This window comes from Schistocerca cancellata, chromosome 8 (assembly GCF_023864275.1).
Source record: "Schistocerca cancellata isolate TAMUIC-IGC-003103 chromosome 8, iqSchCanc2.1, whole genome shotgun sequence".
Lineage (NCBI taxonomy): Eukaryota > Metazoa > Arthropoda > Insecta > Orthoptera > Acrididae > Schistocerca > Schistocerca cancellata.
The window spans coordinates 562,371,005-562,443,093 of NC_064633.1; positions in this window are offsets into that span (position 1 = coordinate 562,371,005).

The following is a 72,089-nucleotide window of genomic DNA, read 5'->3' on the forward strand; positions in this document are numbered from 1 at the left end:
TTAAAACTTGTACACTGAAAATATTTTGCAATTTTCGTAAATGCTTAAAAGAATAACTTTGAAGTGACATTTTGACTCTGTGATCATCTTCTCAGCAGTGTTTTTTATCGTTGATATTCTTTGAATGCTAGTGTGCGATTTGCAGGGGGGGGGGGGGATTCCCCCCCCTCTGCATCAGATCATCCCCTCCTCTGGTTTTAGTTTATGCATCCCAACCTGGGATGTTTATTTCCACGCACTGGAGTAAAACTTTACATACGAGGTGCATTCAAGTTCTAAGGCCTCCGATTTTTTTCCTCCGGACTGGAATGAGATAGAAACATGCGCATTGTTTTAAAATGAGGCTGCGTTCATTGTCAATACGTCCCAGAGATGGCAGCACCGTAAGGCAGATGGAATTTTACCGCCAGTGTCTTAAATACTTAAAATGGCGACATTTTCCTTACTTGAACAACGTGCAATCATACGTTTTCTGAATTTGCGTGGTGTGAAACCATTTGAAATTCATCGACAGTTGAAGGAGACATGTGGTGATGGAGTTATGGGTGTGTCGAAAGTGCGTTCGTGGGTGCGACAGTTCAATGAAGGCAGAACATCGTGTGACAACAAACCGAAACAACCTTGGGCTCGCACAAGCCGGTCTGACGACATGATCGAGAAAGTGGAGAGAATTTTTTTGGGGGATCGCCGAATGACTGTTGAACAGATCGCCTCCAGAGTTGGCATTTCTGTGGGTTCTGTGCACACAATCCTGCATGACGACCTGCAAATGCGAAAAGTGCCATGCAGGTGGGTGCCACGAATGCTGATGGACGACCACATGGCTGCCCGTGTGGCATGTTGCCAAGCAATGTTTACACGCAACGACAGCATGAATGGGAATTCGTCGGTTATGACAATGGATGAGACGTGGATGCCATTTTTCAATCCGGAAACAAAGCGCCAGTCCGCTCAATGGAAGCACACGGATTCACCGCCACCAAAAAAATTTCGGGTAACGGCCAGTGCTGAAAAAATGATGGTGTACATGTTCTGGGACAGCGAGGGCGTAACCCTTACCCATTGCGTTCCAAAGGGCACTACGGTAACAGGTGCATCCTACAAAAATGTTTTGATGAACAAATTCCTTCCTGCACTGCAACAAAAACGTGCGAGAAGGGCTGCGCGTGTGCTGTTTCACCAAGACAACGCACCCGCACATCGAGCTAACGTTATGCAACAGTTTCTTAGTGATAACAACTTTGAAGTGATTCCTCATGCTCCCTACTCACCTGACCTGGCTCCTAGTGACTTTTGGCTTTTTCCAACAATGAAAGACACTCTCCGTGGCAGCACGTTCACCAGCCGTGCTGCTATTGCCTCAGCAATTTTCCAGTGGTCAAAACAGACTCATAAAGAAGCCTTCGCCGCTGCCATGGAATCATGGCGTCAGCGTTGTGAAAAATGTGTACGTCTCCAGGGCGATTACGTCGAGAAGTAACGCCACTTTCATCGATTTCGGGTGAGTAGTTAATTAGAAAAAAAATCGGAGGCCTTAGAACTTGAATGCACCTTGTATAATTTAAATTTGTGGAGCCGAACACTGGAAGTTTTTAATACAGTCTTACTTTTAATACTATGTTTGCTTATTAATTTTGAAAAAGTGTTATGATGTAGGTAAGCATTTTAAAATATTTAGAATAAAACGACAAGACGTCGCCCCAGCGTGAACGAGCCTTTAGAGCCAGGTCTGTATTGTATGGTGGATGTGACGTGTTGCGTACGAAACTGAAACCTGCGATCAGATCCAAACGTCGTGGAAAACTGTGAAGAGGTAACATCCTACAGCCAGATAACGCTCGCCCACATTCTGCCAAACGGACAGACGACGCAATAAAGGAGTTGAGATTCGAGGTGCTGGAATATCCACCATACAGTCCAGAACTAGCTCCAAGCGATTTTCACATGTGTGGACCCTTAACGGAATCACTACAGGGAAGAAGATTTGGAAGTGATGAAGTGATGAAGACGTTATTGCTGCGGTGCGGTGCGGTGCAACCGATAAACGTATTTTCTGATGAAATAAAAAAAACTCGTAAAACGTCCGGAAAACTGCATTGAAGTCCAGGGAGGTTACGTAGAAAAGTAACGCATGATTCAGTTTTCTATCATCAGAATAAGTACAGCTTTTCACAAATGTCCCTTTACTTTTTGAATTCCCCTCGTATACCTGTATGTAGATGATTCTGTAAATAAGCTTTACCTATAACGTACTTTTAAAGATATAACAAGGGATGGCTTTTCTGATAGTGCTTACGCGTGAATAGTGAGTTTCGGCTTTAACATGTATTTATAAATAACTGTTTAACCATGGGTAACGCCACGGTCCAAGCTAGTAACATGTATAATTATACTAACCCCCTAAGACATCCCCCCCCCCCCCCTGGTAAAAGCACAAATCGAACACTTTTGAATGCTGCTGAGGCGAATAAATGTAAAAAATCGTCTTTTTACCGTGTATTTGGAGTTTAGCACCTCTCCACTCTTAGCTACATGCTACCTGCCGTTTCACTATTGAAACCGTCCGTCGAAAGAGTTTCAAGACTGATTGTATTCGTTGCATATAAGCGACGTCAGCGCTGTTAATACAGTGGTAGCTTGATCTAACAGCTGTAAACAACAGACGTTGCATTGAACTAGTCAGTTCTGAGCAGGTACTGTCAAGTAGTGGAGGTGCAGTTGTAGTGTGCAGACATTGGTTCAAATGATTCAAATGGCTCTGAGCAGTATGGGACTTAACTTCGCAGGTCATCAGTCCCCTAGAACTTAGAACTACTTAAACCTAACTAACCTAAGGACATCACACACATCCATGCCCGAGGCAAGATTCGAGCCTGCGACCGTAGCGGTCGCGCGGTTCCAGACTGTAGCGCCTAGAACCGCTTGGCCACTCCGGCCGGCTGTAAACATTGTTGCGACACGAATCGCAGTGGAGAAAACTCTCCAAATCAAGTGTTCAAGATATTATCCAGAACGTTTTGAATAAGAGAAAAGTGTGTGCAAAAATATGTTCCACGCATCTTAACTCCAGGATAAGAAAATGCACTTGAATACCTGCCACAACTTGATTGAAATGCAAAATGAGAACAATTATTTTCCAGAAAGAAATAAACATGGGTGACAAGACTTGGTGTTATTAATACGAACGTACCGCAAAGCTCCAAAGTGCTGAAATTTATATGAAACGTCAACACTTTGAAAACGGTACCGAAATTAAAGCCAATGTTACGCGTGAGCTGAACAACATCCCAAAGAACAACTTTTCTGACAGTTTGACATGGCTGTATTGACGTTGTATAAGTCGTACACAAGTATGGGGGACCACGTAGAAAGTCTGAAGCATTAAAACTACCATCTTAACTTCTCTCTATTATCTATTTTTATACTGAAGGGTTATATTTTTTATTTCAATGTGTAAAGAGATACACATACACGGCGATATTTAAAGGTTACCGATTACATTAATTGAAATTACTACGTGTTACCTACATCTTATTCTACATCATCTTCTTCAGAGGTGTCCCGCAGGGAGCGAATACGCCGATATCAAAGTTGCTGACATTTTTTTTGTAATGCTTTCCCTCTTGAATTCTCCTCCTGTTTATCAAGTCACCGTGCTTGTAACTTGATTTTCACGGTAGGGAACAGAAGTAAGTCAAACGAAGCAGATGGGAAACAGCTGTGACTCCGTTTTCAGTCAAAAATTCCTGAATGTAACTGGCCGTTTACACACGTTCGGTGTCGTGGTAAAATACCGAGTCGTTCGTAAGCTAATCCAGAGGACTTTTCTTTTGATGTCCTCCCTAAAAAGTCTTACTTCAGCGCAAGAGATTTGTAGATTGGCCATTCGACCACGAGAGAAAAGCATTTCGTTAATATTTCATACATTAACATAACATGTTATGTGTATTATGGCTGTTTAGCTTCATGGTCATGACCAAAACTCAACTTTCATCAGCAATGAAAATCATTGAAAGTTTGTATCATCTAGAGGCACTCGTTTTAGTTCCCTTGAGACTTCTGTGCGATGTTGCTTTTCATCGTTTTGAAGCGGTCGTGGCAGAAACCTCCTTACAATCTTCTTCAGGTACAATACGTTAACAAGTATTGTAACTTATTTCCAAGGGGATTCAGAGGCCTTGTATGGTACGTTTACGATCTTTCAGAACAGGATCCTCACCTTATGAACATTTTCCAGTAGGACACCAGTCGACCGCCGAGTGGAATGGTTGTTATCATCATTGTACACACGTCTTTGAAATGCTTGTACCAGTGTCTGTAGTGTAGTCTCCCAAAGCTTGTTTTCAAATTTGGTGCGTTTCTCCATCGGATTGCCCATGTTTCAAACAAAACTTTGTATACCTACTCGCTGCTCTTTCAGGTCACCCATCGCAAAACCGCAACTCACGGAAACACTGCGAATATGCTACCAAAAAGTGCCCAAGCCTCTCACCTCACAATCACTTGCAGCACTGATTTCAGACAAATGCATGCGGGAGCACGTATCTGTATTGATGTACCCTCCTAAGCACTTTCGCCCAAAATTCAAATTCCTTGAATTTTTTGGATATTATTTCGAATAGCGAGTCCTGTTATTTCGTGGGCATTTTCAGTTAAGAATATGGAAATCGGAGTACTGAAAACGAACAGCGATCGCAATAGGCACTGTCCTTGCGTGAACAGTAATGCAGACACTACAAAAAGTTTATAAATTCCGAACATTTTTATACCGAATTTTGATAACTTGGACAACTAAATTCCATATGGCAGTGACAGATTATTACTCGTCAAGCACTCAACACTCTTCAACGGACAAGATCATATCAACATATAAGTACGGGAAATGAGAAGGTTGATTCATACATATAGGTCTACAGCCAAAGTTTCACTTCCATAAACAACAATTTTGATATTCCTTGTACAGCCGTGTAGCGCTCTCTGGCTAAATATTCATCATTCCATCAGAAAATAAATAAATTTGATAAAAGCTTATTTGTGGTATCAGCTGTACAGTTCTATGTTTATGCTCTCCAGTTTCGATTATTACAGTCATCTTCATAGGAGAAAAGAATGTATATCAATGTATCAAGCATATATTTTTGTCATATATGACCTAACCATATGAAGAACACATACAATTGTCATAATAGTCTGCTTAACGCAGTCCACATAAACGTTCTGTGACTTGGCCCTTGTAGTGCACACCTGGTGGTAACTCCATACTCGATAATAATGTGTACTGGAATAGCAACACAGCACCGAGCGACAGTGGGAATCCCGCCAGAATCCAAGGAATAGGCACGGTGCTTTTAGTTCCTCTGCAATACTTTTCGAGTTTAGGGAGAATACCAAGTGAATGGCGGGAATGGGAATGTGGACTGAGGAGACAGTCGTGGTGGTGTAGTCCGTGCAGATGTGCAAAGTTACTGTGTGAGGGTGGTGTAGTGGTTATCGCATCTGCCTAGTGAGCAGGGGACTCGAGTTCGAATACCTGCTTTGGTACAAATTTTCACTCGTCACTTCAGTCTACATATACAGGGTGGTCCATTGATAGTGACCGGGCCAAATATATCACGAAATAAGCTTCAAACGAAAAAACCACAAAGAACGAAACTCGTCTACCTTGAAGGGGGAAACCAGATGGCGCTATGGTTGGCCCGCTAGATGGCGCTGCCATAGGTCAAACGGATATCAACTGCGTTTTTTTTAAATAGGAACCCACATTTTTATTACATATTCGTGTAGTACGTAATGAAATATGAATGTTTTAGTTGGACCACTTTTATCGCTTTGTGATAGATGGCTCTGTAATAGTCACAAACGTATACGTACGTGGTATCACGTAACATTCCGCCAGTGCGGATGGTATTTGCATCGTGGTACATTACCCGTGTTAAAATGGACAGCATACGTTCTCAGAAATGATAAGTTCACAAAGGTACATGTATCACATTGGAACAACCGAAATAAAATGTTCAAACGTACCTACATTCTGTACTTTAATTTAGAAAACCTACCTGTTACCAACTGTTCGTCTAAAATTGTGAGCCATATGTTTGTGACTATTACAGCGCCATCTATCACAAAGCAAACAAAGTGGCCCAACTAAAACATACATATGTCTTTACGTACTACACTAGTATGTAATAAAAATGAGGGTTCCTACTTTCAAAAAAAAAAAAAAAACCGCAGTTGATAGTCGTTTGAGCTATGGCAGCACCATCTAGCGTGCCAACCATAGCGCCATCTGGTTTCCACCTTCAAGCTAGACGAGTTTCGTTCTTTGTAGTTTTTTTCGTTTTCACGCTTATTTCGTGAGATGTTTGGCCCGGTCACGATCGATGGACTACCCTGTATAGGCGGTTGCGACCGTAGCGCCGTATTCTGCCTGTTTTAATATCTCTGTATTTGGATACACATGCCTATACCAGATTCTTTGGCGCATCAGTGTATAATGCCATGTTTGCTGTGTTTATCCTTGCCATTTCTCTGCTTTGTATCAACATCAGTAACACTATAGCGCTGTTGTAAGTTGCTCGTCAACTAAGCAGTTCAACTACGGCCCGTATTGGATGCCTGGAGTCCCGCGCGCTGTTGCCATTAGCAGCCAATATTGTGGTTGCGTGATAGACAATATGCGAGGCGTAGAAGGCCGTAAACATCATTGGCCCTTCGCGACATCGCACTCAAGGGATTCCTTGTGAGATGTCAGCCCGGTCGATAAAATAGGATGTAAAGCGCGACAGAGGTTTGTGCAAGCGGTGCAGGTGGTTGGCTATCGGCTTGTGCCGCACATCGTGTTGTTCCACAATCAGACGCGGAGACGACCGCTGTGCATGTGTTGCGGCGCCTGCGTCGGCCTCGCTGCCTCAATAATTCACCGCCGGCGCGCGCCAATCTGGCTGGATAATTCAGCAGCGGGCCGACCGACAACTGCCGGACACCGCAACTCACCGCAAGGTGTCGCGACGCGGCGTTGTCTCTTCCCTGCCCGCCGTAATCCAGTTACTGCCTGCTGTGTGGACGTCTCGCCTCCCCGAGTCGTGCTTCCGGCCTTTGCATTCGTCCCGAGAGGAAAGAAGGCCAACCTGCGGTGCCACGAAATACGTCTCCATTCCGGAGGAAGTGTACTGGTGGACACGGTGAAGCCAATTTATTGCAGTCTCCGTGTTTCAAATGACGGCGGAACTTGGCGGAGATGCGTCACTCAGCGCAGTTCTCAGGATTGTGACTTTCGCAGGAGGAGGAGGAGGAGGAGGAGGAGGAGGTCAGTGTTTAACGTCCCGTCGACAACGATGTCATTAGAGACGGAGCAAAATCTCGGATTAGGGGTGGGAGAAAAATCCGCATTGCCCTTTCAGAGGAACCATTGCAGCATTTGCCTGGAGCTATTCAGGGAAATCACGGAAAACCTAAAACAGAATGATCAGACGCTGGTTTGAACTGTCGTCCTCCGTAATGCGTGTCCAGTGTGCTAACCGCTGCGCCACCTCGCGCAGTGTAACTTTCGGCTGTGGGCGGCTAAGCAGGGACGTCCCATGCAACGTGGAGACAGCAAAATGGTTCAAATGGCTCTGAGCACTATGGGACTCAACTGCTGAGGTCATTAGTCCCCTAGAACTTAGAACTAGTTAAACCTAACTACCCTAAGGACATCACACACATCCATGCCCGAGGCAGGATTCGAACCTGCGACCGTAGCGGTCTTGCGGTTCCAGACTGCAGCGCCAGAACCACGCGGCCACTTCGGCCGGCGTGGAGACAGCAAAGGCAACGTAAACAGTTTGCTATCTAGTACAGTCACCTTGTAAATGCTATCAGGCTAACAGATTGCGGTGTCTGAATGAATTTTCTCTCTTCAGCAGTGTGTCCGCTGATCTGAAACTTTCTGACAGCTTAGACCTGTGTGCTGGACCGGGTTCGAACCTGGGACCTTTGTCTTCCGCGGCACGTGTTCCACCGGCTCAGCTACACAAGCATATCTACCCCGACAGTTTTACTTCAGTCAGTACCTCGACCTCGTAAAAACAGATCACTACTAAGAAACGTGTGAGACGAAAGAATTACTTTAAGAGAGTGAAGTAAAAAAATATTCAAGAAAAATCAACTATCTTAATCAGTTAAGAACGAAGTAAAGAGTAAACATAGGGAAGGCAATGTGACATGGCTATCTGAAAAACGAGAAGAAATCAAAGAACAGACTGGAAATTATGAAAATTAAAACACTCAGCAGTTTAACTGAAAGCAAGAACGTCAACGTCAACAGTGAAACAGGAAATGCACTGTTAAACGCTGAGGAGTGAGCGGATAGGTGCAAACAAGGGTCTACGAAGGGGAGAAACTGTCTGATTATTTGACACAAGAAATGGGAGCCAATGTAGAATACATTCGGCATCCAGCAGGACAGAGTGCGGTAAGATTCGACATTAAACATATCTGGGGTAACAATCAACAATTATACTAAGAAGTTATTGAAGAAGTTAAAATTTAATTCTACAATACTCCAGTTGAAAGTCATGTATAAACAAATTTTTTTATATCAGATCAATTATGTAGAAAAGATTCATTTTTAAGAAAATGATAATGCGTCATCTTGCCTCACCTAGCGGGGCGAGGCGGGGTTACTAGTGGGGCGTGAAGTGGTCAGTATTGCATACAACACAAAAAGGGAGAACTTCATCGTCTTCATGTTCTTGTCCTTCACAGGAACAATTCGCCCATATTTTGCATATTCAGCACTGAATCCATCCTTGAGTAGTGTGTGAGTACAAGTACACACATTAAAGGAACTCAGTGTCAGAAGAATATGATGAATTTACCTGCTTAGTTTTCAATACTCAGTAAATGTCTGAAGATGGCCTTGTAAGCCAAAAACCAGTTAAAAATAAAAGTGATATTGTAGAATAAAAGCAAACTGGAGCTTTTCATTTTTTATAATGTTGTTCCACCAAGAACCGACGGAAGATTCTGTTACCTGCTTACGTTTATAATTTGGTTTTCAGTCTCATGTCGTTTCCTTCGCAGTTTCTTCTTATTAAACTTCTTTGTCAATGACTGTTTACTGTATAGACCATCTTTCACAATTTGAACAAATCCCTTTGTCAACTTTTTCTTAGCTTTTCCAATTTTCTTCATTTTTATTTTTCTTCTTAAATTTATTTCTTCTTGCAAATCGTTTTTGTAGGGGAACACGGTCGACACTGATGTTTTACCATGCTTTCGAATATTCTTTTTCAAAAGGAGACCACTGCAAGAGGAATCGGTAGAATGTCTTCTGATGTTGGACCTTTGAAAAAGGGTACAAGTTTTCCAGCGGTTGGAGTGGTATTGATTGAAGATTCTCGACTTGAACAACAGTGTGAAGTACTATATATGCAGCATGAGCCTGTAGGATGTTCGAGGCAACAGCTGGAGGGGTCATACTGGATTCAGTTGCAGTTTGAAACGATTTAGAGAAGTTGTGGGTTGAGGTGAACAGGAGGCAGGAGCAGGACGACTTGAGTTGAAATAAGCAGAAAGCTCTTTTGTGTTTGTAGACCTGGGGTTGATTGTTCATTATCTATGTCTAGTAACGACATGTCTGTTGGCTCAGATGAAGCGTAAACACGACAACTGAAAAGTGCCTGGTTGATAACCCAAACGCCAGTCTTTCAAAAAGCATACATCGCCGTGGACATGATAACTCCTCTAATAAAAGCCTTTCCATATAGCAGAGTTATCTGGGATAGAGAGACAATCTGGCCTGCATTTGATCTTAACTACATAAAACGGAAGCAACTACGACCAAGTATATTACATACTGTTGTTAACCTGAGAAAAGGGACCGGTAAATGTCAGTGCAGCAGTATTTTACCGTTTCACCATGATTCTGGCGGCAGCTGAATACGGTTCGTCCGAGGAGTGATGCACTGCGACAGCTGTAATGTTCTGGTGTGTCCACGAAAATTTGCAACATACGTGGTCTGACGTTCTGATCACCAGAACGCGGGAAACTTCCCCACCAGAGCCCTGAGATCCTGGCAGATTCCAAAGTGAGGTGCTCCCGTTCAGTGACTTGGCCAAACCAATTTGAGTCACAGGCATGACAGTGCATGCTGGAATTGTCAAACGTCAGACGGCCAACTCAGGATGGACAAGATCACCTTCTTGACACATGATATGTCTGAGGTGACATGCAGTTCCACTATTGGTATAGGAAACTGCCACTGGCACCTAGTCTATCACAGCATGCAAGACACAAGTCATACTCAAGAAAGACTCAAGTTCTCCACCATGGGCGGACCAGAAGATGAAGAGAGGAAAGAATCACAACCACTTTCCACAAAGCGTCGGTACAGGAGCCGAATTTGCAAAAAGTAAACCGCCCCCACACTGCACAAACCAATCGAACTATCCTATACTCACGGAATCGGCCCTTTTGACTTTTCTCTTGGCCCTATAGCCAATCCAGACATGGGACCAGGGTTCCCGTTCTTGGGGAGCTAGCCTCCACTTTGCGTGTCCTGAGAGCAAACAATCATCGTCTCCAAATCTCTTACGTCTTAAAAAAGGAGGTTTTAGACTAGGGAGACATCGTTCTCAAGGTAAGCACGGCTACATTTTGGGAAGAAAAACATCTACCTAGACGGGACTATTGGCCGTAAGAGAGATTTAATCTTTCTAAGCTAACCATTTGCAATTTCTGTAAACAGGCTGTTAAGCTTCCCAGACAGTAGTGCAAGTGATATATGTTTTTGCCACGCATATAAGAACCTGGCGACTTCCTGGTTGCAGCCTTACCTCCATTCAACAAGTGCGCCTGCCATTCTGTCCGTATCGTCCTAGTTTCTAACATAAGAATGCTCTGAGTTTTATGTCCTTCCCACCAATTGCACAAACGCTCAGTTTAAAGGCGTGAAACACCCCCGTTTAAATTCTTTATTAGATTTTGTGTAATTTACTGATACCACCAAACAGTTAATTATTATGATTATATGACCGTGTGCTTAATGGATGAAGGCTATAGGTATTCCTGCTGTGGTTTCGGGGGTATTTCAACCGAGTGCGACTGTTCTGAGACCGAATAGTTAATGATTGACAGTTTGTATATTAAGGACCACAAAGGTTGCGATGTACAAACTGATATGTATTTTCTACTAACACACAAATTATGAGGCAGGTTCTACCTTCGTCTTACAGGTTTAATTACGGTTATGTCTTTTATTAGTTGCTGATTTTAGGTACTTCGTCACACGCAATGATAATGGTTAACGTTCACAACAATCCTCACTGCAATCCGTGGTTGTTGCTGGCCGACGCGGTCGACGTGAAACACGTACTTCGGCACTTGTCACTTTTTGTTTCATATCACTCGCGAATCGGTATCGATGAGGGTCCACCCCACGATGATTAGGGGGACGGGCTCATTCGTCATACTTCGGCAAATTTTACCGTTTACAACTCACTCGACCACCATTCTTGCCTGTCTCTCCAGAACCACCGCTCGCTCTTCATCTACATCTACATCTACATCCATACTCCGCAAGCCACCCGACGGTGCGTGGCGGAGGGTATCCTGAGTACCTCTATCGGTTCTCCCTTCTATTCCAGTCTCGTATTGTTCGTGGAAAGAAGGATTGTCGGTATGCTTCTGTGTGGGCTCTAATCTCTCTGATTTTATCCTCATGGTCTCTTCGCGAGATATATGTAGGAGGGAGCAATATACTGCTTTACTCTTCGGTGAAGGTATGTTCTCGAAACTTTAACAAAAGCCCGTACCAAGCTACTGAGCGTCTCTCCTGCAGAGCCTTCCACTGGAGTTTATCTTTCATCTCCGATTTCGCGATTACTGAATGATTCTGTAACGAAGCGCGCTGCTCTTCGTTGGATTTTCTCTATCTCTTCTATCAACCCTATCTGGTGAGCAGTATTCAAGCAGTGGGCGAACAAGCGTACTGTAACCTACATCCTTTGTTTTCGGATTGCATTTCCTTACGATTCTTCCAATGAATCTGTCTGGCATCTGCTTTACCGACGATCAACTTTATATGATCATTCCATTTTAAATCACTCCTAATGCGTACTCCCATATAATTTAGGGAATTAACTGCTTCCAGTTGCTGACCTGCTATTTTGTAGCTACATGATAAGGGATCTATCTTTCTATGTATTCGCAGCACAATACACTTGTCTACATTAAGATTGAATTGCCATTCCCTGCACCATGCGTCAATTCGCTGCAGATCCTCCTGCATTTCAGTACAATTTTCCATTGTTACAACTTCTCGATACACCACAGCATCATCTGCAAAAAGCCTCAGTGAACTTCCGATGTCATCCACAAGGTCATTTATGTATATTGTGAATAGCAACGGTCCTATGACACTCCCCTGCTGCACACCTGAAATCACTCTTACTTCGGAAGGCCTCCCTCCATTGAGAATGACATGCTGTGTTCTGTTATCTAGGAACTCTTCAATCCAATCACACAATTGGTCTGATAGTCCATATGCTCTTACTTTGTTCATTAAATGACTGTGGGGAACTGTATCGAACGCCTTACGGAAGTCAAGAAACACGGCATCTACCTGTGAACCCGTGTCTATGGCCCTCTGAGTCTCGTGGACGAATAGCGCGAGCTGGGTTTCACACGACCGTCTTTTTCGAAACCCATGCTGATTCCTACAGAGTAGATTTCTAGTCTCCAGAAAAGTCATTATACTCGAAGATAACACGTGTTCCAAAATTCTACAACTGCTCGACGTTAGAGATATAGGTATATAGTTCTGCACATCTGTTCGACGTCCCTTCTAGAAAACGGGGTTGACCGGTGCCCTTTTCCAATCCTTTGGAACGCTACGCTCTTCTAGAGACCTACGGTACACCACTGCTAGAAGGGGGGCAAGTTCCTTCGTGTACTCCGCGTAAAATCGAACTGGTATCCCATCAGGTCCCGCGTCCTTTTCTCTTTTGAGCGATTTTAATTGTTTCTCTATCCCTCTGTCGTCTATTTCGATATCTACCATTTTGTCATCTGTGCTACAATCTAGAGAAGGAACTACAGAGCAGTCTTCCTCTGTGAAACAGCTTTGGAAAAAGACATTTAGTATTTCGGCCTTTAGTCTGTCATCCCCTGTTTCAGTAGCATTTTGGTCACAGAGTGTCTGGACATTTAGTTTTGATCCACCTACCGCTTTGACATAAGACCAAAATTTCTTAGGATTTTCTGCCAAGTCAGTACATACAACTATACTTTCGAATTCAGTGAACGCCCCTTGCATAGCCCTCCTCACACTACATTTCACTTCGCGTAATGTTTGTTTGTCTGCAAGGCTTTGGCTATGTTTATGTTTGCTGTGAAGTTCCCTTTGCTTCAGCATCAGTTTTCTAACTCGGTTGTTGTACCACAGTGACTCTTTTCCATTTCTTACATACTCATCTAATGCATATTGTACGATGGTTTTGAACTTTGTCCACTGATCCTCAACACTATCTGTACTTGAGACAAAACTTTTGTGTTGAGCCGTCATGTACTATGTAATTTGCTTTTTGTCACTTTTGCTAAACAGTTAAATCTTCCTACCTTTTTTAATATTTCTATTTACTGCTGACACACCAGTGCGACTCCGCACTCGACACTCGTCTCACTGCCTATTGCAGCACTCGACAATCGACTTCTGTCTACTATCGATCTGGGCGTCGGATACTAGCATCTATGTTCGTGGGATCACGTATCCCTTACATTCCCGCCTTCTTTGTAGCCACAGGCGAAAAAGAATAATAGGAAAAAATTATCACATAGCATATAAATGAAAATGAGGAACATAAGTCCTGGTTCACATACCGAAAGCTACATCATATCACAAGTAATACCCTATTGACTGTGGTAGCAAACTGCCCCTTCATAAACATAATACAAAATCAACAAAATCAATCTATCTTAATTAACATAACATGGTAAATATTTTTACAAACATTGTCTTACATTCAATTACCAAAAATATTGACTTTGAAACGTTTGTACAAGCCATTAACTACATATTTGTTATAACTTGCTACAGCAAAGACAAGGAAAAAAATAGTTGAATTCCACCTACCCCTTTGGTAAGCCGTCCTTTCAGCAGGGTTCCTGCCGTCCATACTACTATCACACTAACTTATAACACTCTTGGCCAACACACATAAAAGTTAAGGAAGAAATTCACATCTTATTCATTTGAGTCATTAACACAAGTGGAATTGAATATGAGAACAATATATACCATCTATACCTTGACTTATGCAATTATTTTACAATTCCTCATACCTCTACAGATTCAATAATATCAAATGCTCCATTATACCACTAAAAATGTCTTATATAACTATTTTCATCACTATAACTGATGTGGTCATTCAATGAAAAATTTTAAATTACTGATCATTTCACTTTGCCAAATATTTATACTGCCATATGTGAATTGTTATCACTAATGCTCAGATGAGAGGTACAATATTTCCTGTTATTGACAATAATTCCAATGTGCTATATGGATATTTATTATTCATTACACAGTGCCAGAATTCTGCTTCTAAAGTTTGAGATAAGTATAACCATAATTGACTCTGATAGCTAATTGTATATATGAATTACTCATTACTCATAAGTTACACTTTCTGATTTATCAGCATACCTCAGATCAACATGAATACCTACAAATAACTTGCAAACAGATATTGTTCATGTGCTAAATGACATACTTCAATACTTCAGACATCTCATACTCCATACACTCCATTATACATAACTCCCTCAACTTAACAGCAACTTCAACAGCAAATAAATATATATCTTCAACCTACATCAACCCTCCATATTCGCTGCAATAACTACATAAAAATACTACTCCAGGCTCCTTGGCATCTCCATATATCATATTTCACATCATTTATTCGAACAAGTATCTCCTCATTTATTTGTTTCCTTATATGACTTCCTATTTGCAAGCTAATACGTTACTTTGACTCTGTTACAATTGCTTGACCTTTTTATGTCTCATAAAACAACTCTATAAGCTTACACAAACTCTTGTTTGACCAATTAGCTTCCCATCATATTTTATAAACATTAGCTTTATGATCTGGTTCTCATTTGATTACTTCTGGCACTATTAATTTTGTAATGTACTGACACTAAACTGATTGTTCACTTATTGATTCTTTGTCATCTCATACTCTACATCAACAGTAACTACTCAATCTTAATTTCAGTCAACTACAAATCTGCTACATGGTTCCTGACTGAATTACTTGGATGACCACTACCAATCCTACCTACTACACACTAACTTTCTTAACCTAAGGATAGAGAAAGATGGTAGTGGAGTGAATCTTGAAATAAGAAAAAAGTCTCACTCAGTTGGGAATGTATTAGTCGCCACTTGGAATACCAGAAAAAGAGTTGCTGTCTCCCTACACATCTTATTTCTTCAATTCGTACTTCATGATCCCTTTGTCTATCTTCTCCCCTCTCACAATTCCTGTCATCATCATCTCTCCTATGATTGTGGTAAAACTGTCGACCATTGCCACAGTACCTATATCCATTACCCCCACCTCTACCTCTGTAATTTGGTGGCCCATTAAATTGACTGGGATGGTAATTATTTCCACCTTGGATCTGACCATGCATCTGGTCGTTTTCCTGTGCATGAATAGTTTCTAACTGCTCCAACACTTCCATTAAATCATCTTTATCTTTAATCAGGCTTCTGGATAAGTTTTCGGTCATCCTGTGACTTAATCTTCTTTTAATTGCCGATATCATTATGTCGTTATTCAATGGCTGATCCAATGTTTCATTCAACTCCCATAGATGCTCAGCAAACTCTCTTGAGGTACCTCTCTAGATATTAAGGTACTTGCGATGCAGTAAATCTTCTAGTGTTGCACACTGGTGACTTTTGGACCAGTATTTTTTTTAAAAACCGTTCCTCAAATTGACTGTAGCTGGTAACTTCTTCTTTTTTCCTAACTCCCCAGGTGAAAGCTTCACCTTCCATTCTGTCTATTGCGTACGGAGTTTTATCTGCATCTCGTAAGTGTGCTGGGAAAACTCCTCGTAACCACTTAGTAAATATCATTGGATGCAATGCCCCTTTGGGTTTATATTTTTGTTCCATGTGGGTCTGCGTATACCTATTATCAGCATTTCCTAATGTAACGAACTTGCCCTACCCTACTGTTAAGGTGGCACTATTTATCTTCCTATCAATCTCTTCAGTTTTAGTTTCTAGCTGTTAGACTCCCTCCTGCTGCTGTTTGATCTCATTTGTGACTATATGTTCCATAGCCTCCTCAAATTTCACTTGCCTATTTCCCAATTTCCCAATGTTTACTTGGCACTGCTACTGTATTTGTACCATATCTTTAATCTGCTGGTGTTGTTGTCTCTCAATTTTCTGCATTCTCCCTTCCAGTTAAGTTTTGACACCCTCAACATCTCCCTCAGATTTTCCAATTATCTCTGTCTTCATATCTTTCATCTCTTCTCGGAGTTGATCTACCTTTACCTGAAGCTTGTCATCTCTCTCCTTAAGAGCTATTCTCATCTGTTCCTAGGAATTCCTGTAGTGCTTTCCTTAAGTTTTCTTGGTTTTCTTGGGACATCTCTTCAATACACTTGTGGAGTCCTTCATTTCCTTTCTTGATTTCTTCGTTTCTTTTCCTGATTTCTTCCAGCATCTTAAATATTATTAACTGCGATTCTCCAACCTCTAGACTCAGTTCCTTTCTAATTAATTTTACCGGTGTTTCAGGGTAACCAGTTGAATGACCCAATGGGCAGTCCATTGACATTCCACTACTACCAATTCCTGACTCATCCTTGTCCTCCTGCCCTATCTCCATTTTTCTAACCACCTCCTCCACAACCTTTTCTTTCAATTCAGGATCCATTCTCAACTATTCACTACGCACAGGCAAGAAAATAAAATAAAAAGATAACCTCCTAGTAACCCAAACACTCACTAATTAGCTAATAATTAAATAATCCTTCACTGTATTAGGTTAACGCAGATTGGCAAAACAGACCTCTCCATTGAACACCATAAATTACAGATGCCTACTCAGATCAAACATCAATAACTGTATTTATACACAAAATCTCGAAGTAACAAATACACAACTTAAAAGACATATAAACATGTAGTTTACAATAAATAATGCAAATGAGACACTCTTCTGTGCTGTACAGCATGAAAACACACGCATATTAGCATACCATGCTTCAGAGAAATTTCGCAAATAAATGTTAAAAAATATTGTTTTTATGATATCTGCAAATTGTCAAATTTAATTTGAAGTTCCTTCTGCGCTCTGAAGACAGTACAATATTAATTAGTTTCGCGCTAGCGTCCTCACACACCCCTCGACGCTCGTCTAAGTCGCGATGTTTTGACGTCTGAAGTCGCGCTACTAGTCGTGTTGGCGGTGGCTCCTCCGGCGCGGCGGCTGTCAGGCGAAGCGTCCTTGTAGCTGGTGTGTAGTGCCGTGTGCAAAGCGAAGCCCGCGGCGAATCGCGCTGACGCAGTCTCGTAGTTCGGTGGTTCGCGATGGGATGGAGCTGCTTTCACGTATTTTGTTGATGGGCGGGTAGGTGGCGCACACGTCGTATACTTCGAGGGTTCGCCACTAGATGTCGAACCCCGCGTCGTCGTTGTTTCTATTTCAGCCATTTGGCTCCGGTGTAGTCAATGGTCAGTGTGGTACATCTCTGCAATCAAAATCCTTGCTGTCGCGGAGTGTGGACCATCTTCACTGCTTCAGATGCTTTGGTTAGCCGGTCACAGAGTCTGGGGGACGTCAGCCAACAATTACGCCAGTCAACACTCGCAAATGCGGTAACAGTTTAAGGGTCCACATGAAATTGAGCGATTTACACCGTTCAAAAGATAATTTCAGATACAAAGTCACTTGATAACATGCTCCTGATACTTTCGTAACGGAATTTTGGCTGGTTCACTCTTAATTATGCACAAACACGCCTTTTCGAGTATGAATTTTATAGCAATTCGCGCAGGATTTCCTGTCCAAACTTCAATACAGTGTTTATTAACACTACTATTGTCACTTGAACTCGTAAAAACAAATTGTTTACTGTTTCTCAGACATTTTTGCACTGTATTGTCTAAATAATGTGCTTTGTTCCCGCGATTTCTAATTTCACTATAAATGCTACACAGTATTACACTGTTTCTAGTTGGAATACTCTAATTTTAGTCACGGTAACGACAATACCGGAGTGCTCTTGCACTAAAATAGTCCGATAATTGCAAATGTCTTTCCACTGAAACCAAAAATGCTGCTTAATAAACCATTGTTCAGATCCAAAGATTGCAACTGTCCTGTCACGGTCGCCAAATTGAAACACCCCTGTTTAATTTCTTTATTGGGTTTTGTATAATGTACCTAAGCCGCCAAACATTTAATTATTATGATTATATGACCGTGTGCTTAGTGGATGAAGACTATCGGTTTTCCTGCTGTGGTTTTGGGGGTATTTCAACCGGGTGCGACGGTTATGAGACGGAATAGTTAATAATTCAGAGTTTGTCTATTAAGGACCACGAAGGTTGCGATGTACAAACTGATACGTATTTTCTACCAACACACAAATTATGAGGCAGGGTCTACCTTAGTCTTACAGGTTTGATTACGGTTATGTCTTTTATTAGTTGCTGGTTTTAGGTACTTCGTCACACGCAATGATGATGGTTAACGTTCACAACAATCCTCACTGCAATCTGTGGTTGTTGCTGGCCGACGCGGTTGACGCGAAACACGTATTTCGGCACTTGTCACTTTTGGTTTCATATCACTCGCGAATCGGTAACGATGAGGGTCCACCCCACGACGATTAAGGGGGACGCGCTCATTCGTCATACTTCGGTAAATTTTACCGTTTACAACTCACTCGACCACCATTCTTGCCTGTCTCTCCAGCACCACCGCTCGCTCGACACACCGGTGCTACTCCGCACTCGACACTCGTCTCATTGCCTACTGCAGCACACGACAGTCGACTCCTGTCTACTATCGACCTGGGCGTCGGATACTAGCATCTATGGTCGTGGGATCACGGATCCCATACAGGAGTCTCTCTTAAACGGCTTCCTCTACCCACTTCCCGCCAACCAGTCGCCTTTGTGATGCACTGCCACCTGGCCCAGGTAAAATGTTTTGCAAACCGGCGCCCTTCTGGCCGACTCTATGCGGAAGTTATAGAGGGATTCAGCCTCAACTCCCTCTGCAGGTCGGGACTGCTACGGTCGCAGGTTCGAATCCTGCCTCGGGCATGGATGTGTGTGATGTCCTTAGGTTAGTTAGTTTTACGTCGTTCTAAGTTCTAGGGGACTGATGACCACAGACGTTAAGTCCCGTAGTGCTCAGAGCCATTTGAACCATTTGAAGCCTCTGCAGGTACGATCCTCTGAAACTGTTTTCCAGAGTCACTCACAAAGCCAGGCCGCTGCAGTCAGCATTTATGGCCGCTCATCTCTCCATGTTCAGCATCGCACCCACTGTGACCCTTTGGGTAGAAGTTGTCTACTAGGTGGGCATGCCGTTGGGAGAACGTTCTGTCCATCATTTCCTCATGCAGAAAAGTCATAAGCGGTACATACCAAATGTGGTACTGGGGATCACCAAGATCATAATCCAAATTATGAACATTAATGTGACTGACAACATTGTTAAAGTGAAGGAGTGTCATGCCACCACTCACTACCTCTCTATTACCGAATGATTTCTGTATTGGGAGTGTCACACCTCAATAAAGTGGTTAATATGACACAGAGCAGAAAGAATTATGACACAGTTACTGGATCATCAAGAACGATGTTCCGTACCATGACAGCTTTGCGAACCAAAACCAAAATCACCATATACTATCTTGATCTCATTCAACCAGGGGTCACACACGTACTCACATCTGCATGCCTGCAAAACTTTTGTGACTTCCTGAGTATCAGAATTGTTCCTGTGGACCCCCAGGTGTTTAACGTACACCCCTGTCCGTACATACAATGCCTGAATGGTTAAAAGATCATGCAGACATTCAACTAACCCAATCGCACTGAAGCTGAGGTCGGAGATGACTGGTTTCGCTAACCACAACACAGTATCGTTGAGCACTGAGAATTGTCTGCTTAAGAGATTTTGTTATCGCCGCTCAAGTTTTCACAGTGATTCTGTCTTCTATTGAGACAAATAACATGACACATCCTATCCAAACATTCAGAAAATCTAGTTTTTTAGTACCATGGTGTAAAAGGTGTTAAACCAAAATAATAAACGTCTAAATGGTATTTTAAACATAGTAAGACTTTACACAAATTACAAAGACAAAATAAAATCATGAATCAATTTCAAAGAGTGGTTTCAACATTAAATATATTTGTTGTGTGTGGTATCTCGTTAATTTTCAATTTTAGGTGAGAGTGACTTTGTATCCTTGTACATTTGACAATTCAGTGTCCCTCATGACAAACAGAAGAAATGAAAAGTGAAAAATTACGTTTAACCTAGTAAAATAAATACAGGGAGGCACACACTAATAAGAATTTAAAAAATGCAAACATATTTTATGTCGCCTACTGCTCCGTTCTCAAGGATTTTTAGTGAGTCCAGAAATTAACTTTACATCAGTCACATTAATACACAGAGCATTACAGTTACGAATAACACATTGGATGCTGCAGTTGTAGCACGTGAGATGATGATCTTTAGTTAACATCATCATTGGTGCAGTGGTGTCTGTCAGGACCTGTCTCAGGTCTATGGCAGGAACAGGTAAGCATGTAGACTGCTGACTGACCAGAGATGGGGCAGCAGTTGACAAACTGTCACTCTTGTTGAAGACAGTCTTCCAGGAGCAGTTGTCAGTGTTGTGGCAAGTGTCAGGAGACGTTAATCGTTTGGTCTGGTGCTCTCTAGTAACTCATTTCTCGTCGACAGCGGCGTTACATTCAGGTCTGGTCCCTCAAGACTGGCGCCGAGTAGCAGTAGCCCCGGTGGTTGCGTGACGTCAGGTGCGAGCGTCTATTACAGCTGCAGTACCAGGAATTCTTATCACTCCCTGCTGGTACAAGTGAAAGGGACGAGTGGGACTTCGTACATGGCTCTGTCGCCCTGCTGTGACGTCACACCATCAAATGCGCTCAATGTTGTGCTACGTCACACGGCAGCCCTGACAGCCACATTGCAATATGTGGCGCCTGCCCAGTGTCCTGCCATCTCCAGCCACAGTCCAGTCCTAACTAGCTGTTTGGAACGCTGTAGTCCTCTGCACATTCCTTAGTGCATATTTTCGTGCCGTATTTCTACAATGAATGTTTACAGAAACGTATACGTAGAAAATCATAATAAAAATATGAACTGTTTTAGCTGAAACTTTATAATACTATTAAATAAAACCACTTGCCTTTCTGCTTCCTTTCATTTAAACAATGAAGAATGTTACTACTAAGGTTCATTTGAAAAAAAAAATTATAATCGATAACCTACCACTCATCTGGAAGATATAAACAAATTATTTTCTGGGGGTTAAGCCATGTTGCGATAGTGTATATCAGTGTTTTGTTAGTTTCCCAACACAACCCATGCACCACAGTGGGGTAAGCCTATACAACCTGCACGTTCATACTTCAAGCGCTCTCACACAATGCTGAATTCACTAATAATTATATTCAATCCATTACCAAGTCTATCTGTTCTAACCCTTTCTGCTTTATGCTAATCTGGACTTTGATACTTCTCCTGATGCCACCTTACCGCATGGTCATGCTGATGTGGATATGTGGCGGAGCATCTGGGTCGAATTCCTCTCATCACCATCCGCACACGGCTTACTGTCCTGTCAGGGTACATCAGATATCGGTACGAATTCAACTTTTCCTCTGAAACTGACCAATAACTCTCAAAAATTGAAGTACACATATCATCAAATAACAGCTGCTAAAAAATGGTTCAAATGGCTCTGAGCACTATGGGACTTAACTGCTGTGGTCATAAGTCCCCTAGAACTTAGAACTACTTAAACCTAACTAACCTAAGGACAGCACACAACACCCAGCCATCACGAGGCAGAGAAAATCCCTGACCCCGCCGGGAATCGAACCCGGGAACCCGGGCGTGGGAAGCGAGAACGCTACCGCACGACCACGAGATGCGGGCTAACAGCTGCTGTAAAGCCATAAAATACCAGTTTTCTTACAATTTGTAGTGCGTGAGGATTTGTGATTATTTTCGGTTTTTTCGTCTGGTCCCATTTGCCATTTCCTTTCTATTCATCTAAAAGCGTGCTACCGTGACTCGCACTCCACGTGCTCCACCATGCAATACAGAACAAGCCTCTGGCGCTGCCGATCCACAATCGGAGTACTGGCGACAATCCATAAGTGGTAACCACAGACGAAAATGTACCACCAGAGAAAAATATCGCACCATGAGGGATTAGCCATAAGTGCAACCGCACTTGAAAACCACCAACGAGAACACATAGTTCCACTGGCGATGACGTTAGTCGAACCACAGCGAGAAAAAAAACCGTATTTGAACGTCAACATGCCTATTGTGCGGACAACCCATGTCTATCTCGCAAGACACCCCCATCGATATTGGCGGCATGATCCAAATCACGCCAAGATCTACTATCAGATCGGAATGAAAAACTTTAGTAGCACCAGTATCGCCTCCTCGCTCCGAATGATGGGACAGACCGTGCACGCACCCCACTGGCGATGTACACAATATCAACGAAAGAAACGAAACCATTACGACTTTCCAAGAGAATTCTGAGAAGAATTGCGTCTCCAGGATTTGTGCAGTTATTTTTGAACCAAAAATGCCGTGGCGTGTCAGGCTACTAATAGAGCGAATTTCAAGTATTAACCGGACCAGTTTTATCATAAACCCAAGCGGTTTCCATCGAGAAATCGGCACATTCCTATTCACGAAATAAATTTCTATTTTTGATACATATGGCGATATCGGTACGTCTTAAATCTGCAGTTAATTATCAGAGTGGAAATGCTGTGCAAAAAACTACAAACACCAAACTCGCTGATCTGATGTCACAGGACAACATCTTATCTTAGAACTATAGTAGAAAATCATCAAAAAACTGTAAGTTCAGACAAATAAATAACTATACACTAAGTGACTACATAAATGAATTGGAAACAAATGATTCTTAGCACTAAATGATATAATGAGGCCACAGCGGCCGACTGTTTAATCCTACGCGGACGTCTGCTGCGGTTTCTGGTTCAAGGGTTAGGTGGTCTGGTTTCCACTACGTCATTCTGGTGTTCATGTTGCGGACTTCGCCTACCAATCCCTCCTATTTTCCTTCTTTGCCCTGAGTTCCAGATCGGCTACGTGATGTGGTTAGAATGTTGCATTTCCTTTCTGTTGTTATTTCTGTTTTCGTGAAAATTGCCGTTATACGTCCCTTGTCTGCTTTTATCATTACAATGAGGCTCATTGCTGAACCCTTCGCCTTGATATTGATTTCTTCCTTGACAAAATATAAGTCTCGTAGAGTGCTTTCGAATGTGTCATATTTGCCCCTGAGCAGTTCTTGGTACCTCAATAGCAGTTTCATGTAGCAGTGTCGCATTATCTCCGTATCATTACACGGTTGGTCCGGATAACGGTTCTTGTTGACGAGCCTCTCGAAAAACTTTACAGGACTGCTGCACGCCAAAGCTTCGCAATTGTTTCCTAACATAATCCTACGTTTAATCCTAGCTTGAGTGTCCTGTGACCAGCAGGTCTTCAGGGAAACCTCTCTGGATTCACCGTAGCTGCGACAGTTTGTAACACGCCCGGGAGTACGAATGAGTGGGGTCCCTTTAAGGGGCTCCGGAAAGGCTCAAAATCATGAAAAGTTCAATTTTTACTTTTTTGCGTTTTTCTGAATCTGCAGACTATTACCTTTTAATAGATATATAATTTATTCAATTCCGAAGACTACAACTATTTTTAAATTTTTTTTGAAATGTGTTCTACATGGGCGTGACCCACTGTGGCGCTGTGCGATATGTTAATTACCTTGGTGACGGTGATTCTAAAAGTTTCAAACATGTTCAAGGACTGAAGCCCTATGGTGATGATGTTGTAGTGCAGAAATTTGAGTGTATTGGACACGTACAGAAGCGAATGGGAACAAGACTTCGGGGACTGAAAGCTTCGTACAAAAAGCAGAAACTCAGTGATGGTAAAGGGTTGGATGGGAAGGGAAGGTTAACTGACAGTGTAATTGACAAAATACAGAACTATTATGGAATGGCTATTAGGCAAAATACACAAAGTGTCGACGAAATGAAGAAGGCTGTTTGGGCTCTTTTTTTTCATACTTCTTCAACCGATGAAAATCCCCGACATAGCTTGTGTCCCAAAGTAGAAGACAGTTGGTGTAAATATAACAAAGGATTGCTAACTGGTGAAGTGTACACTCATAAGCATAGTCTGCCTCAGGCAATAATGGAGGTGATAAAACCTATTTTCAGAGACTTAGCAGCACCTGAACTGTTGAAGAAGTGTATTCACGGAAAAACTCAAAACCCCAATGAAAGTGTAAATAGTGTTATATGGTCGAGAATACCCAAGACTGTATTTGTTGGAATAGAAACACTTCACTTTGGTGTGTATGATGCTGTTGCGACTTTCAATGATGGCAACATTGTAAGGTGCAAGGTATTTAGAAATATGGGAATGAAGATAGGTTCTAACATGGTACGAGCGATGCTTGCTTTAGACAAGGAACGCCTTCGGGCTGCAGACAGGGCTGTAAAGGGTCTAGAAATACAAGCAAGAGTAAACAGGAGGAGGAATAAGAGGAAGCTGGAGGAGGAGTTTGCAGAGGATGAAGATAATCCATCCTATGGACCTGGAATGCACTAAAAAGTTAATCCAATCTTTGTCGCTCGATTCCCAAAACTTTTATTTTCTCATACTAATTACATGTTTTCTAAGGATCTTCCAAACATATTTGTTTCAAACTTTCAGTAAATGTTACACAGTACCTTCTGCATAATTTAATACAGCCTTTTTCCAAAAAAACTGTATATTTTTGAATATATAAATAAAAAATTGCAAAAATATGTTGTGAATTTTCATTACAATTGAAAAAAATCATCTTTAATAACTGAACTAAAATTTTGTAAAATCCCTGTGTTAAGTTGTAGCCCATATTCCAATAAATAATCTGTAAAAAGTTCAACTTCCTACATCAAATACTTTGTGAGGAAAGATGTAATTTATAAGCGTTATTTTAACATTGCAAGTATAGGGCGTTCCGGAGCCCCCTAACTGTTCATCGTTCCTGCTTTTCTTGACGGTGCGCCCTGTCCAAACCACGTACCTTATAATCCCGCGGCGGTCGTACTCTTCTGCTCCGCACTGCTGCTGGCGTGCCTGAACTTACCTATCGAAATATGCAAGCGGGTTTCGGGGAGCCACTCAACGTTAAAACACAACACCGTCCGACGTCTGGTCTGAACAACTATATTCTGAGACGACAAAAGAAAGTCTCAGGTTGCTCTGTTTACGTTATAATTCAAAAATTTTATCCCAATTAATGGGTGATTAACAGTCCACAATATCATTCGCACGAGCGCACGCGTAGCCGACACGACGCGGGTGATTGTTGATGATGCGGTAGCCGAATGATCGCACGAAAGTTCTTACGGTCGTCACGCATACACAGATATTTGGTACCAGTCCTCCTTGACACTAGTATTGATATAAAACTATTCGTAAAGTTAATATTTCAGTTCTCACTTGTACGAGCGTGCGCGTAACCGTCGCGGTGCGGCTGATTGTTGATAATGCGGTACACGATGAACGAACGCACGATCTCACGCTCGCTACAAGACACTGGCACTTAAATGCTCTCTTTATGGTATATAGTATTACCGATTCGCATTAGTTCATTCTTAGAAACCGAACACGACGGGGATGATTGATACTGTACGGTACGACACTCAGCGAGAGGATACGCAAATACGTTATCAGTAGCACTGCTCATTTTTAAATTACGAGTACTTCTTGACGCACTTTCCTCTGAATCATTTACTTATTTTATCACTTTTCTGTAATAGCACTTGTAGCAACACTTCAACTTCCTTGGTAACAATGCCTCTCACATGCAGAGCCACACACTACACAACATAACAGTTCCGTGTCCCGTGCTCGACTCGACAGACGCGACTGCCCGCAAAGATACTCCACAACTAAGCCAGCGATATGGCAATATGCTTACAAGTTTGTTGCAACCTTCGACCATAGATACTAGTAGACTGGCCTTGCTGTGCAGAAGCTATGGGGCTAGTGTGGCTCCAACATAAACCACGTGACTGTTGGCAAAACGTGGCTGGATTTCAAATCAGCGGTCTGCCATCCTATGTTTCTATCGGATTTTCCCCACATTTCTCAATTGACTGCCAAGCGCTTCCAACAAAAACTACTTTTTTATTTGTGAAAAATTATGCCAGAACTAAATTTGACCTGGATTTGTTCAAAGTACCATTTATAAAATCTTAACAAATACATCGTACGCCACACTGGTGGGCAGCGGGACGAAATTACTATAAACTATCAATTATAGTAAAATGTCGTTAAAATTGTTTTAAACAGTAAGAGTGGGCTCGTGTCAAAAGTTTAAACATTGTATTCGCCACGTTTCGAGCTTTAGTCACTTATAAAAGAAAATGGGCTATGGGAATTATATCAACTATAGGTGTCAAAATTGTTTACTTTAGGAGCAGGTCCATTTTAGAGTATCAATTTTAGATGCACTTCAAAGGTTCAGTTCCCACTATTTTTACAAAGATTTAAACTATCAGTTTAAAAAAAATGATATTTTAGATGAAAGGTGAGACTTTGCAGTTTCAGAAAATAATTTTGGAGCCTAGGTTTAAAAATGACAGACACTGTAAATACTAATTATAGATATACATTGTAAATAATAACTAACCTATCAAAACACTTCTCCGCGAAGTGCTTCAAGCAAAGGCGCGGATGTGCAAACGGCTTAAAGTTTTTCCGTTTCAGGGCCTGTATCCAAAGCTGCCTTCGGTTTTCATCCTTACTGAACCTATGAGTAGGAACGAGAAACGATTATATTTACTTCTGTAACCGAATTATCACAGATACTTTCCAAAACGTAATATGAGTCTGACTTTACAGGCATCACTTTCAACACTTTAATTTACGTGATACTCTATTTCAAGTGTAAAAAACATATAAAAGTCACTTCGGCAGATTTCAATAAACGCGTCTGCACTATCTTAGACACACTTACACGTGAAATGTAATGCCATTTCCCCCGACAAAACGCTGAGTACAGCCGTAAGCGCATCACGAAACAACCATGTTTTGCCAACATTCACGTGACTTCACCCCAGAGATGTTGGAGCCACGAAAATGACGTCAGGGCCAGTCTATTATATTTATGGTCGAAGATTGCAACACTACGCCTGTGCTCTGCTATTGAAGCTACCACGTATCCCAAATCCAATTTGTTTACTAGTCGCCATGACTCAAGTAATCATCATGACCTGGGATGTAACGAATTGTGGTTCTCTTTGCAAACCTGGAAATTTTTAATTGAAAGAAAATGTTTCAAGTTGAAGTATTCATAAATTTGGGCCCCGGGACTTTCTCTAACGTCTGGCGCGCGTGCGCCCAAGATTTCATGGCCCACAGATCCCTGAATGCTGTTGTACACTCGTCTTGTGTCATCGGAGTCATCCAGAAATGTTTCCATACGTTTGAGTGTCGCGCAATTGTGGTCAGGCTCGGTACATTGTAGACTACGACCCAGTGACTGCACTCGGTCGGCCGAGCACTGTACACTGTAAAGCACCCGTTCCAGCCGCGTATCAACCTGTACCGGGGATATAGCTATGGGTTTAGTTGCAAAATTTAGCCTTTGACTATCCTGGTAACCAACGAACTCACAGCGAGGTACTGTTGCCTCTGGCTGAATTCCTACAAGAGTGGCCCGTTCATACATTTGTCTCATCTCAACCGCCAGTTCATTCTGCTGGGTAGGGAGACGTGTTTGCTCGTCTTTGAGTCAAACATTTCTTCCTGCGTCTTTTAAGCGCCTCTCAATCCCTATCTTCTGAGAACAGAAATAGCCTTCTTGGCTGCGCTCATTTCGACCGTTGCCATCGCTGCCAGATTTTGCGCAATTTGGGCATTTTTTCGCTCATCTCGTGCTACTAATCTGGTTGTCCTAGCCTCACGTTTGGACTTTACTCCTACTTCTCTCTTCTGATCTGACGTTTTCCTAACGTCTTCAACCCTTGCATTTACACCTTTAACTCCATTCCTGACCCGATTTACGTTTTAAACCAACTCATCAGCCCTCCTCTGAATTTCCTTAATTTCTTTTATGATTTCTTCCTGTCGGTTTTTCTCCTTGTCTAGTCGCCTCTGAGTTTTCCTAATTACATGAATGAGGATGTCCCATTTTTGGTCTACCTCCTGCCGTTTCTTTTCTCCCCTTTCCTTCTTCTTGTTTTTTCTCATCCTGTCTTCTCTTCTCTGACTCTTACATTATAAACTGAATGATAGATTCTGATTGCAACCTGGCCTAAAAGCATCAATGGGTGACTCGTGTTCCATTTTCAACGATGTTAGCGTCAACGTTTCTCCCTATAGAAAGATGCTTTGCTTCTTAGAATCATTCAGGTCGATTCCGACACGCCAGAGCTCCACTCTGATCTTCTTTTAAATAGTGCTCGCATTTACGCCTAAGTTCATGAAACAAAACCTACTATAAAATGTCAAACACATCCATATAATCAAATTCGTTCGACAAAAGTTTGCAGTTAGCAATGACGCAACATAAGAGAAGAAGTGACGTGTAGGTCATTGAAAAGACCCAGTGAGAAAAAAATAAATAAATAACACAAAACATACACACACTGAAATAAAATGACAACAACATACCACCAATTGCTGAGATATAACACACAGAGGCGAACGCGAGTCTAACTGTTCTCAGAGTACCAAAGCCTGTTCCCCAAGATAAAGCACTATCTACCTCAGAAAAGTGCCAAGATTCCAGATCCTGGCCAAGGGACGCCAACTGTAAGCCATCGCTTGCTTTAATCATAAATATATGTGTGAGTGATGCAAAATGTTTGTAGCGGCACCACCCTTTAGGGTAGGGGAAGATAATTTTGTGCGATATTTGGAACATGAGTTACAGCCAGGTTCGGGCCAGATTGCAGTAATTTATGCATACCAGAGGCCACAGGGGCGTAGAACTGCTGGAGAGGATGCACACAAAAGTTTCCATGGCGCTAGTCACAGGCAGAAGAGGGCCACTGGCCAACCTAAGAGTTATGCATATTTACGCGAAGTGGCGCACTTGACAAAACAGAGGCACACAGCCTAATATAAATAGGTGCCATTTTCTAACGAGATTCATTCAATTGTTGCAGCTCTACTCGACGGCAGGCCGTGTCACACTGCCGGGCTACATGCAACAACAGATGGGGTGCCAGTATCCCAGTCCATGGCGGGTCGTTGGTTCGACCCTGTGAGGCTGACATGGGGTTCACAGCCAGCCAGCGGCGGGCCAGTCTTCATTCGCTAACACAGGCAGTCGTCTCGGCTCCCAACACACGCCGGAGACTTCCTGAGGCGAGGACCACAGATTCGGACGCTGGATAACGGGCGCTTGTTCGTCGCCCTGATCTCAGCCACGCCGATGAGGAGAAGGATGCAGTTGGCCACCCGCGGCTCACACCGACAATCGCTGAGTAGGCTGTCGGCGCAGTCATCCTGACATTCTCGGAATGTCAGGGTGCCGGAAGGCCGGCACGACACGGCGTTGTGTTGCACAGGCCGCTGGGGTCCTTCCTCGGCATTGCAGGGCCCTGTGATGCAGACCGAGGTGAATGGAGCACTGTGGTAGAAACAAATAAACCACTTGGAAAGTTCTCGCCGTGTTTTAATATGGCACCTCCTGCCACCCACCCACTACATGTTACTATTCCTACATAAAGGAAAGTATTACCTTTCCAATAACCTCCCATTCATGAACTACCCCTTATATGTATAGGTCCTCACAGTATATATATATATATACATATAAAAGGCCCAACTCTCTTCAAATATATATACATTAATTAGCGAATTTAGTCATGGTACTTTTATTGCTCATGCCAGTTGCTGCTTTCAGAACTCAGATCAATGATCAAATTAATTAATTTATAAAAATTGAAGCTAAATTGCTGCTGCACCCACGTAGTGCCTCAAAAAATAAAAAAGAGTGAACATCTGAGGGAGTATGAAAAAAAAAACACTGGCGTATTTAAGTTTACAAAATAATGACAAGTTTTATTAATCCTTTTGTAACTACAACTAGCTGATAAATCTTATACATAGATGACAAACACAAATCGGAAAAGGAATGGTGTTTGATTGGCAAAGCATGGATTTAGGTGGAAGCTGTACAAATTCTCCATTGAATTAATCCCTTTTACAACGCAATTCAGCTTTGTTTACATGAATCCAGTGTGAGGCACAACTCTGTTAAAATGGAACCAATTAGGACTAAGTATACCACAAACTGTGGTTCACCTGAGAATGAAGAGCTGTGAATGTCATTTAACAAATCTGCTCCGTTGCAGCAGTATTTTATCCTTTCACGTTGACTCATGCGGCAACAGGGAACAGATCGCTTTGGGCGAGGAGCGATGCGCAGGTGCTACTGTAATGTTCTGATGCGTCTGTGAAAATTTACAACCTACGTGGTCTGGCGCTCTCGTTTCCTGAACGCGGGAAACTTCCCTACCAGAGCCCTTAAATCACGGCAGATTTCAGTGTGAGGTGAACCCATTCGGTGGTCTGTCCAAACTAATTTGACTCGCAGGTTCTCGCTGGAATTGTCAAACGTCAGACGGCCGACTCAGGACGAACACGTTCATCCTTGTCGCAGGTGATATGTCCGAGATGATATGCGGTTCCACTGTCAGTACAGTCGCCAACTGCCACTGGGGCCTAGTCCACCCCAAGATACAAACCACAAGTATTACTCACTACGGACAGTCCTCAAGTTCTTCACTAACGCAAGGCCATTAGACGAAAAGGGCAAAGAATCACAACCACATTCCACCAAGGCTTGGCACGGTATCCGAATTAGGAAAAACGACACCACCACCACACTGCACAAACCAATCGATCTATCCTCTACTCATTGACTCTCCCCTCTTGACTGTTCTGTTGTCCATTGTAGCCCATCCAGACACATTACCGAGGTTACCATTCTGGTGGCGTAAGCCTGCAATTTGAATATTGTGAGACGAGCCAATAAGCGACTCCAAATTTCACTTGCCTGAAAAAAGAAGGTTTTAGATTAGGGAGCTGTCGTTCTCATGGTAAGTATGGCCATGTTTTGGCAAAAAAGTCTACCTAGATGGGATCTCTATCCCTCATTTAGGGAGATCTAATCTTTCTGGGACAACCATTTTCAGTTTCTGAAAGGAGGCTGTTAAGCTTCCCAGACAGTCGTGCCTCTGAAATAAATTTTTTTGCCACCCGCTAAAAGGACCTGGCGACTTACTGCCGTCAGGGAGGTTACAGTCTTACTATTATTAAACACGTGCAGCAGCCACTCTGTCAGTATCGTACCAGCTTCTAACATAAGAATGCACTGGTTTTATGACCTTTCCACTGTCTGCAAATAGGCTCAGTTACAGCAGTCCTTAAATGGATTCCTCCATTCACTTTCCGCCGACTGGCTGCCTTTGCGACGGACTGTCGTGTGGCCCAGCTAAAGTACTTCGCGAACCGGCGTCCCTCTCGTCGTCCCTCAGTGGAAGAAATAAAGGACCACAGCCAGAAATCCCTCTGCGGAACAATCCACTGAGCGCTGTTTCCCAGTGCCACTCAAACTGCCAGGTCGCTGCAGTCAGTATTTATGGCCACCAGTTCATCTCAATCCCTGTTCTCTGAGGACTCCACACGTCCCTTTGGGTAGAAGTTCTCAACAAGCTACACATGCAGTTAGAAGGACATTCTGTCCAACATTTCCTGATGTAAGAAAGTCATAAACAACATGTGTCAAGTGTAGCACTGGAGAAAATTGAGATCATGACCCAAAATATGAACGTTAATCTGAATGACAATGTTGTCTAAGTAAAAGAGCGGCGTTCCATCTCTCAAAGTTGTAGACGTGGAAGAGACCACGAGGCACAGGAAGGGTTCAGATTCATTATTTAATAGTATGACAAAGATTTCGGAAACAGTTTTGAAATTGTGAGACATTTACAGGGGTAGGTGTGGACTCTGACCACAATTTATTGCTTATGAAGTGTAGAATAAAACAGAAGAAATTACAAAAAGATAGAAATTTAAGGAGATGGGACCTGGATAAACTTAAAGAACCAGAGGTTGCTGAGAGGTTCAGAGGGAGCATTACGGAACGATTGACAAGAACAGGAAAAAATAATACAAAGATGACCAGGTAGCTTTTAGAGATGAAATAGCAAAGGCAGCAGGGTATCTTGCAGGTAAAATGGAGAGGACTAGTAAAATCCTGGGGCAAGATAAGAGATACTGAATTTAATTAATGAAAGGACAAAATACAGAAATTTAGTAAATAAAACAAGCGAAAGGGATTACAACCGTCTAAAAAATGAGATAGACAGTAAGTGGAGAATGGCGAAGCAGGAATGTGTAGAGGACAAATGTAATGATTTGGAACTAAAGATATAACTAAAGAAAACATAGATGCCGTCTACAGGAAAATCAAAGAGACCTCTGGAGAAAAGAGAAACATCTGCATGAGTAGCAAGAACCCAGACGGGACACCTGTCTTAATCAAAGAAGGGAAAGGTGAAAGATACAAGGAGAACATATAGTGTGTAGACAAGGAAGATCAATTTTAAAGCAATATTATAGGACTGGAAGAGAATGTTGAGGAGACAAGATGGAAGATATGATACTTGAGAAGAATTTGAAAGAGAGCTGTGAGAACTAAGTCAAGGTCACGGCGTTAACGACTTTCCGTCAGAATCAATAATAACCTTGGACGAGCCATCCATGACAAAACTCTTCCACTTAGTGCGCAAGATATATGAGACTGGCGAAACACCTCCAGACTTCAATAAAAATATAATAATAACAATTCCAAAGAAGTCACATGCTCTCAGGTGTGAAAATTACCGAATTATCGTTTTAATAAGTCATGGTTGCAGAATAATAACACGAATCCTTCGCAGAAGAATGGGAAAACTGGTACAAGCAGACGTCGGGAAGATCAGTGTGGATTCGAAGAAATGTGGGAACATGCGAGGCAATACTGGCTCTATGACTTCTCATAGAAGATGGGTTAACGAAAGGCAAACTAACGTCTATAGCATTTGTAGACTTAAAGAAAGCCTCTGAAAATGTTGACCGGAATATTCTTTTTAAATTCTAAATGTGTCAGGGGAAAAGTACACGGAGCGAAAGGCTTTTTACAATTTGTACAGAAATCAGATAGCAGTTATAAGAGTTGAGGGGCACGAAAGGGAAACAGTGGTTGAGAATGGAGTGAGACAGGGTTGTGGCCTATCCTCCATATTATTCAGTCTGTATATTGAGCAAGCACTAAAGTAAACAAAAATTGGAGTAGGAAGAAGGAATAGAAACGTTGAGCTTCACTGATGATGCTATAATTCTGTCAGAGACAACAAAGGACTTGGAAGAGCAGTTGAAAGGAATGGACAGTGGCTTGAAAGGAAGATTTAAGATGAACACCAACAAAAGCAAAACGAGGATAATGGAGTGTAGTCGAATTAAATCGCTTGGTGCTGAGATATTAGATTAGGAAATGAGACGCTTAAAGTAGTAAATGAGTTTTGCTATTTGGGGAGCAAAATAACTGATGACGGACGAAGTAGAGAGGATACAAAATCTAGACTGGCAATCGCAAGAAAAGAGTTGCTGAAGAAGAGAAATTTGTTACCATCGAATATCCATTTAAGTGTCGGGAAGTGTTCTCTGAAAGCATTTTTATGGAGTGTAGCCATGTATGGAAGTGAAACATAGACGGTAAACAGTTTAGGCAAGAAGAGAATAGAAGCTTTACAATCGTGGTGCTACAGATGAATGCTGAAGATTAGATGGGTAGATCACGTAACTAATGAGGCACTGAGTAGAACTGGGGAGAAAAGAAATTTGTGGTACAACTTGACTAAAATAAGGGATCGGTTGGTAGGACATCTTCTGAGATATCAGAGGATCACCAATTTAGTACTGGAGGGATGCGTGGGGAATATAAACCGTAGTGGGAGACCAAGAGATGAATACACTAAGCAGATTCAGAAGGGTGTGGGTTGCAGTAGGTACTCGGAGATGAATGGGCTCGCACGGGACAGAGCATCATGGAGAGAAGCCTGAAATCAGAGAGGACCACGACAACAGTGCAATACGCCGTTCAAAATACTGTTAGTTACAATTTTATTCTAATGTTAGCTTTTCGCCTACAACTGAACTTTATGTTGATACTTTACAATTTTGAACTCAGTCTGCTGTGCTTTTACGTGCTCTCGAATACCCCATGAAAGTCAACAAAAATATACCTTCTAACAATACAGGTTATTTGGCTGTATCATTATGAGACTGATGACAGGAACACGAATGATAAGAACTACTAACTGCTTGGAACACCAGGTAGCAAATGAATTTTTTTAAGTAACTTAAAATTTTTATTGTAATCTACAAACTTTCTGTATTTATTTTCTGTCTCACAAGGGAAGCAGTAACTAAGACACTGGCGTGAACGGACTTTTTGGAGACGACAGTCGCAGCAGATAAGAAAATGGCAGCCCCTACAGTTATTGTCTATGTTCCCCGATTTTAACAACGTGAACTTGTGAAAAAATGTTGTATGTCACTGTGGTGTCACCACCAGACACCACACTTGCTAGGTGGTAGCCTTTAAATCGGCCTCGGTCCGTTAGTATACGTCGGACCCGCGTGTCGCCACTATCAGTGATTGCAGACCGAGCGCCGCCACACGGCAGGTCTAGAGAGACTTCCTAGCACTCGCCCAATTTGGCAACCGACTTTGCTAGCGATGGTTCACTGACAAAATACGCTCTCAGTTGCCTAGACGATAGTTAGCATAGCCTTCAGCTACGTCAATTGCTACGACCAAGCAAGGCGCCATTACCAGTTACTATTGAGATTATGAATAATGTACCCTCAAGAGCGATGTTCACCATTTATGGATTAAAGTTAAGCGTTCCAGCGTCTACGTACGTTTTTTTGCTAAAGTCTAATTTCCTTGTCCTGTTCCAGACCTCACGCCAGCCTGCGTGAGCTAAAACGCGTGCCTTTCTGCTTCCTCTCATACCGGTGTTGGCTCTCCTCCCAACCCACAATAGACACTATGTGTATTCAGTAGTGGCTGAGCTTAGTCAATACTTATATTAGCCAGGACTACTTCAATTTAGTTGATAACTGTTGTCAAGTATAACGTGGCAAAGTATGTATAATGTTCACGGTAGAGAAACAGCTGTGAATATCAACGTGTTCGCGACTCTATTTTCTAAGATGATACTATAGAAAATCCTTTGGGACTCATATATTAAAGCATTGTTAATATTCATCAAGCATTTAAAATCAAATTAATAATAATGATGATGCTAAAGAACTGGTGAAGTATTATCTCTGATCATCCGAAATCATTGCGCCAGAGTGACGTTGAATTTTTTTTACCTTAGAAAAGATAGCTACGACACAGTGTTTGACAGTGGAGAGTGACCCAAGAGCGTTTCCTATAGCGCGATAACACTGCGCATGGGATTATACACTGAAACGTCAATGAAACTGATGTAGGCATGCAAATTCAAATAGAGAGATATATAAACAGGCAGAATAGGGCGCTGCGATCGGCAACGCCAACATAAAATATGTGTCTGGCGCAGTTGTTAGACGGGTTACTGCTGCTACCATGATAGGTCATCAAGATTTAAGTGAATGATGTTATATTCGGCGCACTTAGCGAATGAATATAGCATCTCCTAGGAAGCGATGAAATGGAGAGTCTCCTGTACGACAATTTCACGAGTGTACCGGGAATATCAGGAACCCGGTGAAACATCAAATCTCCGACATCGCCGCGGCCGGAAAAAGATCCTGTAAAAACGGACCAACGACGACCGAAGAGAATCGTTCAACGTGACAGCAAGTTTCTGCAGTTTCAATGATGGGCCATCAACAAGCGTCAGCGTTCGAACCATTCAACGAAACATAATCGACATGGGCTTTCGGAGCCGAAGACCTCCTCGTCTACCATTGACGACTGCACGAAACAATGATTTACACCTCGTCTGGGCCCATCAACACCGACATTGGACTGTTGATGACTGGAAACATGTTGCCTAGTCGGACGAGTCTCGTTTCAAATTGTGTCGAGCGGGTGGACACGTACGGGTATGGAGACAACCTCTTGAATTCATGGGCCCTGGATGTGAGAGGTTCAAGTTGGTGGAGGCTCTGTAATGGTGTCGGGCATGTGCTGTTTGAGTGATATGGTTCAAATGGTTCAAATGGCTCTGAGCACTATGGGACTTAACATCTTAGGTCATCAGTCCCCTAGAACTTAGAACTACTTAAGCCTAACTAACCTAAGGACATCACACACATCCATGCCGGAGGCAGGATTCGAACCTGCGAGCGTAGCAGTCGCGCGGTTCCGGATTGAAGCGCCTAAAACCGCTCGGCCACCGCGGCCCGTGAGTGATACGGGACCCCTGATTCGTCTAGATACGATTCTCGCAGGTGACAGGTATATAAGCATAATGCTTGATCACCTGCATCCATTCATTTCAATTGCTCATTCCCATGGACTTTGGAAATTCCAGCAGTATAATGCGACACCCTATACGTTCAGAGTCGTTACATAGTGGCTCCAGGAACACTCTTCTGAGTTTAAAAAATTCCGATGGCCACCAAACTTCCAGACAGGAATATTATTGAGCATACCTGGGATGCCTTGCAACGTGCTGTTCAGAAGAGATCTACACACCTCGTGTTCCTACGGATTTATGAACAGCCCTGCAGGATTCATGGCGTCAGTTCTCTCCAGCACTACTTCAGACGTTAGTCGAGTCCATGCCACGTTGTGTTGCTGTGCTTCTGCGTGCTCGCTGTGGCCCTAAACGATATTAGGCAGGTGTACCTGATCCTTTGACTCTACAGTCTATAAGGAACGAAAAAATGTCTGAGGGAGTTGCTGTAGTGTAATTGTAATGCCGCGAAACTCTGATGCGGATTACAGTAAAAAGTACCCACATGTAGGCAAGGGGCTTGGAACGGCCGCTTTTTGATCAACCCTTATAATTCAAAAATGCTGTTACTTAGTAAGACTTATTTCCTTTTTCAGCGACTGTGTCGACCGATACACTGCGGTTATGCATGATCACTCCTAATTTCGCGTTACGACTGGCTAAGGTTAGTAACCGAAGACTTGCAGCTTTGTAAAGGTGACTAGAGTTATGAATTGGAATGAATCCATACTGAATTCAGAACTTAAAATAACAACTCTTCTTTAGGTGAACGTTGATATGGCCAGTGCAGAGACTTATTGCAAACTATTACGCGGTAGGCTTTGATCATCTCCTGTTGTCCTAGTGACTGCCCTTATTAATCGCCGAAAGTTACGTGATCGAACTGAATGCATTTCTCTAGGAAAGATACTAACTAGTACTCACAATTCAACAGCTATAGCGGAAAGACCCTACTTTAATATATGTAATTAATTCTTCGGGGGTAAAGTAGCTGCTATCCTTGGAACAAAGTAGCGAAAATCAATCAACAATCGGTGATAAGTTGGTTCAAATGGCTCTGAGGACTATGGGACTTAACATCTGAGGTCATCAGTCCCCGAGAACTTAAAAGTACTTAAACCTAACTAACCTAAGGGCATCACATACATGCATGCCCGAGGCAGGATTCGAACCTGCGACCGTAGCGGTCACGCGGTTCCAGACTGAAGCGCCTAGAACCGCTCGACCACATCGGCCGGCGGTGATAAGTAAAAAAAAAAAAAAATGCCGCCAAATAATTAAATACGCTAATGTCCCAGAATACAAGGTCGACCACAGTCTCCTGCACTATAAGAAGTAAACTGCACTGGTCTAGAGCTGTAAAAAGATCCTCTTTCAAAGAGGGGGTAACGGTTTGAAGAATCAGTCATACAGTGCAAGCTAATGATGATGATAATAATAAAAACGTAAATTAAGTATCCTGCATTGGGCTGTTGAACAGATACTCTCAAGCAATGTTATACTGTTATTTAAGGTTAAATTTAATGTTAGAGCATATTTACTCAGTAGGCTTCGAGTTACTCACAATGTTGTTCTATAACAGAAAGCTTTATTTCATAGCGAAAAGTGCAAAACCTACCTGAAGGATAACTTACGGCGCAGTCGTTCGTGATATTTGACAATCAGTTTCGAATACAGCCAAGTACTGGCTTTCAGCAGAGAGATACTTTTTTCGTGAGGTTCTGCCAAGTTTCATATTTCTGTGTACCTCTCCTTTGGTAACTGGAAACACTGTTTTCAGAAATAACGTTAGGAAAGCCAACATCTCGAGTGCGAAGAACCGGAGAAGGGCGGCCCGCCTATCCAGGTAGAGAAATATTTAGAGAGGGATCTTTCTCTTCGGCACGCCCGGTGGCTCCTTACTTTTTTTTATCTGTATTCCTCGTCAGCCTCTTCGAGGAGCGGCGAAAGCAAATACTTGTGGAGAGGAAGAAGGATGGTGGGGGGGGGGGAATGGGGGGAGGGGGGGCTGCAATAGCGGCCTGCAGGGGCTCGCAGTCCACGAGAGGTCGCCGACGAACTGTGCCGCTGGGAGGTCCACTTGGAGGAGCTCAACTTGCGTGCCGAAGACATCACGGTAATTGCCGGGAAAGACGTCGAGGGTCACGGTGCAGGAGGCAGATCACATAATGTAACAGCAAACACTTCCGAGTCCAATTTGTGTCTCAGGATCTCTGCTGGCTTTGTTTCGTGATTTGAAGTACCAATAACGAGCCTTGTACTAAAGTGAAGTGTACACAATGAGCAGTTCAAACAAGATGAGAATAGAAGTTTTTGAAATGGTCTATAGAAAAATGACGAAGATTAGTTGGGTATGTCGACCAACTGATGACAAGGTACTGACGCAAAATTGGGGAAAAAAGAAATTTTCTGCCGAAACTTGACCAACAGAAGCGATCGGTTTGTTGGACACATTCTGAGGCGTAAAGGAATCCTAATTTTGGTATGGAGGGAAGTGGAGTTAAAATACTGGGTGATCATAAATTAACTTTCAAAATTCAGACTTCAATAACTTCAGAACTATACTACACTACTGGACATTAATGCTGCTACACCACGAAGATGACGTGCTTGAGACGCGAAATTTAACCGACAGACTGAAGATGCTATGATATGCAAATGATTAGCTTTTCAGAGCATTCACACAAGGTTGGCGCCGGTGGCGACACCTACAACAGTTCGACGACGTTTGCAGCAGCATGGACTATCTGCTCGGAGACCATGGCTGCGGTTACCCTTGACGCAGCATCACAGACAGGATCTCCTGCGATGGTGTACGAATGGCAAAACGTCATTGTTTCGGATGAATCCAGGTTCTGTTTACAGCATCATGATGGTCGCATCTGTGTTTGGCGACATCGCGGTGAACGCACATTGGAAGCGTGTATTCGTCACCCAGCGTGATGGAATGGGGTGCCATTGGTTACACGTCTCGGTCACCTCTTGTTCGCATCGACGGCACAATGTACAGTGGACGTTACATTTCAGATGTGTTACGACCTGTGGCTCTACATTTCATTCGAAACCCTACATTTCAGCAGGATAATGCACGACCTCATGTTGTGGGACCTTTTCGGGCCTTTCTGGATACTGAAAACGTTCGATTGCTGCCCTGGCCAGCACATTCTCCAGATCTGTCACGAACTGAAAACGTCAGGCCAATGGTTGCTGAGCAACTGGCTCGTCACAATACGCCAGTCACTACTCTTGATGAACTGTGGTATCGTGTTGAAGCTGCATGGGCAGCTGTACCTGTACACGACATCCAAGCTCTGTTTGACTCAATCCTCAGGCGTATCAACGCCGTTATTACGGCCAGAGGTGGTTGTTCTGGGTACTGATTTCTTAGGATCTATGCACCCAAATGGCGTGAAAATGTAATCACATGTCAGTTTTAGTACAATACATTAGTCCAATGAATACCCGCTTATCATCTGCATTTCTTCTTGGTGTAACAATTTTACTGGCCAGTAGTGTAGATATTAACTAATAGCTATTAACATGTGATAAGATATCCCCAAAACTCTTTTTATCTTCCTGCTGATGCAATTTTGGGACAAAAATTGAACTATAATACCCGAAAAAACATGGGAGCTGCAGGAGAAAGCTCAGTGTATGGCATGGTTTATCCAAACGACGTCCGACACCAAAGTGCATCAAAACTTTCGAACGCAGTACGGAAAGCAAACACCGTGTCACCAACTACTCGAGCTTGCCATATGTAATTTATTCAAACAGGTAGTGTTCTCCAGGAAAAAGCGACAGGTCGCCCATCTGTTTCCTATACCACAATGGACAAGGTACTGCTGGCGTTTGCAAGGAGTCCGACAAAGTCTGTGCGTACGGCTGCCAGAGAGTTGGAAATTAGAAGATGCACGACGCACAACGTCTTGCGTCAGTGGTTACGGCTTCATTCCTAAAAGATGCAGCCGCTTCAGGCATTAAAACGTATGGGCAGACCCCAACGCGAACAGTTTGCAGTGGATATGCTAGGCAAGTTTCATGTATCTGGCAAAATGAATCGTCATAACGTTCGTATACGGGGTTCGCAGAATCCTCATGTTACACGTGAAATGGAAAGAGACAGTCCGAAGGCCAATGTTTGGTGCTTCAACACAAAAGCGTACACATCATCAAGGTGAAGATAAAAGTATCTCAAATAGGAAAAGGGGATAAAAGTAATACAATGGAAACAAAAATTAACTAGTACTTTTTTATTTCTTATGCACACGTAAAATTTATGTCTGACTGTCAAACACTTTAAATTTTTTAGTCAATTTCTCCTTTATTAGGTATGAAATGATCCCAACTTATCAAATACTTGTAAATTAAGAATTATGTATATTTTCTTAATATCTTCTTTTCAGAAAAGTGGGATTAACAAAATGTTATCCGCTTTGTAAATTTAAGCACTAGTAGAATTTAGTTTCAAAGATTTCCTGACGCCCAAATTTACCTAAAATTTGCATACAACGATCTGTGAACCTTTGTCAAAAAGGGCCTTAGGCTGTCACTTGCCTACAGTAATTGTATGCTTAAGGCATTTAAATTCCATCGTCGTTATCGGCAAGGACACTGCATAAAAGATTTCCGTCAACTATGCAATGGTCTTTTGTGGAGTCAGGAAAGCTGTCATTATCAGCCGCCAGAAATTGCCTTAAATTGCTTAACGACGCGCATCTATCATCATCACAATTACCTCATGAATCCATAGGTAAAGCGAAGTTATTGATTATGTTGTCAGTGCTGCTCTGACGTTTTTTGCTTGCTTGCATCGAATTCAATTCTCTCGCCAGAGACTTTTCATCAAACAACAAAGGGCAGTATTTATAACTGCTGTACATTGCCTCAACTTCTCCTTTTATGAAATTCATCATTGCTGTTTACAATCGTGGCTCAAAAGGTACAACAGAGAATTCAGATGCCTAACAGAAGGACAGGAAAAATGGACTGACAAACAGTCAAACATTTGTACAACCGAGGGCTTCACTTGTATAAAGAAAGATTAAATACCTTGTCCTCAGATGTCCATCACTTGGTACTTGCCGGTCAATGACCGTTTCGTAACTAGCTGTTTTGAAATCTCTGTCAACAGAATTGAAAGTACTTTCTGTAAAAATGTGTGTGAATTCCTAAGGGACCAAACTGCTGACGTCATCGGTCCCTAGACTTACACATTACTTAAACTAACCTATGCTAAGAACAAAACACACACACACACCGATGCCCGAGGGAGGACTCGAAGCTCCGGCGGGAGGGGCAGCGCAATCCGTGACATGGCGCCTAAAACTACACGGCCACTCCGCGCAGCCTTTCTGTAAAACAGAACTACTACTATCACATAGATATTTGAGTCTTTTTAGTTCATTTTCCCATTATGTAACTTCAGTTTAGATTTTTCTAGCCTTGTTAAAGTGCTCCTATGAATCTTACACATTTTTGATTTTCTGAGACTTAAGTCTGCTTTTGAAACTCCAGTATCGAGAACTCCACTTTCCTCGTCAAACAATGTCCCAAATAAGAATGCATACTCATCATTTGTTGATTCATTCTGAGAGGGAACAAAAAATTTACAACGTGTTTCATATAGAGTGTTACTCTGTTCAGCATAGTTAACGCTGGGCAACTGACTAGCATAATTATCGCTTCTGGTTTTAAGAGGTATTTTATGGACGCTTCCCACAGCACAACTAGTGCTTCGTAATTCACCTGATTCACTTGTATAACGAACACTTGTCAGATATTTTGGAAACATACTCCTGTTATAGCTCATGCCTAGTTTTGTTCTTAAAGTCTTCTTCAGAAAAGTGGCCCAGAGAAACAAAACACCAGAACAGTTCGTTTCATATGTAAGTTCATAAACACTTTTCCACTTCATAAGCAACTCTTGAGATTGTCTGGGAAAAGTCTAGGAATACTGCTTGTTGTTTGCTTTCTCCGTAGAACCCACACAATGTACAGATGAAGGGCAATGGAATTTATAGTATTTCAACGTCAATTTCTTGTGTTGAATATTCTGAAAAACTCAGAATCGTTGATTACAGCCGGCCGCGGTGGTCTAGCGGTTCTGGCGCTGCAGTCCGGAACCGCGGGACTGCTACGGTCGCAGGTTCGAATCCTGCCTCGGGCATGGGTGTGTGTGATGCCCTTAGGTTAGTTAGGTTTAAGTAGTTCTAAGTTCTAGGGGACTTATGACCTAAGATGTTGAGTCCCATAGTGCTCAGAGCCATTTTGAACCGTTGATTACATTCGTTAGAACAATTGCGAATAACACACCCAACTTATTTTAATAAACGAACGGGAATCATACAGCTTCATTCGTGATAGGAAATAACACATTTTATTTGTGCATAATTAAAATACTGTAAGTCAAATACCATACCTTAGTATTATTTGTTGACTTTTTAGAGCAGGAATTCTCTACATTTCCACAATGAGGGTTACGAAAGTTTAACTCTTATTGTAACAAGGATATAACCAATCACCAGTATGACGAAATAGAACCAGATTTCATCAACCAGTTAGGCGGCTACCCTCCTAGCTCCCCAAGTGATATGGAGATGAACTACTCTGTATGGTTCCAGGATTTCCATAAAACTTTCACCTCCGTGGTACACACAATGCAACGTACACGCTAACGTTGGCTTTGCAAATGATTAGTCTTACAATTCTCTATGACAGATAGAACGTCCACCAGACTATATTAATGCTGCTTTTGTTTAAGGTTATTACTGGTATTGGTTGGGTATATACTCGTAAAGTGCTTGAACAGCGTCAGATATTGGGTGATCACTTTAAAGGAAACATCGATGCCAGTACTCGCGTGAGGTGAAGTTATCTGCACCTAGAGTTTGAAAAGATCAGTGTGGTTCTGCACTTGGCCAGTCGTTCGAGTCGTGCTGTTTAAAAATCTGTGGAGCATTCGGATGTGACAGTGGCCCGATGTGGGACTGCACGGGAACGTAAAGACAGGCATTGTCTTCGTCAATGTTGCTCCCCTCGACCAAGTCTGGTAACCACAAGAGAGGATCGCAGCGCTGTGCACCAGACACACTGTAACCCTTTCACAAGTGTGCCTGCCATCCGAGACCATGCCACAGTCTGCGGCAAGCTGCAACCAGACTAGGGATTTACCGTGCTATGCGCACGTTGCCGTTAACACCCAGCACAAATGGCTGCACCTGGTGCGGTACGTTGATGGGGAAGCATGGCCTGCCTATGAATTGTGCTGCATTGTCTGCAACAGTGAGCCGTGGCACTGCACTACTCCATGGACAGTGGTCGCCGAGCATGGCGACGGTCTGGGGTCAAGTGCACTTCCTTCAGTCTTTTGGCGAAGCACTGTGGAATTACATGGTGCTGTCAGGATGTGGGAATAATTTTACCTCCAACTATGAAGACGATGACAACTTTTCTAATGCCTCTTGGTCAGTAAGTAAATACACTCCTGGAAATGGAAAAAAGAACACATTGACACCGGTGTGTCAGACCCACCATACTTGCTCCGGACACTGCGAGAGGGCTGTACTAGCAATGATCACACGCACGGCACAGCAGACACACCAGGAACCGCGGTGTTGGCCGTCGAATGGCGCTAGCTGCGCAGCATTTGTGCACCGCCGCCGTCAGTGTCAGCCAGTTTGCCGTAGCATACGGAGCTCCATCGCAGTCTTTAACACTGGTAGCATGCCGCGACAGCGTGGATGTGAACCGTATGTGCAGTTGACGGACTTTGAGCAAGGGCGTATAGTGGGCATGCGGGAGGCCGGGTGGACGTACCGCCGAATTGCTCAACACGTGGGGCGTGAGGTCTCCACAGTACATCGATGTTGTCGCCAGTGGTCGGCGGAAGGTGCACGTGCCCGTCGACCTGGGACCGGACCGCAGTGACTCACGGATGCACGCCAAGACCGTAGGATCCTACGCAGTGCCGTAGGGGACCGCACCGCCACTTCCCAGCAAATTAGGGACACTGTTGCTCCTGGGGTATCGGCGAGGACCATTCGCAACCGTCTCCATGAAGCTGGGCTACGGTCCCGCACACCGTTAGGCCGTCTTCCGCTCACGCCCCAACATCGTGCAGCCCGCCTCCAGTGGTGTCGCGACAGGCGTGAATGGAGGGACGAATGGAGACTTGTCGTCTTCAGCGATGAGAGTCGCTTCTGCCTTGGTGCCAATGATGGTCGTATGCGTGTTTGGCACCGTGCAGGTGAGCGCCACAATCAGGACTGCATACGACCGAGGCACACAGAGCCAACACCCGGCATCATGGTGTGGGGAGCGATCTCCTACACTGGCCGTACACCACTGGTGATCGTCGAGGGGACACTGAATAGTGCACGGTACATCCAAACCGTCATCGAACCCATCGTTCTACCATTCCTAGACCGGCAAGGGAACTTGCTGTTCCAACAGGACAATGCACGTCCGCATGTATCCCGTGCCACCCAACGTGCTCTAGAAGGTGTAAGTCAACTACCCTGGCTAGCAAGATCTCCGGATCTGTCCCCCATTCAGCATGTTTGGGACTGGATGAAGCGTCGTCTCACGCGGTCTGCACGTCCGGCACGAACGCTGGTCCAACTGAGGCGCCAGGTGGAAATGGCATGGCAAGCCGTTCCACAGGACTACATCCAGCATCTCTACGATCGTCTCCATGGGAGAATAGCAGCCTGCATTGCTGCGAAAGGTGGATATACACTATACTAGTGCCGACATTGTGCATGCTCTGTTGCCTGTGTCTATGTGCCTGTGGTTCTTTCAGTGTGATCATGTGATGTATCTGACCCCAGGAATGTGTCAATAAAGTTTCCCCTTCCTGGGACAATGAATTCACGGTGTTCTTATTTCAATTTCCAGGGGTGTATATACTACTAAGTGTACCATCGTTACTCAAACGAAGATGACATATATTTCGAAAACATTTCAAAACGGGGTATTATTTTCAACAAGATGGTGCAACGGCGCATACAGTTCGCGTTTCGATGTCACTGCTTGCTAATGTTTTTGGTGATCGCATGATCTCACAGGGACTTTGGCCTCCACAATCGCCTGACCTAACAACACTTGACCTTTTCTTTTGTGGTGCAGCGAAAGCAACGTCTATAAAAACCGTCCAAAACCCATCGATGAATTGAAAACTGCATTATCCACTTTCACTGGTTCTGTTACAGAAAAAATGTTACGGCTTGTGTTTGGAAACATGATTAGACGAACTGAACTGTGTATTCAACAATAGGGGGGACCCTTTCAAGATTTAATGTGAAAATTTGTAAGTAAAAACCAATATTCCATAAATTAATAACTTGTATTTCACTGAGTTTCCTTTCGGTATATTCACTGCGGCATACGGCACTCGCGGCTAACAATCATACGGCACTGCGGAGAGACTTTTTTAACACCCCGTATAATATGCAAACAAATTTTTAGACTGTGCGAATGCCCGTTATATATATGATGGGCATGAATTTTCAGCTAGGTAGTGTTTAGTGTCCCTTGGTACTGACCCTATGACTGATATAACAAGTCATGCTAGACTATTAATTACGATTCAGACGCCTTAAAAATTACATAAGAAAAAGAATAAGAGAAACGTAATTATATGCAGTTGACGAATATATTTTCGTAGGATTTTGTGGAAGTGAACTGAAGGGCACATGTGGAAGCAGGGAGGAAACGAGTGGAGTTATTTCGAATGTGGTGCTACAAGGGAATTTGAAAATCAATTGGACACACAACACGAATTATACAAGAAATGACGGGAAAGGAATATTATCTATTGGGAACCCCTAGTAGGGAAAAAAGGAAAGACAACGGGATGTTCTTTAACGCCTCAACAAAATGGAAAAGTGTCGACCTGCCAAAGGCCAGAATACTATATCTGATTAGATTGTGTTGGACGTCGAGGTTATAAAATTAGAAAGACATAAACCTTTGAACCAAACGTTTTGATAAATGTTGATGATTGCAAATACGAACAAAATCCTTGAAGACGGCAATATGGTCTGTAACGCAGAGTGATGAAGCTATCCCATGGAGTGTATTTTCACTCTGCCATTATTGGGTACTGCGAGCGTTTAAAGCACAAGGACGCGTTAGGTTGTTCCCATTTAACGCTGTAGTTTGCTGCATACCTTTAAGTACAGCGCTACACACCAGATTCTTTACATGATGTGGTCAACAGCTGTTAACATGTGCAGTAGAGAGAACCACTGTGAATAATAATTACATGCAGTTGGGTGTTCCTGTCACACAAATAAACTGGAAGCTAACGAGGGACATGACCCTCCCTGATTACTTGTTGCATGCTGCTGACTACTTGTTGCTGGTCCACGGATGTCCGGATTTGATTACTACACTGTAACAGCTTCATGAATGCAGAAATAATCAGTGTTCCAGCGCACCTAGAGAACTAGAAACTAATTACTCCCCAGTTTTTTCCAGGTGGTGAAATGTTTCTCAGTTTCCCCTGCGCCCTTGTGGAAGACACGGTGGTAGTTCATAATTAATAAATTTTGCTTTTTTTACCAGTCCTACTCGTTGATTCTCGAACCATGTCGGATTTGTTGTTGACTGCAAGTAAGTTTACCTAACGAATGGGCGCCTATATCTCGCTGCAATGTTCTCCACAGAGGTCAGGACTGAAGCCCATCCACAAGGGAAAGAAACTGAAAATATCCAATGTTAAACGTATACTGTCTGAAACCGACACCCGTATTGAAGACGGAACTAACCACTAGACGTCACGAGAGGAGGGGGGGGGGGGGGAGGATTGTGTGTTCAGTAGAGAAGCAGAGCAGCACAATAGGTAAGTCAGGAGTGCTCCTACGTGGACTGTTCACTGGATGTCACCCGAGTATCAGATACATCATCCATATTTGAACCCTACTAAAGTTGCCCAGGTCGACTGCTGGTGATGTCACTGTAAAGTGGAAAGGCGAAAGGAAAGCAGTAGTTGAACAAAGACCAGGCAGATCTCACATAATGACGGACAGGGACCATCAAACAATGGGATAGGTGGCTCTAAAAAAAATCACGTTAAGTCAAAATTCGGAATCACTCGTGAGTTTGCGAATGTCACCAGCAGGAGGTATTTTGAGTGATGAAGACGCTATATCCTGTGGCTACATCCTCGTGAGTTTGCGAATGTTACCAGCAGGAGGTATTTGGAGTGATGAAGATGCTACATCCTGTGGGTCTGCGGAATGTCTGGAGAACGCTACCCTCCGTCATGCGTAATGCGAGCTGTGGAGGGCGGTGGAAGTAGCATTACGGTTTGGGGATGTTCTTCTTGGCTAGGTTGTGGTATCCCTTATTGCGGTTAAGAAACACTAAATTAGGATGAATATTAACACGTTTTACAGCATTTTGTGCTGCTTACACTAGAGGAATAGTTCAGTTACCCTGATTGTGTGTATCAGCGTGGCAGTACACCCTGTCATAAAAGAGCATCTGTGAAACAGCGTCTTGTGGATAATAACATTCCTGAAGTGTACTGAGCAGCCAGAAATCCGACTTGAGCAAAATGAAACACCTTCGCTCAAAAACCCCAGTGTCCAACATCACTAGATTCTCTAATTTCGGTTCTATGAGTGACAATGTGCACCCATCCCTCTGCAGATACTCGTTCAAAGTTGCTCATCAGAGCTCAAGCCATTATAAAACAGAGGAATGGACACAACTAAAATTAACGTTCTCTCATAGGTGTCCGAATATTTTTATGAGATATGAGATACTGAATTGATGAAAGGAGAAAATATAAAAATGCTGTAAATGAAGCAGGCAGATAGGAATACAAACGACTCAAAAATGAGATCGACAGGAAGTGCAAAATGGCTAAGCAGGGATGGCTAGAGGACAGATGTAAGGATGTAGAGGCTTATCTCACTAGGGGTAAGATAGATACTGCCTACAGGAAAATTAAAGAGACCTTTGGAGAAAAGAGAGCTACTTGTACGAATATCAAGAGCTCAGATGGAAACCCAGTTCTGAGCAAAGAAGGGAAAGCACAAATTTTGAAGGAGTATACAGAGGGTCTATACAAGGGCGATGTACTTCAGGACAATATTTTGGAAATGGAAGACGATGTAGATGAAGATGAAATGGGAGATACGATACTGCGTGAATGTTTGACAAAGCATTGAAAGACCTAAGTCGAAACAAGGCCTCGGGAGTAGACCACATTCCATTAAAAGTAATGATAGTCTTGGGGGAGCCAGCCCTGACAAAACTCTACTATCTGGTGAGCAAGATTTATGAGACAGGCGAAATAAGCTCAAACTTCAAGACGAATATAGTGATTCCAATCCCAAAGAAAGCAGGTGTTGAAAGATGTTAAAATTACCGAACTATAATAAGCCACTGCTGTAAAATACTAACACGAATTCTTTACAGACGAATGGAAAAACTGGTAGAAGCCGACCTGGGGGAATATTAGTTTGGATTCCGGCCTAAGGCCTAAGGCCTAATGCCGACAGACGCCGACTCTCGACAAGCAACAACTAACTACATATTTCTCTCTGGGCAGAGACTCTGCCATGCCTGGCCCATCGCCGGCGTTGGTCTTAACTATTGGATTCCGTAGAAATGTTGGAACACGTGGGGCAATACTGACCCTACTACTTAGCTTAGAAAATACACTACTGGAAATTCAAATACGAACACCGTGAATTCATTGTCCCAGGAAGGGGAAACTTTATTGACACATTCCTGGGGTCAGATACATCACATGATCACACTGACAGAACCACAGGCACATAGACACAGGCAACAGAGCATGCACAATGTCGGCACTAGTAAAGTGTATATCCACCTTTCGCAGCAATGCAGGCTGCTATTCTCCCATGGAGACGATCGTAGAGATGCTGGATGTAGTCCTGTGGAACGGCTTGCCATGCCATTTCCACCTGGCGCCTCAGTTGGACCAGCGTTCGTGCTGGACGTGCAGACCGCGTGAGACGACGCTTCATCCAGTCCCAAACATGCTCAATGGGGGACAGATCCGGAGATCTTGCTGGCCAGGGTAGTTGACTTACACCTTCTAGAGCACGTTGGGTGGCACGGGATACATGCGGACGTGCATTGTCCTGTTGGAACAGCAAGTTCCCTTGCCGGTCTAGGAATGGTAGAACGATGGGTTCGATGACGGTTTGGATGTACCGTGCACTATTCAGTGTCCCCTCGACGATCACCAGTGGTGTACGGCCAGTGTAGGAGATCGCTCCCCACACCATGATGCCGGGTGTTGGCCCTGTGTGCCTCGGTCGTATGCAGTCCTGATTGTGGCGCTCACCTGCACGGCGCCAAACACGCATACGACCATCATTGGCACCAAGGCAGAAGCGTCTCTCATCGCTGAAGACGACACGTCTCCATTCGTCCCTCCATTCACGCCTGTCGCGACACCACTGGAGGCGGGCTGCACGATGTTGGGGCGTGAGCGGAAGACGGCCTAACGGTGTGCGGGACCGTAGCCCAGCTTCATGGAGACGGTTGCGAATGGTCCTCACCGATACCCCAGGAGCAACAGTGTCCCTAATTTGCTGGGAAGTGGCGGTGCGGTCTCCTACGGCACTGCGTAGGATCCTACGATCTTGGCGTGCATCCGTGCGTCGCTGCGGTCCGGTCCCAGGTCGACGGGCACGTGCACCTTCCGCCGACCACTGGCGACAACATCGATGTACTGTGGAGACCTCACGCCCCACGTGTTGAGCAATTCGGCGGTACGTCCACCCGGCCTCCCGCATGCCCACTATACGCCCTCGCTCAAAGTCCGTCAACTGCACATACGGTTCACGTCCACGCTGTCGCGGCATGCTACCAGTGTTAAAGACTGCGATGGAGCTCCGTATGCCACGGCAAACTGGCTGACACTGACGGCGGCGGTGCACAAATGCTGCGCAGCTAGCGCCATTCGACGGCCAACACCGCGGTTCCTGGTGTGTCCGCTGTGCTGTGCGTGTGATCATTGCTTGTACAGCCCTCTCGCAGTGTCCGGAGCAAGTATGGTGGGTCTGACACACCGGTGTCAATGTGTTCTTTTTTCCATTTCCAAATGTGTCGTTCCATGATATCCGTGGTCCAACTTTTACATAAATGGCGAATGTACTGTGTGGTGTCACTTTTAAGCTTTGGCCTGTTTTTAGGATGTGGGTTGCTATAGCAAGTTTATAGGCACTATCTTAAACAATGTAGGCATTCTTGGAATGGTGTTTTCGGTTTTGTTTCTGTCTGGTTGTTGTGCCGCGCCTTCCACTGGTCACAAGTGGGTGAGACTGTAGACTTGGGTACCATTCAGAGAAGGGTATTGCCAAGTTTCTAGGCAACCAAAAGTCCCTGGGAAAATTTAAGCAGTTAGACTCTTTCATAAAATCAATGTTAACTTTTTCAACAGCGTCCTTGATTTTTCCCTCAAAACGTGTTTCGTTTCATTGCTCCTGGTGTAAACGAGTATTTAAAAGGGGAGCAGTAGGTCAAACATGCCTCTTGTCAATTGAAGCCAGGCACTGTCCTGCTCAAACGTGGGTGGTCGACTTGCCCGAAAAAGGAGCGGTATCTCGGGCATTGAAACCAACTCTCCGCACGAGTAGCTGTTAACCTTAATTCCGTATGTAGGATCGGCGCAGTGCATGGTGGTCAGAAAATGTTGGGTGACAAACTTATGACCACTTCTCTAATGTCATAGTCATGTACATGCACGTCTAGATACATACTACGCAATGGCTGTGCATGGCGAAAGCGTACGTCGTACCAATATTATCGATTTTTTTAGGCTTATTCCACACGCGTATTGGCCAAGCTAAAAACGAATTGGCAATCATTAGGCCAATCGGAAGTGCCGTACAAGCCATTCTAAATTTCCTTACGCTCGCCCAACTGCTGAAGACAGAAAAATCGTCAGACGAACAGTGGTGCTGTTCATACCACATGATGCGGCATGTGAGATGGAGTGATTGTGTGGGTCAATGCGACCGAGGGAATGTCATTTTGTAAGCTTACCTCTCATGGTGCGACAAAAGTTTAGCCCTTTTATCCACCTTTGTCTCTTAATATTTTTAAGGTCGTGCCAACCTCGTCATTAACCATCTCTAAACTCTAAACACACACACACACACACACACACACATACACGTAGACACACGTGCGCGCGCTGCGTTAAAAATCATTAATACGTACTGGAATATTGGAGGTTTTATTACTCTTCAATGGGCCACAGTCCATGCTATAAAACTTTAGTTTCTATGGTAAATTTGCCATGTAGTACAATGTACTGTGTTCTATAGGGCAAGATTTCACCGATCGAACCACATATTTGCGAAGATACTCAAGATTATGTTAGTAAGCAACGATGTGGCATGGCGTCGGACGAATTTCGAAAATGTAAGGAGACGGAATCGAACTGTTCACTGGCTCCAGTGTTTGCATGATGTCGTGTATTAATAAAGTAATCTGCATTCATCCTCAATCCGAGCTGATTCTCTGAAGAAAGGTCGCTTTCTTTCAAGCAAGTCTTACTGATTTAACTTAATGTATGCCCAAGAATTTGACGGATGTCAGTGACATAAGTCGGTAATGCTCTACGTCTCCTCTTCTACTCTTGAATAATAATAAGTGTAACCAATAGCCGTATTGTAATTGATTTCAATTATCATTATTCAAGTATTTTGTGTCCAGTACTTGTCCCACTGTTCTCAATTGATTACACAGGTCAACGATTTTTTAAAACTTGTTTTACTTTGATAGCTGATCTTAATAGATTTTTATGACCTAAATCCAAATCTAGCCTTCGTTGTTTTTTGTATCAACCATAGCTTTCCAGGAATATGCTTTTTACCGTATGTTATAAAAATTCTATGCTACACGGTAAATGGGGAAATTAATGAAACGCTTTGTTACAACATAAGCATGGTTTGTATTTAGAGTAATCTACTTGAAACAATGATATGTGCTAATAGAGGTTTCACTTGCCAGCTGGATTTGGTTTGTATTTTTTTATCTTTTTTCTTGAAGCTTCTTTTGAAGTGACCAACAGTACTCCCCCATCATGTTGCTGCTTCAGCGGCGTTGTTAGCGTTTTTCCATCACTTTAATGTCCTGGTGAAGACGCTCTCCTTGCTCCTCACTAACATCTCCCATATTGTCCGGGAAGTAATGATGTGGCTGTTCAAAAAGTGAAATTTCGGGCTCATTAAACATCCTAAAGTTTTAAACTTCTTTAACGTTGTAGCTATAATAGAAACATATTCTGGGTGTTTTTCGTGTCCTAAGAACGTTTTAACGAGTTGCTTCAATGATACTCATACTTTCTTCTCATTTAAGATCATTGTGGATTCAAAGTTAACAACAAACATCAATTTTCTAATGTCAGGTCCGTCAAAGACGCCTTCTTTTAGTTTAGTTTCTGAAAGGTATGGAAACTTTTGGCTGAGATACTTGAAACATGGACCATCTTTAGACAAAGCCTTTGCAGATTGTTTCATTAGGTCTAACGTTATATGTAGACGTAGTAGGAGTAGGTTTTTGGATCTACAAGGTTTTTGCGTAGAATGTTCTTCTCACCATGTTTTAAAGACTCCCTCACAGGCCAGTTCTTTCTGCACCAGTCTTCATCGCTAGCCCTGCTGTCCTATTCACACAAGAAACACGGAAATTTGGTAAAGCCACCTTGCTGACCAAGAATAATGCATGTTACTTTTAGATCACCACATATCATCCAACCATGAGCAGAAAATCCTAATTTCTTTAGCACTATTTCTGGATTTTAATAGCTTTCTTTCATATGTACAGAATGTCCATCAGGTGTAGATGCGTACTTGTCACGATTCTGTAATAAAACATCCTCTAAACTAGTTTTGGATGAATCAATAAACAACCTCCAGTCTTCCTTTTTGTATTCAATACCAAACTCATTCATCAGATCAGGAACGTCTGAGCAGTACACTAAATCACCTTCTTGTTGAAAAATCGTGGAAAATTTCTGTTCACTTTTTCTATACATGTATATGTGCAGTAAATGGGAAAGTGAGCTTAGCCTGATAGTAAACAAAACACCATCTGTTTACACAAAAATAGAATCGACCTTTTTTGCCAGCGAATGTTTTTCAGCAGTGCTACCAACGTCATCCACATTCATTACACCTGCTTTTTAAATTAGTTTCACTATATAAAAGCTGATAAATTCTTTAAAAAATCGCTTAATTTTATAAATGTAACTGTAAAATGTGAAGAAGTGGAGGGTGCACAGGTTTTTAAGTACCATATTTGGATTTTCCACCCTAAAAAAGACATAACAATAAGGTATTTCCTGCAAAAAAGTTTTTCCATGGTTGGCCTGTGTTACCAGAGTCTTCCAGTCTTTTCATAAACTGAAGTGAATGTCCGGCCACCCTGGACTATTCAGTACGCAAGGTACTTCCTACAAATAGGAGTTATGAATAGAGATAATTCTGAAGCGCGTTCACTGTAACGTTTAATTCCAATTCTTTCAGGACGTTGTGCGTTGTAGGTTTTTAATAGCTGTTTTTCAGTACATGAAGCGAACTGAAGTCACACGATGTCTCCATTAGATGTCTCCATTTGCGAGTTTGCGCAGCGGTCAAACGTTGGTATGACAGTGAATACAAGTCTAAGTGCGGAATATAATATTTCTGTTTTCTGACCTCTGTCTTCAGTTTCAACACCTGACGGATCCGCAAGACATTAAGGGAGGACACATGAGAAAATACAACGATACATATGAGGTTATGTAACTTTTACTGTTTGACAGGTAATTTACCTGAATTTCGCTCATGTTGTCTTTGTATTATTGGCTATAACCTGATTTTTTCAATTTTTTGGACAAATAATTTTATCAGAACATTGCTCTATATTTTTGGGACACATACGAGAAACATTTTCTCAAACGTCACTTTACTTATCACTTTCAAAATGTGGTAAGCTATTCTTAGCAATTAGACAGACAAATATGTGTACCAGTTTTTTCATATTAGTCTTGGAACTCTCGCAATATTTTTTTAATTTCTGTGTATTAAGCACAGCAATTACTGTTTCACAAAATTTAAGTAATACATTTTGAACAATTTTGTGTCTATCACACAAGGTTTTGTTATGGTAAGTACAAAGCCTGGACCAAATGTCACATTTTTATCTGGAGTGGCTCAGCGGAAAACGTTCTTGATACGCTGAAAAATGAAATTTGTGGAATATGCAGCAAAAGGATTTTATTAGCATTTATGCCAGAAACAGGTACCTTAATGTCGGCCATAACGATACATTTGGTGTTTTTGGTCTTCATGTAGCTCTTTTCCTCTAGTATGATCCTTGTAACGTGCGCTTTAGACAATACCCTTTATTGGAATTTCAGTACTACAGATATGCACATCATCAATGCTCTTCAATAAGGTTTTAGTGAAGAAACCCGCATCAGGTCCTAGTTTCATAAGGGTCCTAATTTTTACGGTTCTTGAACTCCAGACAATGGTCACATAACGAAATTTTAATACTAGTAGCTGAATAAAATGTTGTATTTGGGGGGGGGGGGGTCTCTTCTAAATGAGGTTATTTAAGCTTTCGTTCGCGTGTTTCGTTCCACCAATTGTGCATTTCTTTGATAGATCGTAAGCAGTCGCATCGTAAATGGGCTCACAGACTTTACAAATATCTTCTCTGATGGCTGGAAATAATAAACTACCACAAGCAATAACAGGGTCCGTTAAAAAGTGGTTGTGGCACTGAGCATCGGTTGGAATAAGATAGCTTTTACGAAATTTTAGGGAGAGTAAACTCTGAGAGTTGTAGACAATACTTCTAATATGCTACAGACCTGTCTGGTGACAAACAAATTGCAAAGATTTTTGGATAATTTGACCTAGGTCCCCTTTTTAAGGGGAAGGTTCGGATCCGTCCATTGATTTTGCGTATAATCAGAACTTCTCAGAATTTTCTGTCTTTCTCCAGTATGTGAGAAATATATTGTAGGTTTCATGTATGAACCTTAGGTTTCATGTATGAACCTCCTTAAGGATGCAAATGCAAGATCTCGTTAAGGATGTCCTCTGTACTCATCTTTGTAGTATAGGTCGACTGGAAATGGTTCTGACGATCTACGTTACCGGCGGGAGCTCACTCGTTTACTGCAGTCTCAGGCGTTTGTAGTTTGTGGGCAGTGGTCTCAGACGCTATTGCTTACGCGGCCAGGTCAACGGCAGACACTATCAAACTCTAGATGCCAACATGCGAACATTCATAGTCAGACTGCGAGGGGAAACAGTAGAGCCCATCACAACTGAGGCGCACCCAGTGGAATACGTATGTAAACTGGATCATCTGATCTACATTCTCCCTCACCGCCACTACGGTCATGTTAGGTGACACGCCGTGATAACACGCCGTGCGCCACATGCGCTGTACCACTGGTAGATATTCATCCCAGTAAGCCTCGAGACTCCGCTAGAAAGACGGGCTTGCATTGAATATTTATCATGCTAATACTGGATAATAATATCTCATCCTTTGCACATTAAATTCATCACTGTCTTCAACCTCTAACTACCGACTTCCTACGAAAAAAACTGACGGTTAATAGTGCATCTATTTGAGCATCGAAATTATACAGGGTGTTTCAAAAATGACCGGTATATTTGAAACGGCAATAAAAACTAAACGAGCAGCGATAGAAATACACCGTTTGTTGCAATATGCTTGGGACAACAGTACATTTTCAGGCGGACAAACTTTCGAAATTACGGTAGTTACAATTTTCAACAACAGATGGCGCTGCAAGTGATGTGAACGATATAGAAGACAACGCAGTCTGTGGGTGCGCCATTCTGTACGTCGTCTTTCTGCTGTAAGCGTGTGCTGTTCACAACGTGCAAGTGTGCTGTGGACAACATGGTTTATTCCTTAGAACAGAGGATTTTTCTGGTGTTGGAATTCCACCGCCTAGAACACAGTGTTGTTGCAACAAGACGAAGTTTTCAACGGAGGTTTAATGTAACCAAAGGACCGAAAAGCGATACAATAAAGGATCTGTTTGAAAAATTTCAACGGACTGGGAACGTGACGGATGAACGTGCTGGAAAGGTAGGGCGACCGCATACGGCAACCGCAGAGGGCAACGCGCAGCTAGTGCAGCAGGTGATCTGACAGCGGCCTTGGGTTTCCGTTCGCCGTGTTGCAGCTGCGGTCCAAATGACGCCAACGTCCACGTATCGTCTCATGCGCCAGAGTTTACACCTCTATCCATACAAAATTCAAACGCGGCAACCCCTCAGCGCCGCTACCATTCCTGCACGAGAGACATTCGCTAACGATACAGTGCACAGGATTGATGACGGCGATATGCATGTGGGCAGCATTTGGTTTACTGACGAAGCTTATTTTTACCTGGACGGCTTCGTCAATAAACAGAACTGGCGCATATGGGGAACCAAAAAGCCCCATGTTGCAGTCCCATCGTCCCTGCATCCTCAAAAAGTACTGGTCTGGGCCGCCATTTCTTCCAAAGGAATCATTGGCCCATTTTTCAGATCCGAAACGATTACTGCATCACGCTTTCTTCGTGAATTTGTGGCGGTACAAACTGCCTTAGACGACACTGCGAACACCTCGTGGTTTATGCAAGATGGTGCCCGGCCACATCGCACGGCCGACGTCTTTAATTTCCTGAATGAATATTCCGATGATCGTGTGATTGCTTTGGGCTATCCGAAACATACAGGAGGCGGCGTGGATTGGCCTCCCTATTCGCCAGACATGAACTCCTGTGACTTCTTTCTGTGGGGACACTTGAAAGACCGCCAGAATCCAGAAACAATTGAACAGCTGGAGCAGTACATCTCATCTGCATGTGAAGCCATTCCGCCAGACACGTTGTCAAAGGTTTCGGGTAATTTCATTCAGAGACTACGCCATATTATTGCTACGAATGGTGGATATGTAGAAAATATCGTACTATAGAGTTTCCCAGACCGCAGCGCCATCTGTTGTTGAAAATTGTAACTACTGTAATTTCGAAAGTTTGTCTGCCTGAAAATGTACTGTTCTCCCAAGCGTATTGCAACAAACGGTGTATTTCTATCGCTACTCGTTAAGTTTTTATTGCCGTTTCAAATATACCGGTCATTTTTGAAACACCCTGTAGGATATCCACGCCAAACGATTCCTATTGCAAAGTCAGATGCAGTTACAAAAGATGCAGTGACTTTGCAAATGTTAAAGAGCTAAAGAATCATGAAAAAAGTAGATGAATCGGAGCACGCACTGAAAGACGGAGCTTTTAATTTGTCCCATTGATACTCAAGAGTAGAACGATCGAAAAACTAAAATAAAGTCCTACGAACGCGCTGCCGAAGTCTTAAGGGTGAAATGCAGAGTAATCACGTAGATGTAACTAGCTTTGCTCGAATTCACTACCTCAAAACTTTGAAGGAAAACAGCCCACCCAGTTTCGCACTGTCGAAAATTCCCCACTTGCTGTGAATGTAATTTACCACCAAAAAGCAATAAAAATGGCTGAAAGTTCTAAGTTCTCGAGTGTGCAAAGTGACGAAACCTGAACTAGAAAAACTAGAGAATAGACCTGCTAAAATCTTTCCGGTCAGTGTGCAAAGTGACGAAACCTGAACTAGAAAAAGCTGAGAATAGACCCACTAAAATCTTTCCGCTCAACTACTTTTGTCACATAAATGATGTCAGAATAAAACTGTTTGCCGTACTATTGCCAACTAAGCTATCACCATTTGCCTGAGTTAGTCTTCCTGTACATTATTATTTCATTAATATCGTATTCTCCTTGGAGTGATAGTCCAGCCGGGCATGCGGCAGAACGTTTCTAGTGTTTGGATCGTAGGGAAGAACTGGCAGGCAGTGACAGATTGAAACGCTGAAACCTATCTCGACTGCAGACTCGACCAACTACTGCCCTTGAAAGACGAGGTTTAGAGCCCCCTTTCTGCACACAGTTCTGTCCTGTCAGGAAGTTTCACAAAACCAGAAACTTCACACAGTTTGAAATACTCTTTCTGAAACTATGTACTTCGACTGTTAAATTACTGATGGTATGGGCGTGAGATCACTAGAAAATAACAACGTACTAGATAATGACAAATTATTTAAATCATTATTTTATAACTGCAGACCCGACTAATAACGCGGTACAATAACAATACATTAATGCACGCCACTCGTACGTAGGAACAGCAGGTTTCAGATCCATTTTTCCCTTACCCAGATTAAAAAGTTACACTAATTATACGGCGGACGTCGGTATGGTAACTTTGAAACGGATCCTTGCAGGTCGAATTTGAGTTTTTACTGAAATGATCTTCTATTAAGCAGTCGCTAATACATATTCGCAGTGACATTACCGCTTTTCTGTTGATTCCTTACTTATCCAGGAACTTGAAGGAATGTTATCTACATGACAACTTAAGCACATATTTATTTGCCTCTTACCTTTCTACTTATCGTTAGCTCCGATTTCCGTTTCATTCATCAGTCATGTATTAGTCCTTTTTTTTTCTTTGACAGCTCACAGAAGATTGAGCTGCTGCACGCTACTATCGCAGCCCGACGACTGTCTATTGCACAGCCAGTAGTTGGGGCACGGACTGGGGTAGTGGGGAGGCAGCGGCAGAGAACATTCCGCCCTCTAGACGAGGTCCACCAGCTGATTTGCGATTCAGCCTGCGTGCGCCGCTGCAGAAATTGATGACAAGGAAAATTTGCCACGACTCTTATTTCCGGGTAGACGCGAGGTATGAATTTCAAACGGTAGTTTCGGCGTTCGTCCGACCACACTGATGGAGACAGACGACACCCAGACTCCAGCCAAGCTTAACGATAGACCATCTCATTTCTGGACTTCACTTTCACCTGAGTGAATGTTAAAGCTCAGTCTCTGAAATAAAAATCTGTGGAACTGCGTGTAACTGATAACCAGTGAAATTATGAAATTAAGACGTAAAAAGTTTAGCCAAGCAAATTACAGCTCTGGAATTGTATTCCCTGTCGGCAAAAGACCAACAAGATGATGTACGCACATGAAAGTCTTCAAGAAACAGTCTTTGTAGCTGCACGTCATTTTCAGGGTAATATGGAGCTTAACAACAGCTATTCATACCATCAGTTATTCTCTCAGATTTTACAGGGTAACTCTTTTTTCCATATTGCAAGAAAGACAAAGTAGTTCACGTTTTCATCTCAGTCCTCAATTGTGGTGTTTCGTAAGCACTTACCTACAGAAACTGCTCGACCTGAAGCCCACTATGTAACGGAAGCAGTTACAAAACCTACTCGTTCGTCGGCGTATTCAAACCACTTTTTGTGTAGTGGACAATCTTCTAAAATTCCACCAGTAATTATTGCAGGTAATCTATGTAAACGGAACAATATTGCTGCTTTATTTGTCTTACTGTCCAACATCCTCCTAAAACATTAAGAATGTTACTTACAGCACACTATTGAATTTTGCATAGCTTGACAATTCTATCTAACTAATAAGTGCCAACTTCTAAACAGTTTTCTCTGGTATCTTCTTCATTCGATCGTAAATTGTGCACATTATGTAACTAACAGCTCAAAATGTGATCTTTGTATCCTGCTACACACGTGAAACGTTACCTTCCCATTACACCTCGGAACAGATGCTTCTGTCAGTAACATGCAGTAGAAACCTAGCTATCCTGTGGCCACACATCGAAACTTTGATCATCTTCTCTCAGAATGCTGGTTTCATTTAACCCTCCAGATTTTTATGCTCATCAAGTGTGTACAGGTCTCATCAGAGAAACGCCTTTAGTGTTTCTTATGTTACTGGAGGTAAAACGTAATTTTATTTTAAAGTAAAGTATTTCAGTTAAATCCTCTCTCATATAATTTCTATCGGCAATCTGTCACACTGACGAAGATATGTTCTTATAACAGCTCGCTCCATGTTCCTACATGGGTAGCAATTGTTGGTGTCCCTTTTGCCTAAGTAAATTTTGCCTATGCGATATTAGTTCATACATCCTTTACTATTTCGTCGTTGCTTACTTGCAAGAGAAACAATAAAAACAATTAGTAACAACTAACTTTTCACTTTTATTGTAAGAAAGAAGATTCTTGTGTACCCAATATTTAATTTTTATTTATTAATCTTCATACTATAATTAACTGATTTTCCAAACTTTATTTTTCTGCTTTATTGCCAGTGGATATTTACAGAAGCGTCTCAGACCACTGAGTACTCTATTCTGAAAGTAATGTCACCAGAGAAGATAACTCAATATGACATTAGTAACTCTATTAACCACTGTAGTGGGTACTATGCCGTAATAAGAATTATCTTCTCCACTTGCAACATTGAGAAGCTATGCGTTTGTTTGCATTCAGTTCCAATATTAAGCCAACATATTCTTCATGAAAACGAGCGGTAAAATTTGAGGACTCTTAAAATATCATTTAGTACAGTATCGGCAAATAGCATAACCTCAGACTAGTGTTGCCCATTAACTGAGATTCTACTTAAGATGGAGCAGTACTTAATACAGTAGTGTTGTCTACGAATTGCACCCAGATAACTCTCATTCAAATTATGAAGTGACTTGATTTTTAGTTTCTTACGGTACATATCTGAAAAAGATTAGTTAATTCCTGGATCTACGTTCACTTTCAAGAGATACTGCAGGCAGACAAATTAGAAATGGTAATTAAAAACTCATCGGCATTAACTGAAAGATAAAAACTCCGTGTCACAATTTGGCAATATAAACTTAAAAATAATTACGGACGTCAGAATATTCGACACATTCACCACTATAAATTATTGATAGCCATAACTTTATAAATTTGCACGTTCCGGATATATTTGAGATTAATTATCTCACTCTGTATATCAAAGCCAGTTAAAGATGTTGTAATAGCAGGTGATTGTTACGTGATTGTGTGGTGTTATGCCGCATTTCGTTCACCCTCGCTATGACTTAATTATGTTCCGGGGATTTTGAGTATCCGGTAACTTGTGAACCTGAAATTGTCTTCTTTTTCACTGCGTAGATCTTTTCAGGGCATCATGTAATTTGGACAATAAAGGTTGCACACTTCCACTGGATGGTAGGTGCTAGCAAAATCTGTCAATAATATAATAAAAACATATATATATAATAAAATTTTTTTAGATCTATAGAGTTAATGAGATTAACTTTTCGGCGCTCGGGCAAGCACAATAAGCTGGTCTACGCATATAAATGAGTTCATATTAGTTCTGCATGGACGAAATAGTGTTTCTTTTGTTGTAGATTTATGATTACCGATTAATAATACTACGTCCGATCGCCGAATCCACCTACAAAATCTTGACCGCCTCCATGATACGGTTATCGGATCTTCGTGATAACTCCGAAGTACACAGGGCTTCAATTTTACTCTGTTACCGTACTACTTGGAATAATTACTCAGTTTTTCACTAAAATAAAAAATACAGTCTTTCCACTTATTCTCATAACGAAAATGGCTACCGCCGACTACGCTCTGAAATAACGTGCATATATCTTCGTTCATTAGCAGAGAGCGAGTCCTTCCTCTTACCGAGGAACAGGAAAAACGTCTTATGGTCTTTAATATTTGAAATTCAAAAATATGTGACGGTAGGCGCAGGCTCTACACTGGGCTACCGCTTCATCTTAACTCTTTGCCTTTAAAGAAAACGAAAACATTAAAGCAAGAAATGCAAAAGGTACATCACAAGTTTCATGGTGATTACGAACACTATTGATCCCACAGCTGCCACTTCAGATTATTAAATACCATTGCTGGTGATAATGGGACATACAAATAGCTTCTTAAACACTGCTTTCCTTTCAACTACGATTGTTTTTGTTTTACAGTGGATCTTACGTAGGGACACGCTATCCAGTGATGACCCTGTGACTTATCAAAATAAAAGCAATAACAGCCCTCGGTCGCATAAACTGAGTCTTTTGACCTGATATCGACAGTACTATGAGCGCCGTCATCAGAAGTCTGATACTACCTGTGGCTCTACATATGTGAGCAGCCCGTAGCGGCTTGCCTTCCACCTATTCTACTTTAAAATTTTTGTGACTAAAGCTTTATCTTTAGATATTTATTTTATACGTGACGTGCCAGTTTGTATGTTTTACTTCTGATGAAAGCATTCACAGTAGTCCTGAAACCAGGTCAAAATACTTAATTTTTGCGACCAAGGGCTATTAACGCTTTAATTTTACTTTGTAAACGATCTCTGACCACGCAGCCGGGTTTAAAACCTGTGACGTATCTTAGAAGGTAGAGTCAAGGAACACGAAGCAAAATTTATGTAAGACGCAGTCAAATGAAAACGAAGGTGATCGAGGAAATTTTTACAATTTCAAAAGTAATCCCCATAACTGTAAGTACTTTCGACAATGTTGAAAGCTGAAGAAATAAATTCAAATTTATGCCGCCGCCAGATCTCTAAGACATGTCTTTTTGCTTACAAGGCAGATACGCAGACTGTTACACCACCGCAACGCTGCTACACGAACGACCCAAATCAACACAAACTTCATATCTCTAGCTTATTACCCCTTGGAGATATAAATTGCAGTTTGTGTTGAGCAATATCAACAAGAGTGCTGCTGTGGTGTAATGACCAGCATTTCTGCCTAATATGTAAAAATTCCCGTGTTCGAGTCCTGGACACCACATAAATTTCAATTCATTTCTTCAGCTTCCAACATTATCGTAGAAAAAGACGAGACTCAATGTCTCAGGAACATTTAATTATAAGATCTATACGATCTTTAGTACATTTATTCTAGTGTGAGACAAGACGATCAAGGCCTTAGTATAAAAATGTTTGCGGTTCCCTCCGAAACACAATTGTACCCTAACATGCACCTCTTCATCAGAAGCAAATCCGCAGCCATGATTTTTTTTCATTTCTTCAAATACACGGAAATCGCCTTGGCAGAAATTGGGAGTGTGTGGAGGATGTTTAATAGCTTCCCAGCGAAACGTCTGCAGCATAGTCGGAACAACCTTGCAAACTTGTGGGTGAACATTACACTGCAACAGAATGATGCAGTGCATCAATATTGCATATCCTTTCGACTCGATGGCACGTTTACGTTTTTGCAAAGTGCCCACATACTGCTGTGCGTTAATTGTAGCACCGGGTTCCAAGGAATCAATGAGCTGCGGGCCCTTGCCATTAAAGAAAATGTCATCATGACTCTTTGGGTGCTGGTGTGTCTGTTGTTTCAACATAACTGCAGAATTTTCCCTTGGAACACTTTAAATATCCCTCATTCGGTCTCGATCCACCCCCACGCGATTTCCACATGTTTGCGGCCCTGAAGAAAGACATCGTGGTCGCCAGTTTGCTTCGGAGGAAGAGGTGTACGCCTATGTACAATCATGCTTTCATAGGCAATGGCAAATGGTTCAAATGGCTCTGAGCACTATCGGAATTAATTTCTGAGGTCATCAGTCCCCTAGAACATAGAACTACTTAAACCTAACTAACCTAAGGACATCACACACATCCATGCCCGAGGCAGGATTCGAACCTGCGACTGCTGCGGTCGCGCGGCTCCATACTGTAGTGCCTAGAACCGCTCGGCCACCTCGGCCGGTGCAATGGCAAATGTTTTTCCATATAGGCAGTGACGGTCTTGTCTCACAGTGGGATAGATGTATTAACAGTTCGGGCGATTAATTTTGGAGTAATAAACAGTTACTTACCTGTTTCCATCCGTCTTGTTTTCGTTTAACTGCCCTTGTATATTTCGTAAAAGCTTTTGACGGTGTTGACTGCGATAGTGTTTCGAAATTCTGCAGTGAACAGAAGGTTAATGCAGAAACCAGATTATAGTTCTGAGTCAGAGGAACAGAAAATACACGATTGCCTGAGAAAGTAGGGAGTCATCGTTGCACACTTCCTTTTATCAGTTAAAGAAAATGGATATTTCCTTGGAGACGGGTTATAAGATCAGCGTCAAAAGAAAGTGAACGAATTGTAATGGGGTGCTGCAACGCTTGTGGGATTTTTTTTTTCGCGCAGCTGTCTACAGCATCGATATATTTGGTGAAATGCAAGCGAACGCTGTACTGTGTTACAATAACTTTTTTCCACTACCGGTTTTGCTCATTGGTCATCATCACAGAAAGAAAAATATATGTTGTGACAACTTCACTTGACATACAGGCTATTTAACCAGGAAACTATACGCTATTGCTGACTTGAAACCATAAGAAAATTGATATTTAACTCCGTAACACAGGCCTAATCAATGTTGGAAACAGTAACTTAGCAACGCTGTTGCGCATCCACTGCTCTTACAGGTTTCCATGTTTTGAGCGTTGTTTTCTGCTTGGTTAAGCCTGCATTAGGGAGTGAAGTATTCATTTTTTAAATAGCTTGTATCCCGTGTGAACTTACTGACACTGATATTTTTCCACTGTGAATACGATCCATGATCGAAACCGGTAGGACATATATATATATATATATATATATATATATATATATATATATATATATATATATATATATATATATATATATATATTGTAAGAGAGCAAAGTGTGCCTCATATATTTCTCCAAATGCTGAGGGACTAGATTAGAAAATGAGACAACGTAACTATCGTCGAGTTTTACTATTTGGGCAGCAATGTAACTGACAACGCTGGAAGTAAAATGTAGGCTTGTCAGTAACAAGAGAGTCTTCTTGAAAAGAGAAATTTGTTATCATCATAAATAAATTTGACTCTAAGCTTTCCTGAATGTGTTCATTTGGATACAGTGTTATGTGAAAGAGAAAAACTGACGATAAATAGTACAGGTTGGTAGATAGTAACTTTTGAAATGTTATGTTACAGAAGAATGCTGAACATTAGAGTAGATCGGAAATTAGTGAAGGGGTACTACATCATTGTCGCTGTTGTGATCTTTAGTCTAGACACAGGTTGGATGCAGCTCTCGACGCTACTGTATCTTGTGACAGCTTCTTCAGCTCCGCATAACTACTGCAACTTCCAGCCATTTGAACTTGCCTACTGTATTCAGTTCTACAAATTTTACCCACCACACTTCCATTACCAAACCAACGATTGTTTCATGGCTAAAGATGTGTCCCATTCTTTTATTTAGTCAAGATGTGTCTCAAATTACATTATTTCTCGTTTCAGTGCAGTACTTCCTCATTGGCTGCTCGATCTACCTATAAAATCTTCAGCATTCTTCTGTAGCTGACCTTTTGAAAAGTCTATGTTCTCTTTTCGTCTAAACTGTTAATCGTCCACGTTTCACTTCCGTACAGGGCTACCCTCCAGACAAATGTCTTCAGTAAAGTCTTCCTAAAGCAGAATTTTGTATTAGGTATCAAGAAATTTCACTTTTTCTGAAATACTTTTCGAATTATAGCTAGTCTGCATTTCATATCCTTTCCACGTCGGCCATCTTCATTTAGTCTGCTGAGTATCAAAACTCATATTCTACTTTTAATGTCTCATATCCTAATCTAATGTACCCTGTATCTCCTAATTTTATTCGACTATATTCCTTTACTTTTTTTAACTTTCGTCACTGTTCATCTTGCAACACCTTTTCAAGACATTATCCATTCAATTCTACTGTTCTTCCATATCTTTTGCTGTCTCTTGTGGAACTATAGTGTCATCCGCGAATCTCGAACATTTCGTTTCCTCTCTCTGAACTTTAATTCATTCTCCAAATTTGTACTAGGTTTGTTTTGTTGCTTCCTCAATGAGCGTATGGACGAATAAGGGGCATAAGTTACAAGTTAGTCTACATCTCTTATTAACAACTGTATCTCTTTCATGTCCCTTGACTCTTACAAATGCATTCTGATTTCTATACGTGGTATAAATAATCTTTCGATCTCTGTGTTTTATCCCTGCTACCTTCAAACTTTCAAAGATTGTCTAGCCCTTAACAATCTCAAGATCTTTTTCTAAATCTACAAAAGCTATAAACGCAGTTTTCCCTGTCTTCAGCAACGTAACTCGCAGGAATAATATTGCCTCGCGTTTTCCTATATTTCTCCGAAAAGTAAACTGATCTTAAGGAGGTCGGCTTCTACCAGTGTTTCCATTCTTCTGTGAGGCATTCGTCCCACTGCTTTGCATGCGTGGCTTTTTAAACTGATGGTTCGATAATACTCATACCCGTTAGCACGAGCTTTCTTTGGAATTGCGACTATTTCATTCTTCTATAAGTCAGAGTGTTTCGCAAGTAGCGTACATCTCATAGACGAAGTTGAAATTTTTTTCATGGTTGCCCTACAGAAGGAGCTCAATAACTTCGATGAGACGTCGCCTATTCCAGGGGGTTTGCTTCGATTTTGGTCTAGCAGTGCTCTGACATTTTCTTCTCACAGTATCACAGATACCAGCTCCTTATCTAGTTTCCCTTCTCTATCTATAGTCCTGCCTTCGAATTCGTATGCCTTGTATACACCCTCTATATATTCCTTCCACCTCTCAGCTTAACCTTTTTGCTTAAGATGGTTTTCCATACTTCATTTAGTAATAGTTAATTTGGTAATAGAGGGAAGAGACATGGTTCAAAATGGGAAAGCAGGGCTTGAATACAGTACCCATGTTCAAATGGGAGTAGGCTGTGGAAGTTACCCACAAATGCAGAGATATGCACAAGACAGATTTCGTGGAGAGCTGCATTAAACGAGTTACGGACGGAATAACAGACCAACATGTTTGTTTCGTGGCAAGCAGGCTCACGATTGCATCTTGCTTGTGGTACAATGAACCATGAAAAGAAGTTGGAAAGAAGTATTTCCAGGAGAATTAATGTTTCAACGCGGTGAAACTTAACTATATAATTACAAAAGGTAGTCACGAAGTTGTAATTATGACTTCGAAAAATTTAGCCTGTGATGAAGACAGTTCATGATGATGCTTCTCTATATATTCACCTTACGATTCGACCCTATTTCTCATACCCTTGATGTCTTGTCGCTGACAGTTGTTGTAGAAGTCTGCTTTCTGGGTGTTCACGAAACGTGCCACCTCCAATATCAGCTTGTCGCCATTCTGGGAATGTCTGATACACAATGATTTTTTCGTCCGAGGGAAGAGGACGTGGGTACCATGTTAGGAAAATTGGACAGGCCAAAAGCCTTCCGTATGTTTTCAGTACTGGTATTGATTCTTTGTCATAATAATGCACTGTAATGAAACTGGTCAGTGGACCACTTTCGCTGTATTCTGACCTTCTCGATACGATCAAAGAACAAGAGTACTTGATAGTTATAATCTGAGTGTCTGATACGCAAATACAGGTTGTCAGGACAATAGGTACATATATTATGATAATTGGTACATGAATATGTACCCCACTTGAGTGTTTTTTATCTGCATCTAGTAGCCTTCTCAGAAAAACGTCACATATATATTGTGTCTGTCTTTCAGATATGTTCTTGTGTACACACAGCATTTTTGAACCAGCAAGCCTTATGAATTAAGACACAAAGGAATTAAAGACAATGGCTGCGAGTGTGCATTGATTGAAATCAATGGGGGAAGTTGAAAATTATAACCCAGATTCCCTGCTTTACTGGCAGATGCTGTGACCACTAAGCCATCCGGACATAGTGGTCATTGCAAACTGCACAGATTACCCTAGCACGCTTTCCGTGAGACCCAAATTCTAGCTTATCCACACACTACTAACATACGAACGTAGTGCCTCTTGCACATTATTCTCGTTAAACGCGAAATTTCGCCCGTAAAGGAGAGGCGACAATAATCTCTTCAGTGATGATGAACACCAGGCTAGGACTCTTACGGGAATCAGTGAAATGCCGCAAGGAATGATTATAATGGACAACTGACACTGGATTAGTAGTGTGTGGATAAGGTGATAACTGGGGTCTGATGAGAGTCGTACTAGCGTAGTCCGTGCAGTTCCGATGACCACTGTGTCCAGATGGTCTAGTGGAGCCTGCACGGTGTGTTGTTTGATCATAGGGCTGGCTGCATTCTGGAAAAAAAAAGAAAATGTTGTTGAAGTATTCAGGGATCGAATAGGCATTAGTTGTCAACCCAAATCAAATGCCGATCAAAAAGTAGGCAGAACATCTGCCTGTTAAGCAGGAGATGCTGGTTCGAATCCCAATGTGGCACATCTTTTCAACTTTCCCCAATGATCTCAATCAATGCCCGATCGCAACCAATCGCTGTAAATCGTTCGCGTCTTGCATCATATAATTTACTGCCTGATGTTTTCTGCATCGCACTAAATGCGTAACGAAGTGGATTATACGTGCCAGTAAACAATGTCCATTTTGCTTCCATGGGTCTACACTTCAACAGCTGATCTGGTGTGTAGGGGAAAGTAAGGATTACTGGCTTTCTTGTGCCATGTACCGTTGGAGGTACTAGCCAACCTGTAAACGTACTACACGTTACGGCTATAATTACTATTCTGCAAATGAAATAAATACTAACGTAATGTTGTTCAGTAGGCTGTTCTCTGTGATCAGTAGAAATATGTGCACCTGTACCTCTAACTCCTTGTATTCTTCATAGAATAAACAAAAAAGGAGTATATTAATCTCATTGAGTTTAAAAAATTGTGGTGAATTATTTTTAACTAATGAACCAAACATAATGAAAAGCGTTTTCCAATTATGAAGAGATGTTTGGAATTAATAATTATGTTTGTCTTTATTGTTAATTCTGTAATTCATTCTGGATAATACACTCCTGGAAATTGAAATAAGAACACCGTGAATTCATTGTCCCAGGAAGGGGAAACTTTATTGGCACATTCCTGGGGTCAGATACATCACATGATCACACTGACAGAACCACAGGCACATAGACACAGGCAACAGAGCATGCACAATGTCGGCACTAGTACAGTGTATATCCACCTTTCGCAGCAATGCAGGCTGCTATTCTCCCATGGAGACGATCGTAGAGATGCTGGATGTAGTCCTGTGGAACGGCTTGCCATGCCATTTCCACCTGGCGCCTCAGTTGGACCAGCGTTCGTGCTGGACGTGCAGACCGCGTGAGACGACGCTTCATCCAGTCCCAAACATGCTCAATGGGGGACAGATCCGGAGATCTTGCTGGCCAGGGTAGTTGACTTACACCTTCTAGAGCACGTTGGGTGGCACGGGATACATGCGGACGTGCATTGTCCTGTTGGAACAGCAAGTTCCCTTGCCGGTCTAGGAATGGTAGAACGATGGGTTCGATGACGGTTTGGATGTACCGTGCACTATTCAGTGTCCCCTCGACGATCACCAGTGGTGTACGGCCAGTGTAGGAGATCGCTCCCCACACCATGATGCCGGGTATTGGCCCTGTGTGCCTCGGTCGTATGCAGTCCTGATTGTGGCGCTCACCTGCACGGCGCCAAACACGCATACGACCATCATTGGCACCAAGGCAGAAGCGACTCTCATCGCTGAAGACGACACGTCTCCATTCGTCCCTCCATTCACGCCTGTCTCGACACCACTGGAGGCGGGCTGCACGATGTTGGGGCGTGAGCGGAAGACGGCCTAACGGTGTACGGGACCGTAGCCCAGCTTCAAGGAGACGGTTGCGAATGGTCCTCGCCGATACACCAGGAGCAACAATGTCCCTAATTTGCTGGGAAGTGGCGGTGCGGTCCCCTACGGCACTGCGTAGGATCCTACGGTCTTGGCGTGCATCCGTGCGTCGCTGCGGTCCGGTCCCAGGTCGACGGGCACGTGCACCTTCCGCCGACCACTGGCGACAACATCGCTGTACTGTGGAGACCTCACGCCCCACGTGTTGAGCAATTCGGTGGTACGTCCACCCGGCCTCCCGCATGCCGACTATACGCCCTCGCTCAAAGTCCGTCAACGGCACATACGGTTCACGTCCACGCTGTCGCGGCATGCTACCAGTGTTAAAGACTGCGATGGAGCTCCGTATGCCACGGCAAACTGGCTGACACTGACGGCGGCGGTGCACAAATGCTGCGCAGCTAGCGCCATTCGACGGCCAACACCGCGGTTCCTGGTGTGTCCGCTGTGCCGTGCGTGTGATCATTGCTTGTACAGCCCTCTCGCAGTGTCCGGAGCAAGTATGGTGGGTCTGACACACCGGTGTGAATGTGTTCTTTTTTCCATTTCCAGGAGTGTAATTTAATAACACTAGCAACAGAAAAATTTTATCTTACGTAAATTTCTGCCAATGAAAAGATCGTTACTTCGTAAGATCGCTGGACTGTAAGTGTTTCTCCTTGAACTAAAATGTTCGCACACGAATCTGGTGCAGCATCTGAGCTTGCCAATGCTGTTGGAAGCTGAAGTCGTCGTGAGAAAAATTTCTAATGTTATCGAACATAAAAGTATTAAATGTAAAATCCAGAAAGTAAGACAACGGATGAATGAAATTTAACCAAGCAGTTTTCATATCTCAAAGATATGCCTGAATCATACTTTCTAGACGAAATTTATTCTTACAGTGATCCGTATTTTTTCATCGAGCCAAACTTTCTACGAGGAGCTACAAGAAATATATGAGTAAAATATGGTTTATCATTACACGATATTCCTTGTTACACACTGATTCGCTGCACTACGCTAGTGTTAAAACAGCTATACGAATTGACTTGATTAGACACGTTCTAATTTCGAAAATTTCTTTTAAAAATTGTTTTCGCGATAACAGAAGGGATCGTCATCACAATACGCAGCCATCGCCCATGGTGATAGGAACTTAGAGAAGTCATATGTGTTGGCCTGATAAGCTGTGATATGTCTTCTGCTGCCTCTGTACGCGGCGCTTTAAGAAGAAGTGCGAGTAGTTGAGGAAATCCACTTAGCGCCACTTTTGCCATGTTCAAAATGCCTTGCAGAATACTGAAAACTGATCTATGACTGGTTTTCATTTCTCGAACTATCGCTTCGAATGTGATACGTTGGCCTTCGATTCCCAGTTCTTCACAGAGTGGTGGTCTGGTAGTTCGCTCCTCGTCGTTGCGTCTTGTTTGGCCACGTTTCCCGCTTAATCAATACTTTTGTGAGATACGTTGGTGAGATGTTCTTCGACCTGCTTCATAATTCATATATTCCGCGGAAGCGTGCTCTGTGAGAGTCACTTGTTTGCGAAGTTAAAGTGCTTCAAAGGTCAATAGGCAAGTGAAAAAATCTCTGCACCACCTTGCGTTTCA